Source organism: Chenopodium quinoa, unplaced genomic scaffold (assembly GCF_001683475.1).
Source record: "Chenopodium quinoa cultivar QQ74 unplaced genomic scaffold, ASM168347v1, whole genome shotgun sequence".
Lineage (NCBI taxonomy): Eukaryota > Viridiplantae > Streptophyta > Magnoliopsida > Caryophyllales > Amaranthaceae > Chenopodium > Chenopodium quinoa.
The window spans coordinates 5394882-5466970 of record NW_018742763.1 but is presented as its reverse complement, the minus strand read 5'-3'; the positions used below and the strand labels follow the sequence as shown (position 1 = coordinate 5466970).

At 40.9% G+C, this 72089-nt stretch overlaps 4 protein-coding genes and 1 long non-coding RNA gene across 5 annotated transcripts; 2 read left to right on the top strand and 3 right to left on the bottom strand.

The window, feature by feature from the left end:
- Positions 1 to 17767: 17767 nt before the first annotated feature.
- Positions 17768 to 18634, bottom strand: LOC110724346 (GATA zinc finger domain-containing protein 14-like). The gene is made up of 2 exons (XM_021903768.1): positions 18151 to 18634; positions 17768 to 18063 (listed from the first exon to the last, which is right to left on the bottom strand). Exons 1-2 carry the CDS (start codon positions 18632 to 18634, stop codon positions 17768 to 17770), a joined length of 780 nt encoding a protein of 259 aa, XP_021759460.1.
- A 12228-nt stretch (positions 18635 to 30862) lies between these two features.
- LOC110724365 lies at positions 30863 to 32407 on the bottom strand. Its single transcript, XR_002511956.1, has 2 exons — positions 32000 to 32407; positions 30863 to 31196 (listed from the first exon to the last, which is right to left on the bottom strand). It is a non-coding gene; the product is annotated as an uncharacterized LOC110724365 (long non-coding RNA).
- Positions 32408 to 32534: 127 nt separating this feature from the next.
- Positions 32535 to 37160, top strand: LOC110724425 (probable inactive receptor kinase At5g67200). Its single transcript, XM_021903840.1, has 2 exons — positions 32535 to 34286; positions 36043 to 37160. The coding sequence occupies exons 1-2, from the start codon at positions 32660 to 32662 to the stop codon at positions 36618 to 36620; spliced, it is 2205 nt and encodes a 734-aa protein (XP_021759532.1). The 5' UTR covers positions 32535 to 32659; the 3' UTR covers positions 36621 to 37160.
- Positions 37161 to 37463: 303 nt separating this feature from the next.
- LOC110724426 (uncharacterized protein At4g06744-like) lies at positions 37464 to 39191 on the bottom strand. The gene has a single exon (XM_021903841.1). It carries the CDS (start codon positions 39005 to 39007, stop codon positions 37559 to 37561), a length of 1449 nt encoding a protein of 482 aa, XP_021759533.1. The 5' UTR covers positions 39008 to 39191; the 3' UTR covers positions 37464 to 37558.
- A 2522-nt stretch (positions 39192 to 41713) lies between these two features.
- On the top strand, positions 41714 to 43676 carry LOC110724345 (protein FAR1-RELATED SEQUENCE 5-like). Its single transcript, XM_021903767.1, has 4 exons — positions 41714 to 41770; positions 41930 to 42532; positions 42746 to 43017; positions 43382 to 43676. The coding sequence occupies exons 1-4, from the start codon at positions 41714 to 41716 to the stop codon at positions 43674 to 43676; spliced, it is 1227 nt and encodes a 408-aa protein (XP_021759459.1).
- Positions 43677 to 72089: the final 28413 nt, after the last annotated feature.

Sequence of the window (72089 nt, the reverse complement as noted above, 5' to 3'; positions counted from 1 at the left end):
CCAAAAATCAAAAGTGATTAAGCATGCTTTGGCTTGTCTTAACACTTAATATTCTAAGGTAAGCAATCCAATTGCTAATAGCTCTAAGCTACTCTTGGTTCGATATAACGTCGCATCTAATGCTTCCATGACATTTTATCTCCATTGCCACGACATCTAAGGACTCCTTACTGATATCGTTGACCTTAACCAAGACCAACTTATATACCTAGTATACCTTACGTTCCTAGGGAAGTAGTGATGCCTCGATTTTGCGTAGCCTATCACTACGCGCATTAGTTCGGTAAGTGTTGTTCTTGGAATGGAAAATTTAGCTCAATATTATAGGGACCTAGGGTTTCTATGTTGGTTGATTTAAGTGAACTTAATTAATCATCACAACATTTGAAATCCTAAATATGCATCTATCATACCATTCATTCATATATAAACACAATTATATATAGAAAACATAAGTAAAAGATGCATTTGGCAACTAGCATGACCACTTGAGTTTTCAAATCTCCATGGGTCTTTGATGCAACTTCTTGGCTTGTCTTCTTAGAAACGCCGTCTTCGAGACATTTCCACCAAATATGCAACTACTAGTTACTATGACTAGGATTAATCTAAATATTAAGGTACAAAAATACACAATGGTACGCAGACCGTATTTAGATATACAAAAATACATACGGATCGTAGTCCTTATTTACTATCCTAGTCAGGCCCCACTAGTTGCCATTTTCACAAAACCTGTGATACCAAAATATACATTCCATTCATCCATTCACTATGTGTGAATGACCCATGCATTTTACAACGAAAACAAGTAACAATGCATAACACGCGCAAACTAGTAACTAACTTAGGTGGTTAATCCAATTAACGCGCCTAATTAAAACTAGTCAAAGTTTTTAACCGATTATGTGATTTAGACGCAATAAAATAGCTCAAGTAATTAACGAAGCTCCCACTAAATTCCGCATCCAACTTAATTAATCCAATTAATTAAGCCGGTTCACCCAAATTTTGCCAAAATATTTTGCAAGTGCCGAAGGAACCGAGGCCTAGCCTCGTTAAAATAATTAAATAAATAATTAAAATGCCCATATAATGCAAAGTTATAGCCCACTAAATGCCGAGTGCCTAACATCCAAGCCATGGGGTTAGGCTTGCTAGGCACCAAGGCCTTTGGCTATTCCTGCCCAGCCAGCAGCTCACCCCACGCATGCTACGCATGCTCGCATGCGGCTGGCGCTGGAATCTTGTGGGTGGCCTGCTAGCATTGCTTGGTGCTGCCCCTTGTGCCACACTAAAAAACGCAGCCTATGCATACATCGCATCACCAAGTGTGCACCACACTTGCACACATCACACACTAGCGCATCAACGAGGCAAGGCAGCCCACACACGCACCTTGGAAGCCACATATGGGTTGCGTGAGCAGCCTGGCTTGCCTAAGGGTGTGTTTTGGGCGATTTTGCCTCGATTTGTGTGCACTTGAATCCGAATTTATTCCCGATTTATGTGTGACATAAAATTGATTCTAAATTTATTTTAGAACCAACATTGAGCAAGAATGAAAATATAACAAGTCTAACTTAAATAGATTCAATTTTATAGTGCACAAACCAAAATTATTCAAGAACCATTCTTTAAATCAATTTTAGGTTCATCATGATGCTACAAAATGAAGGGCTATACTCACAATTAATTTAACCATACGTAAATTAATAATGAGATTTGACAAAATTAACGAGGTTGGAAAAATAAACCCATTCATCTAATGAAAAATTTGCAACACTAACTTGTGTATAATTGAAAAATTACATCTTCCAATATGAAGATTAATTAAATTTCAATCACAAGTTTTGAACTTTTAGGACTTTAATCAACTCAAAAATGATTGAATCCAAAAATTAGTGCAACATGGAATTCAGAAATCAAAGTTCCAACCAAATAAACAATTAAAGATTGGATCTTTAACATATTAGGGACTTCAAAATTATACATTCACCATAAACATTCAAACTTGAAGCAATTAATTTGCAAAATTGTGAAATTTCAAGTATATGTGAAAAATGAGCTTACCAAATTAAGCACCAATTATGACTTAAAAAACATGCTTAATAAGGTTTATTATTGCAGTAGATTAGTGATGTAACCATACATTTAATCTACCTTTTACATGCAAAAATAAATCAAGGTTTACAGATTTAAAAGTTTTAGTCAAAAACGAAAAACCCCTCGAAAAACATGTTTGTGGGTGGATTTTGGCTTCTAGACTGCCCTAAAAAGGGGTCAAATACAATTTAGAACATCGATTCCACCCGAAATTCACTATTTTTGGGTCGAAATCTTGGTTCGTGAGCCAAAATTAGTAAAATACGAGATTATGACTAATTAAAACGAGTTTTTAATCTAATTAGAAAACAAAACAAGAAATTTAAATCAATTTTAAATCACCTTAATTAATTATTAGTTACAATAATTAAAGTGAGCGCGGCTCCGATATCGCTGTTGGGTTTCGTAGCGTCCAACACTACGCGGAATGAAACCCGCCCAAGACCCGCACACTAATTAAGGTAACTAAACATGCAATCACATAATTAAACAACAAAGAGAGAGAAAGAGAAAAGACGATCTTACCCTCGGCGCGTGCTTTGCTAGCTTATGAGCTCTAACTTGAAAGCTCTTGCCTCGCAAGTGCGTAGGCCTTCGACTGCTCGCACTGGTGAAAGCGGATTAGATTAGGTCGTTGGACTAACTATCCCTCTACCAAACAATATTTTAATACCTAAACCTACACTAGACAAGTCTAATGGTAAGTAAAGGGTCGATCCGCAGAGACGACTAAACTATTGTCAACACTACCACCAACTAAGCTAGGTCAAAGGAGATATGAGGGGTGGATTAAAACAAAATATGATAGCTAACTAACTACGGAATTAGAATCTAATAAATAAAGTCACTAGGAAAGGGGAATCAAGCATAATTAATGTGACGAGCACAAGCATAGCAATAATCATGGACATTTGCAGTAAAATGCAAGGGGCAACTCTTAATCATCTAGGTCTCTCCCGAGCACGCTATATAATTAAACACCCAATCCCGTCCAAAGGCTCATGATCAACTCAAGGGGTTCTATTCTACCTAAATAGCTCTTTTCCAAGAAACTAAATAGGGTAGCAATTAAATCATGCATTCAATTAGCCAAAGTGAAAGCAAGCATTAACACACCTCAATGAGCACTTCAAAATCATCAAGAAATAACCATACACACCGATATACTAGCACTAATCAAACGCAAACAAACGCTATTGATTACCTAATCGGTCAAGTAAATGAAATTAGAGAATTTCCTAACAACCTAGGTCACTCTCGCACACACTAGGCCATTAGACTCTCAACCCCACATATGAGGTCGTGGTCAACCAAGCAACGAAATTCTTTTATTAAACTAGCTCACTCTCGCACAACTAGCATAATAGAGACTAAATTTTGATATAGATTGGCTTAAAAGACACCAAGCATAAAGCCCTTCATTCTTAGTTCAATACACAACCAATCCCCATCAAACCATCAATAAAGTGTTCATTTTGCACATTAATCAACAATCATCCCTAACCATAGCTAGGAAACTAAACTAACATGACTAAATCAACAAGACAATGAAACTAACACAAACTAAACTAAAATAAACAAATAACATTATCCAATAAAGAAGAAAAATGAAGAATCAACTACTCTAAACATTCAATAAACCAAAGAAAGCAATAAGTAAAGAAAGCAATAAAATTGAGATAGAGTTTAGAATGCTCATTGAAGTATTGAAAAGGAATCCAAAACAATGTCACATTTTTCATCTTCAACCTCCTCAATCCACCATTGAAGCTCTTCAATTTCTCTATCTAAACTATTCTTAAACTAAATTACAAAACAAAGATTAAAACTAAATCTAAGCCCTAATCTAAGTGGTGAAATGATGGAGAAAGCAAAGGGGTTTCATCCCCTCAAGGAGGAGAGAAGACCCCAAAAACTCCCCCCCCCCCAAGTCTAAAGAAGGTCATTCTATTTAAATTACAAGAAGAGAAAGAAGAAAATCCGTTGAAAAAGACCCAGAAAGCCGCGCCTGCGGTAGCTGCGCATCCTGGCAGTGTCGTGCAGATTCAGACGTCCATAACTTCTTTCTAGAAGACTTCTTTGGGCGTGCAACATACCGTTAGAAAGCCCTTCAAGTCTAGTTTCCAACGCAGTTTGATTCGCTTCAATCCAATGTGTAGATCAAAAGTTATGGCTGAAAGAGTAAGAAAGGGTATGTCTGCTGCGAACTTACGGATTTTCACTATCCCCTTCGCCGCGCCCGCAGGACTTCTGGCCGCGCCCTCTCCTGGACCTCTCCAAGGCATCTCCAGAAAACTTAGGGAGGTCTTTTGAGGCCTAGAGAGCCCTTTTAAAGGCCTTTTACATGGCTCCATAGCGCTTGACTTCTTGAGGCTCGTGAACGGCTTCCCGAATATCCCTCTTCTCTCGACTTCCACCTTTTCGGCCTACAAAACATATGAAATATCCCAAAAGTACTACAAATAGGCCAATAAGAGGGGATTGCGAAGGAATTAGCATAATGATTGGAAAAACGGGGAAAACCGAGCGAAATAGGCTTAAACAAGCGACAAGCATAGGGAAATGACATGGAATTGAGGCCTAAATAGTGGCATAAATGCCACTTATCACGCACCCTCGACCCAACCCAACGGTCTTTATCCTGAAGGTTAGTCGGGACTTGACCAAAGATAAACTAGAGTATTACGAACTTAAAGGTTTTCTCACTTTCAAGCAAATGCCCTATCGAGTTCAACTCAAGTCATTTTTCCCAACCCAAAACTTGGGTATTTATAGGGAAGGGAGCCTTGATCTCCCTTTTCCCATCAATGTGGGAGAATGGCATTTGTTCTCAATTTATTTTAATCAAAAACAAATTAAAATGCAAAACAATCAACAAGCTCCAAGTGGCACATGGTGAGCAAGGGTAGGTGAGGACCACCAAAGGGGGGGGGACCAAAACACCACTTGCTCCCCAAGCAAGGTCACCAAGAAAACGGTCCCCACATTGACCGGGCTGGCCACGCACAGTTGGCTGCCAGCTAGCCTTGGTTGCCAAGGCTTCCTAGCTGGCGCCTGGCACCTTGGTTGTGCTAGCTGCCCAGCCTGCAAACACAATGGCGCAGCACGAAAGCCACGCAATGCCGGCGGTTGCTGCTGCTGCGTGTGCTAGCGATGTGCGAGGCGCAGCTGCTGCTGCTTGGTGCTGCTACGCTAGCAAGCACGCACAGCCACAGCACACGCACGCATAGCTTGCGATGCTGCGAGCTGTGCTATGCGATGCCCAACATGCTGCGATGGCTGGTGCTGCTATGCTAGCAAGCACGCACAACCATGTATGTATAGCCACAACACACACACGCATGGCACGCAACTTGCGATGCTCGTGCTTTGCAATGTGCGACTGCTTGGCGATGCTTGGCACGCTAGCATGCATGCGGTTTGGGACCTCGCCTAGCCTAGCACTCACATGGCTAGGCCAATGCGATGCTACGGCTTGGCTCGTACTTGTCGTTTGCTTGATTCTACGTCTCATCAAATTCTAAATTTGACTTGACTTATGAAGCTCGGTTTCCATGCTCTAAGCTCGATATCCGACGTCTTTGTTCGTAATACTCTAATGCCTTATCTAATCCTTCGGATTGATTCATCGTCTCGGATCGATTATTTGATTGGGGTGTGACCCGAAGGGTTTGTTCAGTCAAGATTAAGCCGTAATACTAATTACCCATTAATATTACTGATCGGAAGCGGCCTCCACCTAGGCATTATGATCACTTGATCTCACTGAAGAATTAGCTTTCTAATAATTTCGAACCCTCTATCAGAATAATACACTTGTTGGAAGGACACTATTCCTTTCAGTCTTTGGCAATGGGATCAAGATGGATCCTAGCAAGGTTGAAGCCATCAACACCTGGCCAGTTCCTCAATCAATACATGATGTTCGCAGCTTTCATGGTCTCGCATCTTTCTACCGTCGATTCATCAAAAATTTCAACACTATTACCGACCCACGCACTGAAGTATTGAAGAAAGAGAAGTTTGAGTGGACCCCAGCTGCCCAACAAAACTTTGAGAAGTTGAAGATCATGATCACCCAAGCCCCAATTCTTACCTTACCAGATTTTGATAAGTTGTTCGAGGTAAATTGTGATGCTTCCGGAGTTTGTATAGGTGTAGTCCTCAGCCAAGAGGGACGACCAATTGCTTTCTTTAGTGAGAAACACAATGAATCAAGGCGCAAGTACTCAACATATGAAAAGGAGTTCTATGTAATTGTACAAGCCTTAGATCATTGGAGTCATTATCTTTTGGCTAAAGAGTTTGTGCTCTACTCAGATCATGAGTCACTGAAGCATCTTCACTGCCAGAAAAATCTCCAACGTCGTCATGCAAGATGGAGCGAGTTCTTATCTCCTTTCCACTTCGTCCTCAAGCACAAATTCGAGACATAAAACAAGGTTGCTGATGCCTTAAGTAGAAGACACGCCTTGCTCTCCACTCTTCAAGTCAAAGTCATTGGTTTTGAGGTTCTCAAAGACTTATACGAAGATGATGAACATTTTGGAGAAATTTGGAAGAATTGTTTAGGAGGCCCTTACCGTCAGCTTCATCGACAAGATGGCTATGTATTCATGGGAAATCAATTGTGCTTGCCAAGATGTTCACTACGCAAAATGATACTACATGAGTGTCATGCTGGTGGTTTTGCTTGTCATTTTGGTCGTGATAAGACATTGGGCATTGTTAAAGAAAATTTCTACTAGCCCCACATGGTTCGTGACATCGATCAATATGTCAAGAGATGTCGAGCGTGTCATATTGCCAAAGCTCGAGGTCAAAACACTAGTCTTTACACACCATTGCTAGTGCCTGATGCTCCTTGGGAAGATGTTAGTATGGATTTTTTTGCTGGGTTGCCTCGTACCCAACGCAACAAAGATTCCATCATGGTCGTTGTTGATCGATTCTCGAAGATGGCTCATTTTATTCCATGCAATGAAACTAATGATGCCACGCAGATTGCTGATCTTTATTTTCGAGAAAATTGTACGGCTACATGGAATACCAATGACCATCACTTCTGATCGAGATGTCAAGTTTATGAGCCACTTTTGGCGAACCTTATAGTGCAAGTTAGGAATGCAATTGCAATTTAGCCCAGCCGCACATCCTCAAACTGATGGCCAAACTGAAGTTGTCAATAGGACTCTTGGGAATATGCTGAGAAGTTTTGTAAGCAAGAACATTGGACAGTGGGATGTGTTGTTAGCTTAAGCCGAGTTTGCCTATAATTGTTCTCTAAGCCAAACCATAAGTGAAAGCCCTTTCAAGGTTGTTGACAAGGGTTAAATCGGTCGCTACAATCTAACTCTCAATCAAACAATACTTATACGAACACCCTATAACCAAGTACAATGGCAAATAAAGGTTCGGTCCACGAGGAACGAGAGTAATTGCAAATCAATCTTAAACCTAAGCTAGTTCGAAATCAATGGAAAATGGTGTTCTAAAATACTACTAATAAGATGGAATAAATCAATAAACTAAGACACTAGGGAGAACGGGAATCCGCCTAACCATTGGTAACTAAGCAACAAGGAATCATAGAGACAAACGGGATATGCAAAGACTATAAGTCTGATCAATATCATGTGATAGGAAGACAACGGGCAATACTAAGCTTGGATTTCTCATGCACTTAACATTACTCGATACATAATCAAACCACATTCAATAATGAAATACTCAATTCACAATCTCTTGTTCAAATCAAGAATATCATGCAATCAAATTCAAGATTCTAGGTTAGCTACTCCTATTATAATGAATTAACATGCAATCGCATATAATCAATTTAATCACAATCCGTTTATCAAAATCAATCCTCAATTACATAGATTACCTAGGCCGGGTTTCATCCCGAAACCCTAGCTAGGAGACTACTCACACATATTCATAATCAAAGCAATAATGAATTCCAAAAGCATAATATATATAAACATGAATTCTGATTAAGGAATAATAAAGCTTGATTAATAAACAAGAATGAATAATACCAATTGTATTGATGCGAATCAATGGAAAAGTTCAGAACTTTGATATCCGTCGTCAATGAATAATACAAAGAATCTTCGCAAATCTTGCTTCAAATCAATCCAAGAAAACTAAAATCTCTAGAAATATCTCTAAGAAAACTAATGAATCTCTAATACTAAGAACGTTCTCCAATAACTCTCTACAAAGGCTCTCAAAACTATCTCTAAAACTGTCTGAGGAATCCTCTTAAAGTTGGGCCTTATATACGTCTTCTAATGCGGAGAAGTCAAGCGCGCAGTTAACCTTGGATCAGCACGGTCGTGCTGTATTTGGCACGGCCGTGCTAGCTTGTCAGTAAGTAAACCAGATTTCTTCTTCAAATTGGCACGGCCGTGCTATATATGGCACGGCCGTGCAGCTTTATGGCACGGCCGTGCTAAAAATGACACGGCCGGGCTGAATATGCTTGGAAATATAATCTTCTTGAAGAGTTTCACCACCACCTTGTGATCATTTGTAGGGGAGGCAATTGCTTCCACCCACTTAGACGCGTAATCCACAGCCACAAGTATGTATTGGTTTCCACGGGAGGAAGGGAAGGGTCCCATAAAGTCAATGCCCCACACATCAAAGATCTCAAGTTCAAGTATGGGTTTTTGAGGCATTTCATTCTTCTTGGAAATGTTTCCACTCCGTTGGCAAGCATCGCAAGTCTTCACAAATGCCCACGCGTCCCTAAAGATATGGGGCCACCATAGCCCACATTGCAAAACCTTTTGGGCTGTCTTATTAGCCCCCATGTGACCTCCGCAAGGGTCGGAGTGGCACATTTTCAGCACACTATGAACTTCTTCCTCCGGAACGCACCTTCTTAGGAGACCATCTACACCTCTCTTGAACAAAATTGGATCATCCCATATGTAATGCCTTGCATCTCTCCTAATCTTCTTCCGTTGGTTCTTGGAGTAATTGGGGGGAAACTCCTCACAAGCCAAGTAGTTTACCAAATCCGCAAACCATGGTAGAATCTTCTCCTTGAGGAGGTATAAAACATCATCCTTCAACTCATCACAAATGGGCAGCCCATCATCTTCTTGTTGCTCCCTCTCCATGCGCGAAAGGTGATCCGCAACCACATTCTCGGCTCCCTTCTTGTCCCGGATCTCCACATGAAATTGTTTTAAAGAGAGGACCCATCGGAGGAGGCGTGGTTTGGATTCCTTCTTCGAAATTAGGTACTTGATGGCAGCATGGTCGGTATAAACAATCGTTTTGGAACCAATGAGGTAGTCCCAAAATTTCTCAAATGCATGAACAATGGCTAGGAACACTTTCTCTGTAGTGGTGTAGTTCCTTTGTGCTTCATTTAAGGTCTTGGACATGTAATAGATCACGTGAACCCTCTTCTCAACTCGTTGCCCAAGAACACCTCCAATAGCCGTATCACTAGCATCGCACATCAACTCAAAAGGTAGATCCCACCGTGGTCCTTGCACAATCGGTGCCGAAATCAAAGCTTTCTTAAGTGTGTTAAAAGCTTGTAGGCACTCTTTGTCGAACTTGAAGTCGACTTCCTTTTGCAATAAGGCAGTCAAAGGCTTGGCTATAAGAGAGAAATCTTTTATGAATCGCCGGTAGAACCCCGCATGCCCTAGGAATTGTCTTACCCCTTTTGCATTGACCGGTGGTGGTAGCTTTGCTATAACTTCAACCTTTGCTTTGTCCACCTCTATGCCTGCATTTGAGATCTTGTGACCGAGGACAATACCTTCTTCAACCATGAAGTGACACTTCTCCCAGTTCAGGACTAAATTCACTCTCTCACACCGTTGTAGGCACTTCCCCAAATTCACTAGGCAATCATCAAAGGAGGCTCCCCCAACAGAAAAATCGTCCATGAAAACCTCCATCTCGGCCTCCAACATGTCCCCAAAAATGCTCATCATACACCGTTGAAAGGTGCCCGGTGCATTGCAAAGTCCAAAAGGCATTCTCCTGTAGGCAAAAGTACCATATGGACAAGTAAAAGTCGTCTTCTCTTGGTCATCCGGGTTTATAGGTATTTAGAAAAACCCCGAATAACCGTCAAGAAAGCAATAATACTTGTGCCTAGTTAGTCTTTCGAGCAATTGATCAATAAAAGGGAGGGGAAAATGGTCCTTTTTGGTAGATGCGTTTAGACGTCTATAGTCTATGCACATCCGCCAGCCGGTCACCGTTCTAGTTGAGATGAGCTCACCATTCTCATTCTCAACTACAGTCATTCCCCCCTTCTTAGGGACAACATGCACAGGGGAAACCCATCTAGAGCTTGAAATGGGGAAGATGATACCTTCATCAAGAAGTTTGGTGATCTCTTTCTTCACCACCTCCCCCATTTGAGGATTGAGTCTCCTCTGCCTCTCAATAGAAGGCCTCGCACCATCCTCGAGAGTTATGTGATGCATACATATAGCGGGGCTAATACCCTTGTGGTTATCAATTGTATAGCCTATGGCACTTTGATGCTCTCTCAATACATCACACAACTTCCGAGTTTGATCCGCATCTAAAGAAGAATTCACAATGACAGGATAAGTTGAATCAGGGCCAAGAAATTCGTACCTTAGATGTAATGGTAGAGGTTTCAATTCTACCTTAGGGGCCTCGTTTACCTCTTTTGTGGTGGCCTTAGCAAGTGCATACATGGGTGTAATTTCCTTGAAACCGTTATCACCATCATCTTCCTCTAGCATTTGCTCCTCTATGTACCTGCTCTCATCGGTATCACTTGGCTCAAGATCATGGTTAGTAGAAAGCAATAGTGTATGCATACTAGAGACAATCGAATCAATAGTGTCAATCATCATGCAGTTTTCGGAAGTAGACAAATGATATTGCATGCTTTTGTTCAGATCAAATTCAAGGACCTCATCTCCTACCTTTAAAGAAATCTTGGCACTCTTCACATCAATGAGAGCACCAGAGGTAGCAAGGAAAGGTCGCCCAAGAATAATAGGTATATGATTATCTTCATCCATTTCCAAAACTACAAAATCCACAGGTATCACAAATTTCCCAACTCGTAGGGGAACATCTTCTACCTTACCCTTAGGAAATTTGATCGAACGATCAGCTAACTGTAGGGTAATGTTGGTAGGAAGAAGTTCTCCTACCCCTAATCTTTGATATACAGAATATGGCATAAGACTAACACTGGCCCCAAGATCACATAATGCATTATCAATTTTCATTTTATTAATAGCACAAGGGATTGAGAAATTACCTGGGTCTCCCAATTTGGGAGGCATCTTGTTCATGATGATTGCACTACAATTCGCGGTGAGGTTAACAGTTTCCACCCCATCACAATTCCTCCTGCCACTCAAAATATCTTTCAAAAACCTAGCATAGTTAGGCATTTGTTTTATAGCGTCGGTGAATGGTATGGAAAGGTGAATTTGCTTCAAAGTATCTAAAAACTTACCGAATTGAACATCCAACTTATGTCTCACAAACTTATGGGGGTAAGGAAGTTTTTGCAATAGATTGGGTTCTTTGACTTGTGTTACTTCCTTTTCATTTAAGACCTCTACAGTTTTATCATTCTCTCCGGTCCTCTCCTCCTCACTCTCTATAACAGTATCAGTGGTAGGTGTAGTCACAGATTGACTCCTAGGGGGTACTACTTCATCGCTCCCCCTCAATGTCTTTCCACTCCTAGTGGTGATAACATTTACAGAGTTTTTAGGGTCAATACCTTGAGGTGGGAGTTTTGACACTCCAACCCCATCCTTTATAGAACTAGCCAACTGAGAAATCTGGGTTTCAAGCATTTTATTATGTGTCATCACTTCATTAAACTTTTTGTCACTGGTGGCCATGAAAGTGTTGAACATTTTAGTCTGTGCTTCCATCATCTCCTCCAAACTAGTCCTTTGTGATGGTCCTTGAGCATTGTAGTTGTCATTAGAGGCTCGGGAGCCACGCGCATTAGACTGTTGGGGATTTTGATTTTGGAAGTTGTTCCTGTTACCATTGTTATTCCAATTTCCCCTGTTATTGGCATTAATGTTCTGATTGTATTTCCCTTGATCACCTGCATTTTGTTGGTAATTATTCTGATTACCAAAATTACCATGTTGATTATAAGACCCTTGGGGATTTTGGTCCCTTTGGTTCCTGTTTCCCCACTGGTTTTGCTGTTGGTAGTCAGAATTATTACCCTGTTGATTATAATTGTTCCCTCTTTGATTAGGTGGTAAATATCTATTATTGTCATTCCTAGGTCTATTATCATAAGACAAGGCATTGACTTGTTCATTATCACACTCATTACCATCATTATAGTTGGATTGAAATTGGGAATCTACGTTACAGGCAGAGGTATCATGGTCATAAGACCCACAATTTTCACAGAATATACATCCAGCAGGCATATTATTAGAGTTAGAGTGCATACCTGCTCCCTTAGAATAGGATGGAAGATTTTGATGCGGTGGAGCGTTGAGCTTCTCTTTGATAATTGACATTTCCTTACCTAGATTTACAATTTGCGATGTCAAATTCCCGATTGCATTAAGATGGTCTACCGAATAGACCGCTCCTCCACTCTTGCTCATGGCCTCTCGCTCTCCATCTTGCCAATCCATGTGGTGTCGTACCACATCTTCTATGATATCAATGACTTCTTCTTCGGTTTTGTTCATAACGGGGCCACCTGCTCCCGCATCCAAACTGGTCTTCCCTTGAGGACTCAATCCTCCATAGAAAATCTGTAAAACTTGATATGTTGGGATTCCGTGGTGTGGGCACTCCCTTTGATACTCCTTGTACCTTTCCCATGCTTCGTAGATTGACTCCCAACTCCTTTGCCGAAATCCCTGGATCAAAGCTCTAGCATCGGCCGTCTTCTTTTGGGAATAAAATCTTCCCAAGAATGCTGTCGTGACATCATCCCAAGTGTGTAGAGCGTTCGGCTTCACCTCCTTCTCTAACCATTCGAGAGCTCTCCCAATAAGTGAAAAGGGGAAAAGCTTCAATCTCACGAACTCTTGATTCACCCCATTAACCTTGATGGTATTGCAGTACTTCTCAAATTCGTTCAAATGAGCCAAAGGGCTCTCATGCTTGGCACCACTAAACTGCCTTCTCTCGATGAGGGTGATCATAGCCGGCCGGATCTCGAAATCATTGGCCTCAGTAGTGGGTGGAGCAATCCCACTTGAAGCTCTATACGCCCCAGGAGTTCCCAACTCCTTAAGGGGTCATGGTGCTAGCCGATTGGGTTGGCGCGGTATGTCTGCCATTGGAACCTGTTGTGTGTTGTGTTCCTTTCCTTGAGAGTTTGATGACGTCAATCGAGATTTACGATTGTTCTTCAAAGTTCTTTCGATTTCTGGATCGAAGGGTATTAATTCTCTCTGTTTAGACCTGCGCATACACACTAACCAAACCAATTAAATAGCAGGGCTACAAGTGTAGCCAAAAGGGAAAAATCTTTTTGTGCCTTTTTTATGATGAACTAGACTCAAGAAATCAAAAAGCAATTGACAAACACCGTTCCCCGGCAACGGCGCCATTTTGACAAGGGTTAAATCGGTCGCTACAATCTAACTCTCAATCAAACAATACTTATACGAACACCCTATAACCAAGTACAATGGCAAATAAAGGTTCGGTCCACGAGGAACGAGAGTAATTGCAAATCAATCTTAAACCTAAGCTAGTTCGAAATCAATGGAAAATGGTGTTCTAAAATACTACTAATAAGATGGAATAAATCAATAAACTAAGACACTAGGGAGAACGGGAATCCGCCTAACCATTGGTAACTAAGCAACAAGGAATCACAGAGACAAACGGGATATGAAAAGACTATAAGTCTGATCAATATCATGTGATAGGAAGACAACGGGAAATACTAAGCTTGGATTTCTCATGCACTTAACATTACTCGATACATAATCAAACCACATTCAATAATGAAATACTCAATTCACAATCTCTTGTTCAAATCAAGAATATCATGCAATCAAATTCAAGATTCTAGGTTAGCTACTCCTATTATAATGAATTAACATGCAATCGCATATAATCAATTTAATCACAATCCGTTTATCAAAATCAATCCTCAATTACATAGATTACGGAGGCCGGGTTTCATCCCGAAACCCTAGCTAGGAGACTACTCACACATATTCATAATCAAAGCAATAATGAATTCCAAAAGCATAATAGATATAAACATGAATTCTGATTAAGGAATAATAAAGCTTGATTAATAAACAAGAATGAATAATACCAATTGTATTGATGCGAATCAATGGAAAAGTTCAGAACTTTGATATCCGTCGTCAATGAATAATACAAAGAATCTTCGCAAATCTTGCTTCAAATCAATCCAAGAAAACTAAAATCTCTAGAAATATCTCTAAGAAAACTAATGAATCTCTAATACTAAGAACGTTCTCCAATAACTCTCTACAAAGGCTCTCAAAACTATCTCTAAAACTGTCTGAGGAATCCTCTTAAAGTTTGGCCTTATATACGTCTTCTAATGCGGAGAAGTCAAGCGCGCAGTTAACCCTGGATCAGCACGGCCGTGCTGTATTTGGCACGGCCGTGCTAGCTTGTCAGTAAGTAAACCGGATTTCTTCTTCAAATTGGCACGGCCGTGCAGCTTTCTGGCACGGCCGTGCTAAAAATGACACGGCCGTGCAGAATATGCTCTAGCACGGGGCTCATACTGAAGCTGACACGGGCACGGGCAACATCTGGCACGGCCGTGCTAATGGCCTGCACGGCCGTGCGGGTGCGTGGATACTGACACGGTCGTGCTTTTGGCTTGCACGGCCGTGCTGCCTTGCCTGGGGTTGCTTGCTTATAGGCCAGCACGGGTGTGCCTATGGTAACACGGCCGTGCTGCCTGTGCTATGTAATCAATGCACGGCACTTGAACTTCCTTAACTCCTCGGACTCCGGTCAAGGCTAGCTCGGTTACGCATCAAGGGCTCGGGATCCGATTAAACTCGGTTGATATTACCTGAAAACACATCAAAAACAAACCGAAAACCCGTGAAGCACGTAATATGGGGAACGTAAGCATAACAAGGTAATAATCGGCCAAAGCGGCCCCAAATACATCCAAAATCATCCTAAAATATGCTCTAAAGCGCGCCCTAAAGTGCGCTTGTCAGTTGTCTATGGTAAATCTAACCACGCTAGTTGATCTTGTTCCACTACCCTCTTTTAACCACTTTAAAGAAGGAGATATGGTTAGGATTCATTTAAGGAAGGAAAGGGTCCCGAGGGGAACACATGGTAAACTCAAGCTCAGAGTTGACGGACCATTCAAGGTACTAGAACAAATCGGGGAAAATGCATACAAGATCGAGCTTCTGGGAGAATACAATGTTTCAGCTACATTTAATGTCTCTGATTTGTCCCCATGTTACGAGAATAAGGAAGAGCTAAGACTCGAGGTCGAGTCTTCTCCAACAAGGGGAGCTTGACAAGGTGTGAATACTAACTCTGACAAGGTTGAATACTACTACTACTCCTAATTCTAGAAGTAGCTTCTCGAAGGCCCTCCCATGTCGGCAACGAAGAATTTCAACCTTGCAATTAAAACTTCTGCCATTAACTACCTTATATTGAATTCTAGTAGTTGTAACAACAGCTAAATCAAGGCTATAAATAGACATAGTTGTAACCCGTGAAACTCAAGCTTTGCATATGAAATATAATTAAACATGTTGAGTGTTCTTAGGTTGAGCTCAATCTCCTAACCCCCTTGGTGGTGTTTCTGTATCCAAGGATTATCTCGATTGTTCCTAGTGGTATTTCAGTATATAGGAATAAGTGGAGCTGTATCGACAGAGTAGTCAACCGACATGGTTTATTTGGCTAATTCTATCCGACCTCTACCTAGTACGGTGTCAGAAGAACCCGGAGTAACCGTCAAGAAAGCAATAATATTTATGCCTAGTTAGTCGCTCAAACATTTGGTCTATAAAAGGAAGGGGAAAATGGTCCTTCTTGGTGGATGTTCTTAGACATCTATAGTTTATGCACATCCGCCATCCCGTGACCGTTCTAGTAGGAATGAGCTCACCTCTATTATTTTCTACGACGGTCATACCTCCCTTCTTGGGCACAACGTGCACCGACACCTTGAGCTCGAAAAGGGGAAGATGATGCCCGCATCAAGGAGCTTGGTGATTTCCTTCTTCACCACCACCTCCATTTGAGGACGAAACTTTAGTTGCCTTTCAATGCACGGTGAGGAACCATCCTCAAGAGTAATGTGGTGCATGCATAAGGCGGGACTAATACCCTTGAGGTCATCAATGGTATAGCCTAATGCGCCTTGGAGTTTCCTCAACACGCCACATAATTCTTGAGCTTTGCTCTCACTCAAGGAGGAGCTCACAATCACGGGAAAAGTCGAGTTAGGGCCTAAGAACTCATAGCTAAGGTGTGATGGTAGAGGTTTGAGCTCTACCATTGAAACACCTTTACCTTCCTTCATTGTGGCCATTTGCAATGCATCTTGGCTTGTGATTTCCATGCAAATTTTCTCATCGACTTCCTCTATGTTTCCATCAAGCATGTCTTCATACAATGCCATCTCCTTGCTTGGGACACCTATCTTTTCTTTATTCAACAAGACATTCTCAAGGGCATCGTTAGAGGTGAGCAAGTGCTCATGCATAGAAGTCACAACTTGATCTGGAGAATCAATCATCATGCAATTTTCCAAAGATGAACATGGATATGTCATGCTTTCATTCAAATCAAATTCAATGACCTCATCTCCTACTTTAAGTGTTATCTTAGCACTCTTCACATCAACCAAAGCACCCAAAGTAGCAAGAAAAGGTCTACCAAGTATTATAAGAATGTTAGCATCTTCATCCATTTCAAGAATCACGAAATCTACAAGAATTACAAACTTTCCTACCCTCAAAGGAACATCCTCTACCTTAACCTTTGGAAACTTAATCGAACGATCGGCCAATTGCAAGGTAATGTTGGTAGGCCAAAGTTCCCCTAATTCAAGTCTTTGATAAACCGAATATGGAATAAGGCTAACATTAGCTCCCAAGTCACACAAGACATTATCAATTAACATCTTATAAATGGCGCAAGGGATAGAAAAGTTGCTCAGATCTTTCAATTTAGGTGGAATTTTTTCATGATGATTGCACTACAATTCTCGGTAAAGTTCACCGTTTCAACCACATCACAAGTCCTTTTCCCACTCAAAATGTCTTTGAGAAACCTAACATAGTTTTGCATTTGGTGAATAACATTGGTGAAGGGTAGGGAAAGATGAAGTTGCTTAAGCATCTCAATGAACTTCCCGAATTGATCATCCATTTATGCCTTAAAAACTTTTGAGGGTAAGGAAGCTTAGGTCTCACAACTTCTTTCTCTACCTTCTTCTCACAAGGTTTCTCAACCACTATCTCACTCAAGGGTGCATCATCTCCCTCATCTTCAATCAAAACCTTATTAGAGCCCTCCTTTGCCTTACTCTTCCAAGGCCAAACTATCCTCAAGAAACTTACCACTTCTTGTGAAAATAGCATTAACAGGTCTAGGCTTTGGGAGGGTAAAGAAGAGGGGCTTGCATGGTCATTCAAGCATTGGCTAGTTAGGAGATTTGGTTCTCAAGCATTTTGTTGTGGGTCATCATCTCATTGAACTTTTTATCACTAACCTCCATGTAAGTGTTCAACAACTTGGTTTGATTGTCAATGATCTCTTCCAAATTAGACCTATATGAAGAGGGTGGTACATAGAAATTATCATTTTGAACTTGGGTCTTTGGAACAAAACCGGGAGGAGGGCCTCTTTGTGAATTGTTTTGAAAATTGCCCCTACCTTGGTTGTTCCAATTACCTTTAGCTTGGTTTTGATTTCCGTACCCTTGGTTTTGGTTACCATAACCTTGATTTTGATTTAAGAAATATTAATTATGATTACCAAAGCTTTGGTTTTGATTTTAGCCACTATAACCTTAATTTTTATAGTTACCTCGGAAACCTTGGTTTCTATAACCACCACCTTGGTTATAGTTGTCAAAATTACCATGGTTGTGGTAATTCCTATTAACTTGACCTCTTTGATTATCAAATCGTGATCCATTATTATTAGACACATAGTTCACATGCTCATTCTCATTACCATTAAAGTCATCGCATACATCCGAAAAAGAGTGAGGACAATTAGATGCATCATGATCATATGAACCACACACATCACAAAACAAGAATCCACTAGGCATGTTATTAGAAGAGGAAGGGGGAGTAGGTTTAGAAGATGTACCTTTCCCCTTAAATTGGGAGGGAAGAGTTGGAGCTTGAGAAGAAGCACTCTCTAACTTGGCTTTAATAGAAGACATCTCTTTCCCTAAATTTGAGACTTGAGAGGTGAGGTTGTTTATGGCATTAAGGTGGTCGATGGAATACACCGCACTTCCGTTGCTTGGAGATTCTCTCTCCCCATCTTGCCAATCCATGTAATGCCTAACCACATCCTCAATTATGTCCACCACCTCTTCTTTCTATGATTCATGATAGGGCCACCGGCCCCCGCATCCAAACATGACTTGCCTTATGGACTCAAACCTCCATAGAAGATATGGATGATTTGATAGGTTGGAATTTCATGATGAGGACATTCTCTTTGGTACTCTTTATACCTTTCCCAAGCCTCATAAAGGCTCTCATTAGGTATTTTCTTGATGCTTTAGATAAGAGCTCTAGCTTCCGCCTTCTTCTTTTGTAAATAGAACCGAGATAAGAACTCCTTGGTGATCATGTCCCACGTCCTCAATGAATTGGGCTTCACTTCCTTATCCAACCACTCTAAGGCCCTTCTAATGAGTGAAAAGGGAAAAAGCTTCAAGAGAATGAACTCTTGGCTCACACCATTGATTTTTATTGTGTTGCAATATTTCTCAAATTCCTTGAGATGATTTAGGGGGCTCTCATGCTTAGGTCTGCTAAATTGCCTCCTTTCTATCAAAGTGATCATAGTCGGTCAAATTTCAAAATCACTTGCGGTTGTTGTAGGCGATGCATTTTCGCTCTCGAACCTATAAGCACCTAGAATCCCTAATTCTTTCAAAGCAACCCTTGGATTGTCTCCTGATTAGGGGATTTTTCCCTACCAATCACCGTCTAACAAGTGGACCTATCAGGTTCTGCCATGTGTCCGCCACGTGGGCCAATAGGAGCCTGCCACGTGTCAGGTGTTGATCGGTCCACCATGAAATAGTTGTGTTACGACACGTGTCCTCCTCCATGCCAAATGGGAGAACCGGCCACCTAGGCCCAAAGACTTGTGGAAGCCCAATCAGCCCTAGGTTGACCTAAACCTAGGACTGGCACGCATCCCAAGACATATAAATACCATTATTAATCCTCATTAAGGGGAAGGAAGCCAATTAATTACTCTCACCTAGAGAAAACACTTTACCTTTTTTCCGCATTTATTACTCCTAAAAGCAAGTACTAACTTGATCGTCGGAGGCGGAGCTCCTACCACCCGGAGTCTCCGTTGTTTTGCAGGTACAGGCGCACGGTTCCAGTCTCGAAATTGTAACTCTCCCGCAGGACATCAGAAAACCCCAAAACATTTTGGCGCCGTCTGTGGGGAGAGTACTTTCGAGATGGCATCTAAGTCTGTACCGAATCCAGAAGAGAGGAATCCAGAGGACGACCCCCAAGTCTACTCAGACCAAGATACCGAGAATGAGGTTGAGGTTAAAGCACACACGGCCTCAAACGGGACCCTAAGGGCCCGGCGCACCCGTCACACCGAAAGGAAAGAACAAGAAGATTACCAAGCTGGACCCATCAATCCAGCCGGTTCACCGGCTGATCAGCAACAGGCGGCTGAAGGATCTGCTCCTATTACAAGAAATGAACTCATGACTTTCATGAGGGGGTTCAAGGGAGAGATCCAAGAATTGATTAATAAGAATACGCCTTCTCCCTCTAAGGAGCAGTCGGCTAGGAAACCTTCTCAGTCAGGAAGAAGGAAGCCTGTACATGGTCGAGAGGCGACCCCCCACCCTAACTCTAGGAAGTGGGAGCCGTCTGTGATCGACTTAACAAAGTATCGTTTTCCTCCACCAGGGAAGAGAAAGCCCATTCGTCATGTACAAGCGGATGGGTCAAAGAAAACATACTCAGATGCTCGGTTGTTGCTAGAGCAGAAGAAGAATGACCGACTGTCAGAGTCGGCCTCCACTTCAGACTTCCAAGATAGTCTGCACAATACCACTATGAGGTATACTCAGTCAAATTATGAGAGTTAGACAGGCGGTACCTCCCGTCGGTCTGGATTTCATAAAGAGCAGGCGGTACCAAACATGCCATATGTATCGCAACAACAATACTTTTTGCAGCCTCCTTTGTTTTGAGGACAGGCGGCAAAAAACGTCCAACCTTTGGACTGGCAACTACGGTTGCTAAGACTTGGAGAACAACCGTCCGCCTTCTCCAAGGAAATTACAGAGGTCGCTCAGCTGGCCAAAGTTAAGAATGTGCTAGTAGGCGCCTATGATGGCACTACTAACCCTGAAGATCACTTAATCGCGTTCACCACCTAATGTACCTTCAAGGGTTGGATGATCCCACTTGGTGTAAGTGTTTCCCAGCAACTCTCAAGGGAATCGCACAACAATGGTTCGGCAACCTGCCGACTGGTTGTGTGAATAATTTCAGGACACTTGCCTACTTGCTCACCTCCAATTTTGCTATGAACATTCCTGCAAAGAAGACGACCCTTGATTTAGGGACCATTCAGCAGGGTGAAAAGGAGGGACTCCGTTCATACATCAGGCTGTTCAACCTGATGAGGATTCAAATTAAAGGGATGCCGGATGAGGTAGCCTACACTAATTTTTTCAAAGGTCTTAAGGATGGGTCGACCTTCAAGTTTGACCTGGTCCGAAAACGAGTTACGAGTCTCCAAGAAGCTTGGATTGAAGCTGAAGCCTATATACAGGCGACTGATCTCTGTAATACTGGAAAGCAGTCGGACGGAAGGAGGTCTGACAAAAAAGAAAGCCGACCAAAGCAGTCGGCGAATAAAGATGAGAAAAAGAGAAAAGAAGCCGGTCAGGCAAAAGAAGCGGAACCATGGTAAAGAAAGAAGTCAAGCGGCAGCCGCCGAGGTTAAAATGCTACTTGATGTAGGGATCATTCGGCAATGTTACTTCCCTGACTGGGTTGCAAATGTGGTACTAGTAAAGAAGCCGGATGGTACCTGGCGAATGTGTGTGGACTACACTGATTTGAACAAGGCGTGCCCCAAAGATAGCTATCCTTTGCCCAAAATTGACAGCCTGGTCGACTCAACAGCCGGCCATGCTTTAATGAGTTTCATGGACGCCTACTCTGGCTTCCATCAGATTCCTTTGTGGAAGAAATATCAGGAGAAGACGACCTTTGTCACTGATCAAGGGCTATATTGTTATACGGTCATGTCGTTTAGTTTGAAGAACGCCCCGGACACCTTCCAAAGGATGATAAATACGGTCTTCTTTGACCAAATTGGAAGGAATGTCGAGGCATACATAGATGATATGATTGTAAAGTTTAAGCTTCAGACGGACCATTTGGCGGACCTCCGAGAAACATTCACCACACTAAGGCGGCACCATGTCATGCTTAATCCTAAGAAGTGTGTTTTTGGGGTTGAGTCTTGGAAGTTTCTCGGATTCCTCATCAATCAGAGAGGTATAGAGGCGAACCCTGAGAAAGTGCAGGCGGTCATTGACATACAGTCGCCCCGCACCGTCCGAGAGGTTCAGAAGTTAACAGGTTGTCTGGCGGCCTTGGGAAGACTTCTCAGCTGGTCAGGCGATAAGTGCCTTTAATTTTTTCAGGTAATAAAGAAGAAAGCAAGGTTTGAATGGGGGCCGGATGCTGAGGCGGCCTTCCAAAAACTGAAAGTTCACTTGCATTCCTTGCCAAGGCTGGTCAGTCCCCTGCCTAAAGAAGTGCTTTACATGTATCTGGCAGTATCTGACCATGCTCTAAGTGCCGTCCTCCTTGCTGAAAGAGACGGCTGCCAGCTCCCGGTCTACTTTGTCAGCCATGTGTTGAAGAATGCCGAGTTGAGGTACCCCTTAGTGGAAAAATTCGGTCTTGCTCTTTTCATGGCCGTTAGAAAGTTGAAGCCTTACTTCTTGGTACATTTAGTCGTCATATACACAGACCAGCCAATCAAGCGGCCACTAACAACCATAGAGTCGTCAGGTCGGATGATCAAATGGGCGATAGAGATTCAGAGCCTTGAAATCACATTTGAGCCTAGGAAAGCAGTAAAGGGGAAAGCCTTTGTTGATTTTATTGTAGAGATGACTCGGCCCTCTGATTCTCAAATTCCAGGCCAAGTCTGGAAGGTCTATGTGGACGGGAGCTCCACCTCAAATGGTTGTGGAGCAGGCGTCATATGTCAGTCGCCAGAAGGCGACAGGTATGAGTATGCTTTACATTTCAACTTCCAAGCCTTGAACAATGAGTCAGAATATGAAGCTCTACTGGCTGGAATCCGCATGTGCAAGGCGGCTAGAGCAAGAAGAATAGACGCCTACTCTGATTCACAATTGATAGTGAGTCAGTATAATGGCAAATACAAAGCAACTCATCCGGCCATGATCAAATATTTGCAGGCGGTACGACAGGCAGCCGGATCCCTTGAAGAGTTTCATCTGACTCAGGTGCCCAGATGTGAAAATAATCAGGCGGATGCTCTTTCAAAGCTAGCATCTTCGGCCTTCTGTGATACTCCAAGAACCGTCTTCTAGGAGGTTATAGAGAAGAGAAGTATTGAAGAAGATCCTATTGGGGTTCTGGATCGAAGTTCCACCTGGATGGACCCAATCAGGGCATACTTAACAAATGGCACCTTGCCGGATGATCATCACCAGGTGGCCTCACTGAAAAAGCGAGCGTCCAGTATTGAGATGATAAAAGGGGAACTCCACAAGAGAGGGTACCTTCAACCTTTCTTGAAATGTGTTACCCCAGAAAAAGGGCGAGAGGTCTTAGAAGATCTGCACTCTGAATAATGCGCCTCTCATGTAGGCGGCAGGTCGCTTGCTCAACGAGCAAGGCGACAGGGTTATTTCTGGCCTACCTTAAAAGCAGACGCAATGGAGATGGTGAAAAAATGTGACAAGTGTCAAAGGTTTGGCAAATTAATTCACCGTCCAGCTACTGATCTCACTGCCATCCATAGCCCACTACCGTTTGCTAAGTGGGGCATGGATATCCTTGGTCCCTATACGCCTGCTACAGGCGGCAGGAAGTACATATTTGTTGCAGTCGACTACTTCACCAAATGGGTAGAGGCAGAGGCTGTTAAGGGAATCAAGACGAAGGATGTGATTTCATTCATCTGGAAAAATGTCATCACTCGGTTTGGGGTGCCCATGTCTATGGTTTTTGATAATGGTCCCCAATTTGAGATGCCTGTTCTCAAAAGTTGGTTGGGAGACCAAGGCATCTCACATTGTTTTGCATCAGTCGGCCGTCCTTAAGCAAACGGCCAAGTAGAAGCTTTCAATAAGATCATCTCAGATGGACTTAAGAAGAAGATTGAACGAGAAGGCGGCCTATGGGCAGACGAACTACCACATGTTCTCTGGGCCATTAGGACGACTGAAAAAGGGTCGACTGGAGAAACTCCTTTCCTCCTAACTTATGGCGCAAAAGCTGTTCTTCTAATTGAACACTATGAGCCGACTCTTCGAGTAATGTTGTATGACGAAGAGGCAAACTAGGAGTCCATGCGCCTGGCATTGGACTCACTTCCAAAACGAAGGGGCAATGCAGCTCTGCGCCATGAAATCTACCGCCTGAGAATGACAAGGTCATATAATAAAAGAGTGCATAAGCGTACACTCAAAGTGGGTGACCTTGTACTAAGAAAAATGGAAGCAGTCGGTAGGGCTAATGAGTCAGGCAAGTTAACTCCCAACTAGGAAGGACCCTACCGAATTTATGAAGAGGTTCGGGACGGTACCTACCGCCTGGAAACACCAGACGGCCAACCCTTGCCTCGAACCTGGAATGTAGATAATCTCAAAAAGTATTATTTTTGAATGATGTAAATAGCCAAGAGTTACTAATAAAAGTTTGCTATTTCACTTCATCTATGTTGTACTAAGAGGGGCATGCCAGCTGGTAAAACAGTCGGCTACTCTCCATACTTTTCAAATATGCATTTAATTAAGAGGGGCACACCGCCTGTACCTATACAGTCGGCTACTCTCCCATACTTAGTTCACCATGAACTACCTAAGGCCTATGGCCGAAATGATCAGATCAGGCGCCCAGCTAACTGATCCAACTTAAAAACTAATCCAACTTGTCCCAACATCATAGCAGGCGTCCGGCGGCATCCATTCGGATGAAATTCGTCGCAGAGAGCAGCTCCCTTTTGGGTGGAACATTGTTCTATAAACGAATTACACGGCACCTATACGACTGTCCACAAAGACAACCACGTAGCCGTTTTAGAGACAAGGATAACTCTATCACTGATCCAACGAATGTTGGCAGTTAACATCCGCGTTGGTTAACCTACTGTATTACTTGGGATAAGTACAGCCGGTACCTCTTGAGTTAAAAGCCAACAAGCATTGGCGAATTAAGGGGACCAGCCGGCCTCCGCCGCCTGGTACCTCTACTACTAAAGCATAAAAATGACGAGTGAGTAACCTCAAAGATTACCCATAAGTCACTCTCTCATACTTAGCCAGGATTCAAAAGGTATGACGAGTCCGCCTGCCTAAAGGCAAACCAGAGCTCTCGTACCCCAACCTTGCTGAGATGATTTCTTTTCAAACTAAACATGTTTAAAAATCTGGTTCGTAGGTCGACTGCTTTTTGGCAAGCAAGGACTCAAGAACTATTTCTATTTTAACAAACAGGCGGGCCAGCTATAAGCGGCCTGTTCCTTCCTAACTTGAAAAAGTTAAAAAAAAAATATAACGTATTGCCTAAAAAATGTTGGGAACCAACTGGATAAATGGTCGACTGATCGCCTAACTTGGAACCAAGACTACCAGTCGTCCAGGGCATAGGCGGCCACTACTTTGTACCTGTTCGCAACTTTTTGGCTTACAAAACAGTCGGCATAACATGCAAGCGGATATCAAGGATCCTCGACACTTAGCAAAATATTCAAAATAAAGTACGAAGCAAATTCAATAAGCAAAGAAGACCAAAAGATGGTCGCCAAATTCATATAAACAGCCGGCCATAAAGACCGGCAAAATATTCAAATACCCCGGTCCCTTGGCCGGGTAAAGTGATACAAAAAATAAACGACACGCAGGCCGAAGAAAAGTTAAAGACATAGAAGCTTCAAGATTGAGGCAGGGTTTCAGTATTGACTGCCGCCTGGTCAGTAAGGGACGCCTGGTTCTGGGAGTCATCCTTCTTACTTGTCTCGGCATCAGGGACAACTTCCTTAGATGCATCTGCCACAATCGGCTGCAAGGCCACCTCCTCCACTTCCTCTTCTGAACTGAACTCGGCCGCCTCATCCTCCTCAGCCGCCTGCCTCATGATCTGTTGGTTGTACTTTTCAGTATAAGCGTTGAATTTTTTTCTCCCAGGCGGCATAGTGAGCTTTTGGGAAGAGGGTTGTCCAAGTCATCCTCATAATTTGGGCTGATTCCTCCATCATGGCTTGAGCTAAAGCCATCTTTTCAGCCTCGGCCTTCGCATTAAGATCTTTTGAGATGGCCGCCTCTTGCTTCTCCAAGCGCTCCTTGAGTGTATCAAGAGATCTCTGCAGATCTTCAACCTTGTAGGCAATGTTTTTAAGGGGCCGCAGCTCATCGTTGAGGCTCTTGACCTTCGCCTCCAGCTCATTATTCTTCTTTTTGGCCGCCTCCAACTTAGTCTGGATGGTGGAAGTGGCCTGCGCCTGATAATAAAGAATATCAGTTGTCAAAATTTCATTTTGGGCAATTTGAAACATTGCCTTATCAACGTCAGAGGCGGCCATAGCTTTAGCAGCCTTTACCTCTTTGTTCTAGGCATTGATCGGCCTCCGGAGGCCGTGTACTCGCATCATGGTCTGGAAAAAGGAAAAACAGGCATCAGATTTAAGAATAACAGGCGGCACGAAAAGTCAGCACTTTAAAAATATTCTAGGTCTACCTCAGAAAGGAGACCCATGATGCCGTCTAGGTCAAGGGTGCTGACTCCCTTGACCGCATCCCTCTCCTCTTGAGGGACGGCCTTAATCATGGACTTGGCCATTTAGACCAAGTCCGGTTTTGAAAGGCCGCCTGCATTAAAAACAAAGAAAAACATCAGAAAATGAAGGGAATGATGAAGAAGCAAGCTAAGTCTAGCAAAGCAGGCTATACTTCTAGGCGGCCGACTGAGAACAAGTGATGGGTTCCCCACACTTTGTGGGGTGACCGGCTGCTTGTCAGCCGACTGTTTCCTGGCAGATCCAGGCATACTCCCACCAGTCGTCTTCCGAACCTTCGAGTCCGGTTGGTGAGGATGAGCGTTTGGAAGTGCCCGTCTGCGAAAAAGACGAGTGGTCAATAATTATTAAGCAGATTTTCAAAGGCAAGTTCTAAGGATCGAAACTCACTGTGGGCGTCTCCTTGGCAGGAGAATCAGAAGTGGCCCGCTTCTGTTGCATAATGGAGGCTCGCAGCATAGCAGCCGCCTTCTTGGAAGCAGAGATTTGGTCCATAGCTTCAGCTACAAATAAGAACCACAAGAGTTAGAAAAATTTTCAAACAAATCAATATGAAGGGTACATATATTCAAGTGGCCGGCTACCTCTGGAGGACCGACTGCTAAGGCCGCAAGAGGCCAGGAAAAACTCGTCATAGAGCCATTGAAACTCTGGGACGCAGTTTAGGGGCACCTGCTCTCGCACCCCAGTAGTACAGTTTGCCCTAATCTCTACTTTAAACAGACCTCGGTCCAGGATCTCTTCCCTGGCCTTGAGGGGAACAAGCGGCATGTTGCGACCGCCTGCTAGAAGAGGCGGATCCCTGTTCCACCTATTGTAGCGTTTGTTCAGCAGGTGGTCTGGGTTGGAAATGATGAGGAAGGTGTTTCTCCAATCCTTCCATTTATTTTCTTTGCCCTTGGTCATGAGGTAGCCCTTATGACTCGTTATTTGGTACCAGCCGGTACCACTTGCCTTGGGGGTCCGGATGAGGTAGTTCATATGGGCGAACGCCTCGAAATTCGGCTCTGCCCCATGCATTTCACATCCGGCTACATAGCTAAGAATGTTGAACCAAAAGTTCGGGGCTAATTGCCAAAGCCCCACCTCATATCCATTAAGGATTTGCTGAATGCCCGAATGCAAGAGAAATCGTAATCCAGCTTTGATGGCCGCCTCATAACAGCCAAAACAGGCATCCCCATAGCTAGATCCCTTGGGCCAAACGACTGTGTCCTCGCCATCCGGCACAAATACTTGATAATCCTGACCCATTGTATGGTCCGAAAGAAAGGTGTCTATTCGCTCTTTCATGGCCTTGATCCGGCCCTTGGGTACGTGACAATAATAAGGAGTGTTCAGCCGCATGAGAAGCTCTTGCCTCATGCAAGCGAGCATGCCTCTCCTCTAAGCTTATGGATAGGCGGCTTGACGAGCTAGAGTCAGACTCGCTATTAGAAGAGTCCGACTCCTACCCACTCCCTGAGGGGGCCGACCCCTCTTCTTCTTCGGGGGCCGTCTGCTGACTAGCTAGGTCAACAGTAAAGTGAGAAGGAGCTACCTTAGCACCCTCCTCAGAGCTCTTGGCTAAAGGGTCACCTTGGGTCCCTGCCGTATCAGGCGCCTGGTCCGATGTTTCACTAATCGGAACCCGGAAAGAGGAGCCATCAGAGTTTTCTATTCTCTTAGTCTTTTTTGTTCTTGCCATACTGTCCTACATAGATACAAAGACAGTTGGATTCCGGGACTTGCGCAAAGTTTGAAGTACCGCAGGGCAGTCGGCACCCCTAGTCCTAGACTCAGCCGTCCCCGGTGACCGGCTGATTGCTAACCTAGGCCGTGTCGAATGCTTTTGAGGTCTCATTGTCAAAAAGAAAGAAAAAGTGCAAAAGCAAAAAGAATAAAGGAACAGACGGTTACCTGAAACTTAAGTTCTGAAGATCATGGTCAAGTAGGCGCCTAGTAAAACAGTCGTCTTGGTAGGTCAGAAGTTGCAAAGTGTCAGAGCTCAAGTTTAGGGGTCCAAGAGTTCTCTTGAAAAAGTTCGCAAATGTGAACAAAAGACTTGGTCAACATGCCTTTATATAGGGCAAAAGAGAATGCGAAGAGTCGCCTCCAAATTCAAAAAATGAGCAGGAAAAATGCTCGGCCCGTCACAGGGCGACACCTGTAGCAGGTCGACACCTATCACGGGTGACATGTGAACAGTCACGTGCCACCTGTGAGGGGAAAATGATTAGGGGATTTTTCCCTACCAATCACCGTCTGACAAGTGGACCTATCAGGTTATGCCATGTGTCTGCCACGTGGTCCAATAGGAGTCTGCCACGTGTCAGGTGTTGATCGGTCCACCACAGACTAGTTGTGTTACGACACATGTCCTCCTCCATGCCAAATGGGAGAACCGGCCACCTAGGCCCAAAGACTTGTGGAAGCCCAATCAGCCCTAGGTTGACCTAAACCTAGGACTGGCATGCATCCCAAGACATATAAATACCATCATTAATCCTCATTAAGGGGAAGGAAGCCAATTAATTACTCTCACCTAGAGAAATACATTACCTTTTTTCCGCATTTATTACTCCTAAAAGCAAGTACTAACTTGATCGTCGGAGGCGGAGCTCCTACCACCCGGAGTCTCCGTTGTTTTGCAGGTACAGGCACACAGTTCTAGTCTTGGAATTGTAACTCTCCCGCAGGACATCAGAAAACCCTGAAACATCTCCCATGTTTGCTTGTTCAAATTCTTGTTGTACCTCTTGTCTTGGTGGATTATCTTAAAGCAACTCGTCTTCTAGAGATTATTCTTTCAATTTACGGATCGAGAGGAACAAGTGAACGAGAACGAGTACTATGCATGCAAAACTCAATGAAAAGATTAGTAACACGGCTACAAGTGTAGCCTAAAGAGAAAAATCTTTTTATATTTTCAAATAGAGTGAAGTAGACTCAACAAACTAAAGCAAACAAACTACGCCACTCCCTGACAACGGCGCCATTTGGCAAGGGTTGAAACTAGGTCGTTAACTAGCTTAACTATGTCAACTAAATTTATGATCGAACCTACACCTAGTATAGGGTAAGTCCAAGTTAATCCTTGGAGAATGGGTGGAAGGTTACTATAGTTTTGTGTCAAGCTACTTCGAAGCAATGATAGGGAGTGTAGTGTGAACTAAACTAATCAAATAAGCTAGAAATCGAGAAAGATTAAAATTCAAAGATGCTAGGGATTAGGTTCCACATTTATTCACGATAGAAGCACCAATTTGGGGGGTGAATCGAAGCATAGGGTGTTGCAAGGACTAATGGTATTTGCAATCAAAGAGTTCAAAAGGTTATCTAGACTAATTGTCAAGTTAGGTTTCCACTATGTATGACAAGCTAGAAGAATCACAATTCAAACAAATTGATAATTGAAAATCGAAAATCAAGTGGTCATGTCATCAAGATTAACAATGCAATCAATTTTAGCAATCTATGTTGATCAATTCTATCAAACTAAAAACATGCACAAATCCATCAATCAATTTAATCACAACAATCTATCGACCAATTCCCAAAATTAGCAACAATCTATCAATCATACATGCTTCCCCATCACCCTAGCTAATACTCACTAATCATTATGAATTGAAGAAACAAAACAAAGCTAATCATAATCATCATCATATTCAACTAATCAAAGACAAAATCAAATGATTAAACAACTAATCAAGAAATTAAACCAATTCAAACAATTATCCAAGATCAAAGCTAAAATTAAACCAAAAGGAGATGAATTAAAGGAAAGAATTCTCACTAATATTGATTGATTAAGGGAAATCCAAGCTTAGAGTAAATTAAAGTACAAAACAAGTATCTAAGTGTTTCTCTCTCTACTTTCTCTATCTAAATTAGAAAATGTAAAAAATGTACTAGAAAATATGTCATGCCCCAAAAATAGAAAGAACAAGGCCTTATATAGTAAGTAAGGGGAGTGCTCGGGCTTGGCCTGTGGTGCACACGTACTAGGGGGTGTGCGCGTGCGCACCACAGGGTGTGTGGCCCTCATAGCAGCACCTTGCACCCACTCCTCGCATCATAGCAGCAGCAGCACCTTACACCCTCGGCCTTGCTTTGGTCTTTGAGCTCACATGCATGCTCCTCACTGACGCTCTCACATGATGCTCTCGAGGGGGAAGCCTTCAAACCTTAAATTTTGCGTGATGTGATGAGAGCGTAGACGAGAGCGCAAGGCCTTGAGTAGTTGTTTGCTTCTTAACTTGATCCTTAGCATCCGAATAATATGAGATCTTGTCCCGAGCATCCAAAAGACTTGGAGAATCTTCTAAAATAAACCTCGACCCCCAAACAAGACCTACAATAAAAGAAAGTAAAGCGAGTAGAGTAGAAAAGACGAAAATACCCTCAATTCACGAGAAATCATAAAATAAGAGAACGAAGAAACTAAAACGCAAATGAACGAAACTAAAGCATTATTTAAAGAGAAAAGCTATAAAAGAGAGGAAGAAAGTCCTAAAATGCTACCATATGAGTGCTATAATGACACTCATCACTAGATTTATGACAAACCATATATAGTATACAAATGTCTCATTACATAATAAATAGTTTATGACAAACCATACATAGTACACAAATGTCTCATTACAACTAAAACCTAGGTAGCTTAACCCCTTCATACCACATATTCTTGAAACATCTTCTTAGCAAGGTCATCTCTAAAATTGTTCCACTCATTTGTTGCTCAAGCGGCTAAAATGTAGTCTTCTTCTTCATCTTCAGCTTCCATGTTTAGCAAGTCATGATCCACCTCTTGCATACGGCTCGTTTCCTCCATTTTTTCTTCCCTTAGAAAATTAAAGCAAGCATTGATAATTCTTACTTGGATTTTTTTTTGGAAAAAAGCTAGAATCTCTTAAAATGCTCCAACGCTTCTTTAACAACCCAAATGCCCTTTCAATGGTATTTCGAGCAGATGAGTGTTGCAAGTTAATTAAAAAAGCTCCTTTTCATTTGTAGGATTGTTCAAATCAAGTTGACTACTCTATTTTCTTGCATTAGATGGCTACTTATTAGAGTTGCCACTTGATTACTTGACAGAGAGCTACCAATCTGGTCAATTTCACCTCTAAACTTAAGTCCAAATTAAAAACAATGTTCAACTATTATCATACCCACTTTAGTTTTGTGATTAATAACTAGGATATATACATATTGTTTTTTATTCTCAGCAAATATCCATGACCAATTTAGTAAAGTTAAAATTAATAACATCACAAACTCTTAAACATTCCTGTAGAAAAAATACAAGATACAACACCCTACCTCGGAAGAAGCATAACCATTCCCAGAAACATGCTTGCAACATACAGCAATATAAGTACATTAAGCATGAAAGGTGAACAATATAGGGTTACAGTATAAGTTATTTACATGCAGAATAGAGGGCAAAGATATTGGTTTGTAAACAATTTCTCACTTTAGCATTTCATCGAACATCTAGTGTGCGCTTAAATACTAGCGTTTTACCACATAAATCAACTTAATCTATATTAAAAATGAACCAAAAAGGGCGAAAAAAAAATCAGCAGTAATTATCGATAAACCCTAGATTATGAAATTGATATTCAATTATTTAAGAAAGTTCTACCTCAAAAGCTGATTCAATGGAGGAGAAAGCTTAAAAGCTTCTTCCATGGAGGAGAGAAAGCTCACAAGCCGATTCAATGAGGAGAAAAAGCTGCGTCGTTGCTGCACTTCGACGGAGGAGATAGAGCTTAAATGGAGGAGATAGCTCACTAATTTACATCAATGGAGGAGAGAGCTCACTAATCTGTTTCAATTGAGGAATCTGCTACAATGGAGGAGGGAAAAAATCGAGAACCAAGCCCTAGGAGAGAGAAGTAATCGACATTGACGACATAGGAGATAGAGAAAGAGAGAGAGAGAGTTGGACTTTTTTTAATAAATAATAGAATTTGAAGTGACATGTTTAGGATTGAAACTTCAATATATCAAAATATACTCATGTTTCATAATTTTGGATTTGGGCCAATTTCTTTTCCCAAATTCTAAGCATGTCCAAATAAATTAATTGGACCAAATCCAAAATTAAAAGTCTGGTTATCAAACAAGCCATTAAGTACCTTGGATGTTGTTAACTCATATAATTCCTCTCTTTCTCCGTCTCTAACATTATAATATATCCTAATTAACCAAACGGTAAACCCATTTAGCGAAATTACAACAACAAACAATGTAATCCAAAAATTTTTTTAACGCTAGTGATGAATTATTCTCAAAAATCTGAATGAGTTTCATAGAAAAGTTGAACCAAGCAAGTATGTCAGTCCAGTCCTATAGCTCGCTTTTCCACCTCTTGCACGTGATACTCTGTCACACTGCCAGTACCACCCTACCATTACTCTCCTTCCTCCTTTCACCATTCATTCACTCTCTTTTCATCCCTTTTGTCATTTCATTTCCATTTTACAATGCTTTTACCTCTCTGAACTTGTACACAATAATGTTGTCCAAATCATTCTCCTTAGTTTTCTTCTCTAGTTTTTCATTAAATCTTCTCCTATCTTACGTTAATTGCTCGCATCTTCCAGCAGATGCTCAAGCACTCTTAGACTTCAAAAGAAAAGCTGATTTGAATAATAAGCTCGATTTTAACACCACTTTTTCGCATTGCAAATGGCAAGGTGTTCAATGTTATAAACATAGAGTTGTTCGACTCGTGATTGAAGGGTATAATCTTGGCGGCATATTTTCATCTGACTCACTAACTCGACTAGATCAACTCCGAGTTCTCAGTCTACAGAACAACTCGCTTGTTGGACTAATTCCAAATCTTTCTAGTCTCACTAATCTTAAGGCCTTATTTCTTCACCACAATCGTTTTTCTGGGTCTTTTCCGCCGTCTATTGTAACGCTCCATCGAATTAGAACCCTTGATTTGTCGTATAACAATCTCACCGCCGAGTTACCCACTTGGTTGGCTCGGTTAGACCGATTGTACTACCTCCGCCTCGAGTTTAACCAGTTCTTGGGACCGATTCCGGCACTAAATCAGTCTACATTGTCGGTTTTCAATGTTTCAAGCAACAATCTCAAGGGACCGATTCCGGTGACACTTGTGTTATCTAAATTCAGTCCGTCTAGTTATAATCATAACCCGGGATTGTGCGGGAAGATTCTGCACAAGCAATGCAGTAAAATACATTTTTTCGGCCCCGCCGCGGCTGACCCTGCATCATCCGCGGCGCCAATGGAGGCGGTGGGAGGAATCGGGCAGCAGAGCTCGCAACTACGCGGGGTGGGCTTATCCAAACCGAGTCGAAATAGTCATACTAGTAAGGCTCTAATATGGGGGTTCATTGTAGGAGTAACAGTACTAATAGGGTCAGTCACATGCTTTGCTCTAGCAGTAAGGAAGCAGAGGAGAGACCGTCATATTGAAAGAACAACTATGGCATCAGACTATTCGGCAAACGCGGACGCAGCCGCAGTGATGAGGACAGAGGAGGAGATGGAGGAGAAAGTGAAGAGCGCGCAACAAGAAGGCATGATCAAGGTAGCAGCGGCAGCGGCGACAGTAGGGAAGAGTGGGAGTTTGGTGTTTTGTGCAGGTGAAACTGAGTTATATTCTTTGGAACAATTGATGAGAGGATCGGCTGAATTGTTAGGAAGAGGGACTATTGGTACTACATATAAAGCAGTACTTGATAATCGTTTGATTGTTTGTGTTAAGAGATTGGATTCGAGTAGAATTGGGGGTGCAGGTAAAGAGGTGTTCCAGCAACACATGGAATCAGTTGGCGCGCTTAGACACCCTAATTTGGTGCCCTTAAGGTGTTATTTTGAGGCAAAGGAAGAGAGGCTTTTAGTGTATGATTATCAACCTAATGGAAGCTTGTTTTCTCTCATACATGGTTAGTTTTCTCTCACTTTCATTTTTTTGTGTCATATCATTGTTATAGTGATCATCGGTCTCTAAAAGTTCATTATGTTTCGACTGTTTGTATGATACAATCAAGAATTTCAAAGACTGGAGTAAGAATTAACATATCATTGTTTTGCATTTCAACTTTAATTAGTACGAGTAGAAATTCTTTATCTTATTATGTTGGTGCTAATAGTATTCCGAATATTCGCTAATATGACAACGAAATCACACTTGTCCAACGGTAAGATATATGGTACAACATAACATTTTAAATTATTAGTTTTGGTGCTATTTTGTCACGAGAATTCAAGGCATAGGGAATATATTTACAAGCATCTTGTTGTGGTATGAACTACATTTTTTTTTTCTTACTATGAGAAAACCCATGAACTATTAAGTAGCCTCTTGCCACGGGACATTCGTGCCTAGAAGCACTGTGAATTAACTCTTTGTAATTGGAGTGACACGTGTTGATCCGTGGATCGTTGACTAGAATAATTAAACTAATGAGGAAGAATTTTTCTATTAGCCTAAAATTGTGTTGCAGATTATGTTATATGGAGTATTTTATTACCTAGATTTTAGATGCAAAAGTATTTCATTACCTATTGTGCCTGTTGATCTTAAGGATTTGTCACAAAAGAAAAACAATACATTTTCACTTTTATGTGTTAGGCTTGATAAAAAAGATATTACTATTGTTTAGTAAGCCTATCACATTATTGACATGACAAATATGAAGAGAAGCTATTTATTCTTTGCCTCAGTACCATATTAGTGCTTACTTAATGTGTTGTGGGGCTGGGAGTTAGGAAATATAACGTATTCAAAAGGCTTACCTTAATTAAAGATATATCATGGCTCTGGTTTGATTGTTTAAGGATGCAAATAGGTATAACATTGAACCAACAGGAAGCTGTGCATAAGAGATGATGGATTGCGAAAATTGGCTGCTCTTTCTAATTTTTCCCAGATTGGTGTGGTTTTGTGAATCAATATGCAATGACGATCTTAACTGTACGTTCTTTGACTGCTCTTGGCAATCAGTTTCTGTCTCACTTTTCAAACAAAAGAAATCAAATTTGAGAAAATCATTGAGAAACAATGGGGCAATGGGCAGTATCGTTTTGGTAACTTTTCACTTTTTGGCAAAAGATTGGTGTTAATAGGATTGATTTGAGACAGTAAAATTCTAATTTTACAACCAGCAGTGTCTTACTGTGTTCCATTGCATAGTTTTTTGGCTAATGTTTATCTGTTGCTTGTTTGCAACCATCCAAACATACGCTTGTTTTTAGTGTTAGCAATATAATTGTTTACTTACTGTTTTATCTTCATTTTTATCTGGAGCTCTTTATAGTTAAGTTAGTACATAATAATACATAGTACATTCATTCTGCTGAGTATCTTACTTTGATCATTAAATTTATTACAACTTATCACAAAGAATGTTATTGAAGCATTGTAACAATGTAATGACTGCATTCTAGTGACATGATATTGATTTAGTTATAATCTTGGTACTGCAGTAGGGCAAGCATAAAATACTCAGTATCACAGTATGCAGATTTGATTTTTTTATTTTTTTATTTTATTTTTTTATTTTATTTTTTAAATTTCTCGAGTGGTATATATGAAGTATCTGATATAAATTGGCTCTTTTTAATTAGTTTAAAGGTCTGCATTTAGCTGATAAGTCTTCTATTATTGATGTTGAATAGCTCTCTCATTCTAACCTGCAGGTTCCAAGTCAGCAAGGGCAAAGCCTCTACATTGGACTTCATGCTTGAAAATAGCGGAGGACATAGCACAAGGACTTTCGTATATTCATCAAGCTTGGAGATTAGTCCATGGCAACCTTAAATCCTCTAATGTCCTCCTTGGTTCTGACTTTGAGGCATGTATCACTGACTATTGCTTGAGTGTGTTAGCTGAGTCATCATTAGCAGAGGATGATCCTAGCTTGTGGGCGTATAAAGCACCAGAATTCCGCAAGTCTGATTCTGAAGCAACATCTAAATCAGATGTATATGCTTTCGGAGTGTTGCTACTTGAGCTCTTGACTGGAAAACCACCATCTGAGCATCCATATCTTACTCCAAATGACATAGTACACTGGGTAAGATCTGCAAGAGATGTTGCAGATGGCGGTAGTGATGAGAATAGGCTCGTGATGCTTCTTGAGGTGGCCATAGCTTGTAGTGTTGCCTCCCCAGAGCAGAGGCCTAACATGTGGCAAGTTTTGAAAATGTTGCAAGAAATCAAAGAGGCCGCATTGATGGAAGAAGATGACTTGAGCACTGGTGAAGAGATGTCCTAGGCTACTGATATTGATCTACATATAGTATTCCTTTCAAGTACTCAAATCATGGAAGCCTTTTTCCTACTTATAGTTTCTCCACAATTTTTGGATGACAAAAATGTGAAATAGAGGGTAACACCAAAAAGTGTCGTTAGGATTGGCATCAAAATGGACTGCGACAGGACAACTATAGCTCTAAGCCTCTGAGCATTTGGTTTCAGCAAAGCTACTCGCTGAAACAAAGAAAAGTCTTTAAGCCTAAGCCTTACCCTTACAATTTGGAAGTAATGGCGTGGGAAGTTGGAAGTAGAAAGCTAATTCCCGAATCAAATTGCTGGAGCTCAATTCGAAATAAAGTGGTCATTTGGTTAGAAGTAGGATGCATCACTAATATGCTTTGTTTCCATTGAAATGCCATACTTTGGTTGAACACGGAATTCTATTATTATTGGAATAGTTAATTTTGGAGGCACTAGGTTAGCAATTTATTTTTCCCCTCTTTGATTTAGGAAGAACTTGTGAATGTATATATGTTAACTAAATGACCATTATTAAAAATGTTCTTGCAAGTCCTTTTTTTAAGATGTGTGTTACAATTATAGCTTGGCTGGGTAGTGAACTATGTACTCTTCAACATCTTAGTTTCCTGTCGACAATAGAATGACCCGTACATATGTATGCTAGCTTCAGTTAATACTCTGACCTTTATTCCATACAGCAGACTTCCACCATTTCTTGCCCTAGAATAATTTTAAAAAAAAAAAAAATGGAAAGAAAAAAAGTTGGGAACATAGTTTAATCTGTTGGAGTGAGGTTTGTCACCAGAAACTGAAGTGATAAAATGTCCCAAGACAGACTAAATGAAAAGAAATAAATAAAACTAATTAATAAAGACAGTAACTATATATGATCAAATTATAAAACATTTACATCAACAATGATTTGGCTGAGAATCCTTAATGTATGAAGTGAGGTTTACAAGGGATAATTTTATATGTTCCCGAGTAAGGGCAGATCCTAGGCATGGCGAAGAAATTGGTACAATCAAACACTGATCGTTGGGAAGGTAGACCGGGGATGCAATTGTTTTTCACATCCAAAATTCCCCTATCAATCAAGTTCCTACAAAATGGACCAACTTGGTTGAAATAATTATATGACAGAGATAATTTAGCCAGATTTGGTAACTGACAAATCATGTCTGGCACCATGCCATAGAGCAAATTCTCTGAGAAATCAAGCAGTGACGCCCTCTCCATACAAACTAGTGAAAACGGCAGGGGACCAGTGAGCTTATTGTGGCTGATATCGAATGCAGTCACTTGGTTAAGGAAGCCAAGCTCGTAAGGTAAACAACCAGTTAGCTGGTTGTTCATTAACAGTACTTCCGTTAACGCTGACAATGCTTTGGCTATGTCGCGTGGTAGTGGACCTGTGAACTTGTTGTTGGCTAAGGTGAGATACAATATATGTGAATTTCCAAGAGATGAAGGCAAAGCTGACACAAAATTGTTGTCATTAAGGAAGAGAACATTAAGATGTTGTGTGAAAATTGCAGGAGGGACTGACCCTGAAAATTGGTTGAATCGAATGTCTAAGAAACTCAAGCTCTCCATGCCCACCACAGCGAGAGGGAATGGACCTGTGAATTGGTTGTTGCTAAGGTCTAGTTCGTAGAGATAAGGGAGATTGGCTATTTTTGATGAAAGGGTGCCACTAAAAGAGTTTGAGTTGGCATGGAAAAGGGCTAAATCAGGGAGTTGGTCTATGAAGCCATCTAATGATGGGGCACTGAGGCCATAACCATTGAAGTCTATGGATGCGACTGCTGTAGCACTCGCGTTATTTGGTGGTGTATCACAGAAAAAACCTTTGTATCTACAAATGTCAGATCCTACCCATGTTTTCGTGATCCCTAAAGGATCTGAAGTAATAATGTTTTTAAAGTTTTGGATGATAGGATAAACCACTGCAAGTCTGATGTCTGCAAAAATCAGCCCAGTTGGGATGTTTGTTAGTGGTGGAAGAGCAGGCAGAGATGATGGCGGCGGGAGTAATGGTATAGGTTCTGTAGGCAGAGATGATGGCGGTGAGAGTAAAGGTATAGGTGGTATTGGCAGAGATGACGGCGGTGAGAGTAAAGGTATAGGTGGTATTGGCAGAGATGGTGGTGGTGAAGTGGCTGCTGCAGGAGGTTGATCAGGTTGGCGGCAACGAAATAAAGGCCAGATGCAGTATCTTCTCTGATCCCATGGCCAGAAGTATTTCCTTTTGTTTACTAGATCCTTACCTCCTGTACCACCACGAAGCTGAGCCTCCCCTGCATTATTTGCGGCCACCAAACCTAATGTAAGGAGTAGGACGATCTTGAAGATCGAAACTACAGATAAAGCAGAGAATTTCATTTTTTTTGTGCAAGTATTTTGCACCAAAAAGTGTTGTAGTAGTATATTAAGCGTGCTACAAAAGGTTGGAAGGGTGGTAACTGTGCTTTAGTGTTGTTGATTGAAGAAAAAGAGGAATAAGAATAAGGGTTTGGTTAATGGGAAATCATTATGATATGGTATTTATGCACTATATATGAATTTTACAGGCATATGATTTCTTTTTGGGTGTCTTTATTGTGCAGTGCGTTAGGTTGTCAAGGACTTTATCAATGAGTACAAGGATTATTGTTAAGATACTACTTTTTCTTTGTATTATACACGTTGATTATATTACCTGTATTCTAAAAGTTGATTCCAAGAAAACTTTTATTAGCAGAATCATACTTTGTAGTACTAAGAAAAAATACTAGTATTATGTCTTCTATTGTTTCTATTCATTTGGGTGCCACGACTTGGGCAACCCCGTTCTATTCTCTAGTGTGTTATGTGCAAAAATTAATGACGAGATTCGATCTCAAGTCTTAGGTATATGTTACCCAAAAACATTAATAGACTAAATTTGTTCACATCCACGTGATACTACCTCACCAATGTCAAATTGCTATTTTTATTTTTGTTTTAAGTTTGAGACAATTTTTATGACTACGGTTTAAACAATTATACCTTTAAAATGTTTATTACTTATTCGTCCTTATGAATAATAATTGCCTATTTTTTGAGCTCTTAAGAATAGTGTACTGACATTTGTATGCTAAAAATATATATTTACATAGTTTCCCTAATTAATGCTATCAACAACTAAAATTGTGACATGAGAACAAACCAAAAGAGCTCGCATATATGGCTAATTATGTCACTAGCATTGGTTGCCCTAGTTCCCAAATCCCTTTTATTATATCTATTAAACCCATTTTTTCAAAATAAAACTTTTTTTTTTTTGAAAACATAGGTCCATGGTAAGAGAGCCAAACTTTTAATAACGAGGTTGCTTGTATTTATATGTATTTATACATTCATGTAATCTTATTAAATTTGTCTCAACTAGTAATTATAATTTTAATTCAAAAAAATTATGTTTTAAATATCAAAATCTAAGATATTAATACAAATAGTAATGCAATAGCAAGCATTAATGAATTTCAAGTTTAAAAATAAATTTAAAAAAAAACAAAGAAAATATACAAAATTTAAAATAAATTGAATATATAATAAATATTATACTTACCTCCGTTTTTTTTAGTTGACACGTAATCTTTTTTAGGAAATTTATTTTTAGTTGACACGTTTCCTTTTTGGGTAAGTTTTATACCTTGCATTTTTAGTGTTCCCCGCTTGCTTTATCATTCACTCTCCTCTCCTTAATGTGTGCCTAAATTGAACGTGTCAATTAAATAGAAACGGAGGAAGTATATAAATGGTAAAGTTAGTTTTCATACAAAAATAAAAAGTTACCTCAATATAAATAAATTATACTTAGGTTTATATATATATATATATATATATATATATATATATATATATATATATATATATATATATAGAAATGAGATCTCGTGCGAACTACCTTGAATAATAAGAAGCGCGAACTAATCTTAGCCGTTAATAGCGTTAGATCTAACGAGTGAAGTTTCACCCGACTCATTAAGGGCATTTTTGTAATTTTGGCGTTGAATGACCTCCGTTCTAACTCTCTCTCTCTTTCTTACTTTCTCTCTCTACATCCGATCTCTCTGAAGGCACTACTGCTTTTTCGATTTTTTGATGTATTCTTTTACTTTTGCTTTTACTTTTAAATGGATTTTATTTACTTTATATTTATCATTATTTACTGTTGATCAAAGGGTTTCTTTGGGATGAAATCTCATTTGGGATTGTAATTTGTAAGAGGGTTGCTCTCCTTCATGAATAAGTTCAAGGTATTAAGATTTTTCTTAGAACTTAACACAATTTGAGCTATCAAATGATGATATCTGAACATTTGCGTAAGGGCTTTGAGTTCATTTCTTAAAATGACCGTGAAAATTTGTTAGGATCTAATGGAAGCAGTTCATTAAGTTGTGTCCATATTAAACACCAAGTGTTTTACCTCTTACTATATCCCTTGGCTTGTCTTATGCACTGTTGCTTGCTTATTTGAATGACTAAATGCCTTTTTATCTTATATCCTTCTATATCAACCTGACTTACAAATTCCTTAATCTAATGAGTGGGGATCAACTACTAATTTGATTGCCCTCCTCTATCTCAAAATATGTTATATGAATTTATGATGGTTTTTATTTATGTGGGTGATTCTTTGGTTTAGTACATGGTTTTTATTTTTATTTTTTATTTTTTATTTTTATTTATTTTTTCTTATTGAATGAAGCGTATTTAAAGGTTTTGTCTGTATGGCCATTGCTGCAATTCCATATTATTGATTCTTAACTTGTTTATCTATTCTCAATTATAATTTGGTACTTCTAAAGGTTACATAAGGACGTTCCAGGAAGTTGTTGTTCCTAGAAGATTTTTGCTTGACCTGTTGATTTCCTCAATTTTTTTTTAATGGTTTTACTTTTAATTTAGTGATGTTTTGTCTACCTTTAATTTGGATTCATCTACTTTTCAGGATGATGTCTGAAACATTCTTTAAATATTTCATTTCCTCATTTTTTAATTGTTTTGCTTTTACATTTAGTGATGTTTTGTCTACTTTTAATTTGGATTCATCTACTTTTCAAGATGATGCATGAAACAGTTGGGCTCTCTTCTCCTGATGTTCAAGCTGGAGATGTTAATGTAAGCATTTTAAAAACTCCTTCTTATGATGTACTACCTAGGAACAGTTTATAATTCTAAAGGTGGTAAAGAGTTTATTCCTGGTTGTTCTAAGGAAATAAGCCTATTTTTGGAATGAAATTTAATTGTCTTCAAGATGGAATTAATTTTTATTATAAGTATGCTAGTGATTGTGGATTCAAAATCCATAGTAGTACTAGCAAGGTAGAAAAGAAGTTGACTGGTCCTGATGGTAAAAAGGGTCTTGTACTTATTAAATATTTGGTTGGTAACAAAGAAGGTTTTGTCAATGGTAATAAGAAAGATAAAAAAGATGTTGAAGGTGTTGCTTTTAGGAAGACTATAGTCAGGAGGATTGGGTGTCCAGCTATGATTAAGTTTAAGTATTGTGATGGTGGAAAGTATATGGTTTATTTCTTTCATGAAAGCCATTATCATCCCTTCTCAACTCCTATTACTAGACAGGTCACTAAACCATATGATGATGGCTTAACTTGTGTTCATAGGAAGTTTATATTTGATAATTCAAAGTTGAACATTAGGCTTGTTATGTTCTATAGGATGATGAAAGAATATTGTGGAGGTTATAAACATGTGAGAGGCACTAAAAATCAATTTAAAAACTTTTCTCGTGACTTAAAAGTTTATATTTCTGAAGCTGATGGGGCTATGTTTATAGAAAATATTCAACATAAAGTCAACAACAGTAATGGTGGTTATTATCTAGACTATTGTGTTAATGCAACTAGGCATCTAACACGGGTTTTTTGGGCTGATCCCATAGGGAGAAAGGACTTTCACTTGTTTAGTGATTCGATTTCTTTTGATACCACATATGATACAAATAAATACTCCTTAGTGTTCCGCCCTTTTACTAGAGTTGACCATCATAAATAATGTGTCACATTTTGTGCAACCTTGTTATCTATAGAAGATGTGGAATCTTTTGTATGGCTTTTTCTGACTTTTCTAAAGTGTATGGGAAATGAGCCTTCTTGTCTTATTACAGACCAAGACCCTGCAATGGGTATTGCAATACAAAATGCTTTTACCAAAACGAAACATCGATTGTGCATGTGGCACATCATGAGGAAAGTGCCTGAGAAAGTGGGTACAACTTTCTGTAATGACAATGACTTTTTGAAAGAGTTTTGTGCTGTTGTTTGGGACAGGGAAATTGAACCTAATGAGTTTGTTGATGGTTGGAATACTGTGATCGAAAAATATGATTTGATATCTCATGAATGGTTTGCTTATATGTTCAAGATCAAGCATCTCTAGATCCCAGCCTATTTTAGGGATTTATTTATGGGTGGTTTGTTAAGATCTACCTCTAAATCTGAGGGTGAAAACAACTTTTTTTGTCATTTCATAAATCCTCATGTGTCATGTGTTCAGTTTCTCCTTCGGTACAAAATAACCTTGGATGCACAAAGGCATGAGCAAGATGAACAAAATAGACTGAACAAGCAAATGCCTAAACTTATTACTCCAATAAAGTTAGAGAAGCATGGTTCTTCAGTTTACACTCGTTCTATTTTCTATGAATTTCAACAAGAATGCGAGGCTGCTTGTTTTTCTTGTGGTGTTGAACGTTGTAAATAATTCTAGTTATTATGGTGATGGAGTCGAATTTTCCGTTGTTGTAGATGATGAACGTCAAAGGAATTTTAATGTCACATTTGATTTATCTACACTAGAGTGTACTTGTACTTGCAAGATGTTTGAGAGTCTGGGTGTTCTGTGCAGACATATATTATTCATTATTAAAGGTAAATCAGTATCTGAAATCCCTGAACATTATGTTTTGAATCGTTGGAGAAAAGACGCTAAGAAGAAATCTACATCAGTGGATGAGGCTTCTAACTTTGACAAAAAGAAGCAACTAATCTCTGATGTGTGGTAAAAAAAATGTTCTCCTGTGTTAGTCTAGCAAAGGGTTGTGAGGGTGATCTGTCTGATTTTGTTAAGTACTTGTCTTCATTTGAGGAAGAACTTATGAAAAAGAACAACGGTGAAGGTGTGTTACTTTTAACTTTGTTTTATTTACTTTTATTTAGATTTTATTTACTTTACTACAACTTATATAGTATTTGAATGTCAGGTGTAAGTTTCAAAGAAGGCAAAGAAGCTGATATTCAGCTCTTTGTTGGATCTAATGTTGTTGATGTAGATATCTTACCTCCGAATCAATGCCTCAACAAAGGGTTTGCTAGAAGTTCTAAGCGCTTGAAGAGTGCCAAAGAGGTAGCTATTGAAGAAAAAAGCATAAAAGGAAGAACTTGCAGAGCGTGTGGGCAATCAGGTGTTTCTTATGATAGTAGAAACTGTCCAAATAAGTAATTTCTCAGGTATGTTACTTTTAACATTGTTTTAATTACTTTTATTTGATCTTTGTTTACTTTATTACAACTTATGTACTTTTTGTTAATTTATTTCAGGTTCATTTGGGATATGTAGGCTTCATTATTGGATTGATGCAGTTGATGTTAAATATGCCTTGAAGTTCATAAAATGTTTACTTTTTTGTAATACTTTTTTTTTAATTATAATATTGTTCACTACAGTTACTTTAAGCAATTTCTTTTTAACTTTGTAATATATTTCATTTACTTTAATACAGTTCATTTAGTTTTTTTATATTATTTTGTATATAATAGAATTGGGTAATAGAATTTCTAATTTGTTCTTAGTTATATACATTCATCTCAATGTTATGTTACAATCACTTTATGTATAATTTATTTTACATCTCAAAGTTAGTGCAAATAATTTTTATTTACTTTTAACAGTTTGTTTTTAACTTTTAAAGCAATTTCTTTTACTTTTCATGTAATAGGTATTTCTCTTACTTTTAATTTTCATGTAATAGGATTTAATATTTGTCCTTAGTTATTTTATGAGTTTGCCCCATTTTCTCAAAATGATAAATAATTGCAACTTTATAAATTTTTTATTCTTTTTTTTTTGTGGTTGACTCAACCACTCCCTCCTCCTTCAACCTTCCTTATCTTCTTCAACCTTTGCCATCATCAATGGTGGACGAATTGCAACACCATAACAAACACCATGTCCATCACCACCAACATCATGCCCAAAACCACCGCCACCACAACAAACCCTAACCCAACCATCTTCAAATTAAGGGCATGGGTTAACCCTTAATGGAAGGTGTTTGTTATTGTTTGTGACCTTTGCGTCCATTGTTAAAGAATTCTTCGATTTCCAAAGTTATACATTCATCTCAAAGTTATGTTACAATCACTTTATGTATAATTTCTTTTTACACCTTTGTTATGTATAATTTATTTTACACGTAGTGCAAATAATATTTGTTTACTTTTAACAATTTTTTTTTAAAAAAAATATTTCTTTTACTTTTCATGTAATAGATATTTTAAAACATATAGATTTTTATTTAATAAAAATATACCTCATATGACAGTGAGTGAACCAAAATAGACACACAACATAAATATTATTCTCATTTTTATGCATTACTTTGATAGATATCCTTTTCTTTAATATATAGTCCTTTTACTTTAACAGATATTTCATTAGTTTTCAAAACTTTTTGTTTAATTTTTAATTTATGTGCAAATATATTAACAAACATTTTTTTTGCAATATAAGAATACACAATAAAGAAAATAAAAATATATATTACTTTAATAGATAATCCTTTTACTTTAGGATATATTTTGTTTACTTTCAAAAACGTTTTTGTTTAATTTTTTAACTTATATGCACATATATACACAAACTTTTCTATACTAAGACATTATATATATATATATATATATATATATATATATATATATATATATATATATATATAATCCTTAGAAATCCTTCCTACAAACATCATAAAATCCTGTAGACATCACAAAATTCAAATCATTAATATAAACATCATACTAATCCTAGACACTAATATTAAAATTATACATCTATGCTGTCTAAATCTTCTTTTTCTTCATCACCACCATTTCTATCTATTCCTTGTTCTTCCATTTCTTAGCTTTGATTTCTTCAGCCTCCTAAAATATTAATGAATTTAAAGAGTTAGTTGTAGTTTGTGAAAAAAACAAAAATTATTATATTTTATATGAAAAAAATAAACATCATTATTACTTTCTTTTTCTTTAACTCCCATTCTTCAACATTTGCAAGTAGTTTGGTTTGCATTTGGTTTTCTTCATTGAGAAGTATTAGAAGCAGTATTGTTATATGATGGTGTTTCAATCTTTTAAATTCCTGGAAATAAACCAAAGATAAACAAAACACTCAAAAACTTAAGACAATGCATATATGAATATTTAAACTTATAAAAATAGAAATGTCAACTCACATGTTTGATAGATCCCAGTCCCAAGCCATTCACATCATCATAAGCCTTCATGTGAAGCAATAGATAGCTTCTAGAGTAATTGTCTTACCTTACTTTCTGGAATGGAAGTTCTATTAATCTGACATTGTAATTCAACATTTCTTCTGCCTTTGGATGCTTTCTTTTCTTCAAAATTTTTTGAATTTGATTTACTTGCAACATATATATTGTTATTAGAAAGCATTGAAAAAGAATATACTGCCTAAAATTTAACTTATATTATTTCGCTTATTGTCTCCTTAATAAAACTCTTGATTGATTCCCATTCCTCGGTATCCTCGTACTCTGTACTGTCCAGTTGATCAACTGTTTCATTTCTGAAGTTTATGACAACAACGAAATAATGATTTTCCTTCTTCAAAGGAAAAAAAATACATGCAAACCAAATTATTCAATCTTTAGATTTAATGAATTGTTTATTTACTTTTAAGATATCTACTTTAACTTTAAAGAATGTTTTATTTACTTTAAATAAGTTATCTTTAACTTACACATTCAGCTGCATCCAAGTCCAATGCTTGTGTTTTTGTCCATTCTTCCCATATCTTTTGAAGTTGGGTCACTCCCCTTTTCCCATTTGCTCTCAAACAAATAGTTAAAGCTTCCTGAAATTTTTTTCCAAGTTAAGTTAGCACATTTACAGAGCTTGTATTTTTGTACTATAAACATGAAAGCAAATCCAAAGTGTTATTGTATTTTTGTATCAATTACCATGTGGTCAAATCCAAAGTAGAATCTGACTAGCTGATTCTCAGGCCTTTCTCTCAGGCCTTTCTCTCTCTTTTTCGTAATAGTTGAGGTGGAGAACCCAAGCAGTGATCAAAATATTTGTAAATTTCCATTCATCAAGCAATGAATTACAAACCTCTCTTGTTATTTCAATTGATTCACCCAACCAACCTACAACTATACTGTAATATGTTTATCATTAGAATAATTTTATTTTGAAACATGAAAAATTAAATTTTTTTTACTAATTATATACTTGGTTAAACTACAAGCTCATGTTTTCCACACAGTCCTTGTTTTCTTTCAAGAAATCTGACACATATATCATTTCCTTCAACTTTGAAAACTCAGCATCCACATCAAGTTTTTTGCTTACTTTGAACTTTGAAACTTTATCTACAATGACATCTCTATTTGACTTGATGTCTGACAGAACAAGGGGAAGCACATATTTCTGCACAATACAACTTCCTTCTATTGGCCAACCCCAAGTCTCCATTAAAAGATTCCCCATTAAAGCACATCATATGTACCATACAGAAGACACCGCAATCAAGTGTTTGTTTTGTTGATTTCCAAGGAAATGATACATTGTCAAACTCGTAAGATACTATATCTTCAGCTTTTGGATGCTCTAGTTTGTTTATCAACTCTGACATTTCTTCTACTTGAAATACTTGAAATTAGATCATTTTATTTACTTTAGAAGTGTTATTATTTACTATTACATGTAAATCATTAACTTTAAAAATATTCATACTTATAATAATAATAATATAATGCTATTTACTTTTAATATAGATTTTAGATTAAGTACAGAATCATACCACAGTAGGTGCAACATTTTTGTAGTAATCCATTCATTGTTTCATATATTCTATTAACCAAGTACTAGATGCTTCCTTTCAACATGTTCACCACCACCTCACTATAATGGAGATTCAACAGAATTGGGATAAACATCTGAGATTTAAATTGTATTTGTTAGCTTTTTTTTTTATTTTTTTATTTTTTAAAAAAAAAAAATCAGATTTATACACATTAGAGAAAACATACCAAATCAACCTCCATAAACTGGTGTTTTGCATTACACAATTGGAGCCAATCTAACCAAGCTTGGCTTAATTGAGCCAAAACTGATTTAGGAGAACGATCTTTAGCCTCTTGAGAAGTTTTCTGAGACGCGAGAGAAATCTCCAATGGTCTCTGCATATTCATGAAAACGCAAAACACATTATGTATTTAGTTATATTATGTATTTATTCTATTCTTTATTCAATGTATCACTTACATTGTGGTCAATTCCAAAGAAAAAGCATGATGGTCTGGCTGTCAATCATGATTTATTCATTAAAAATGACCATGCTTGAACAATTCTTGAATATATCAATTGATTTAGGATTGTTGGTGCTAAATTTATCATATCATCCCTTGGTATTGCAATTGGAGTTTCAAATTCTACAAGTTGTTCACTGTATAATTAAAAACAAGTTGTTTTATTAGTATTTATAAAGTAAAAGGAATTTGAAATAAAGTAAATAAAACAATGCTAAAAGTCAAAGAATAATATTACCTTCATTGATTTGTTTTTCAGAAAATAATAGGCAGCCACCACTTGATGCAATTATGGCATTTCTTGTATTTTGCTTTTGTTGCTCTTCATACACTTGCATACGTAATTCACATTAGTTCCTGTTTTCCCACAATCCATGAAACACCTTGAAATTGTGCTTATATAGCGTAACTAAGTAGTTGAAAATGGTAGTTATGATGGTTTTTGAAGATTTTGAGCAGTTTTGATGGCGGAGGAGAGAGAGAGAAGAGAGAGAAAATGGCAGAGGAAAGAGAGAGAAGAGAGAGAAAATGGCGCCTGATATTTCACGCCTTATTTAATTTGTCTGAATGAATTTGAGCCATTAGATCGCACGCCTCTTCCCTTAGATCTGACGGTCCAAATTAGTTCTTAGTTCCTATTATTCGGCTAATTCTTACGGTAACCCGGTTCTATATATATATATATATATCCTATCACAGGAAGGGTGGGGTGAAAATCAAACCCAGGTCACTCCTGGGGTAGATAGAAGGACAAACCATCCCTCCACTCAATGATCCTCATCAGATATACTTAGGTTATATTGGTAAAGTTACTCCTTATAAAGAGTAAAATTCAAATCACTCTCCGAAATTAACTATGTCACCCATCTCACCCTCATTAAACTAATCCAATAGTTTATTTATTTTAAAGTTTTCCTAATATATTTCGGAAAAAATTGCCAGCAATAATCAGACCTTTGCTTCATTCACCCAAAATAATCGCACCTTTAAATTATTTTTAAATAATCCGGCCTTTAATGTCAATCCGCTTTAAATGGTCCTAACCGGCCATTTAACTTATTATAGCAAGTCACATTTCCACGTGTCGGCATTTGATTGATAAAAAAAAGAAAAAATAAAAATATTTAATTTCTTTTAAAAGCCAACCACCCTCCACGGCCCGACTCCCCTGCCTGCCCCCAGTGCCGAAGCGCCGCGTCAACCACCCTGCCTCCTCTCCCTGAACCGCCGACTCACCTCCACCAGCCCGACCCTCAAAAAACTCCTTCCCCGTCCTGGTCCCGACCTCCCTACCGTCCAAAAACCCCATCCCCTGTCCCTTTTCCGATCCCCTCCCCTTCCCCACTCCTCGATTTTGACCATCCTCCCCTTTCCGCGCCATGATTTTGGTCCACTCCCCATCCACGCCTTGATTTTGGCCCATTGTTTCGCCGTTTCGGTAACAAGTGTGGTGGTTTTGAGGCAACGAAAGGGGTAGGGAATGAGTGGCGACCGATGCGGGGGAGTTGGGGTGTGGGCGCGGTGGGGCTGGGGTGTGAACGCGACGGGGCTTGCGGCGAATGGCCTGGTTTGGGCCGATAGTGGGGTTGGGGTGGTGGCTAGAGATTAGGGCTGGTCATTTAAAATTTTTTTTTTAAGAAAAAGTTAGTTTAAAATAATTAATTAATGTTAATTTAATAATAATCATTGTTTTAAAAAAGTTAAAAAGTAAAACTTATTTTTTGACCAACCACGTTGTGACACGTGTAAATTAATGTTAATTAAAAAAAATTTACCTACTTAACCAGTTACAAGTTAACTGAGACCATTTGAAGCGGATTGACATTAAAGGTCGTATTAATAAAAAATAATTGAAATGTGAAATTATTTTAGACGGATGAGGCAAAGGTCAGATTATTCAATTTTATATTTTAAAAGTTACTCTAAATCCACCAAATGTTACTCTAAATCATTTCCACTTACACATTTGAACGCATTTGACACATTTGAACGCATGTCACTCTTTATACAGTAATTGTTAGTGTAAATGACGGCTTGTCGGACTTGATTTGAAACAGCATTCACCAATAAGAATTGTGGAAAAGATGTTTTATGGTGGTATCATCATTATGTGAGGCATGAAGCACACCCACTAACAAAGAGCATTGAGTGATGCTGAGTACTCAGAATTTGCATAATGACGGGCGTGTTATCAGTAATACCACTACGCTGCTACGCACTATGGCTTTCCCGATTAACTAAGATAATTAATTATTATTACTTTATACACGTGTTTTAGTAGGTCGTTATTAAGTCAGCATTGCGTCTAATTAAATGTTGAGCTCTTGAGGGTGGCATATGAAAGAGAGGGAGATGGTAGATGTATTATATGTATATATGCCTAACGAGAGAAAAATATCAAGTACTAATCTAATATTTAATAACGTAAACATTTATATTCGTCAATTACTAGTCAGAGTTCTTCTAATCTTGAAAACAAAATAGGGAAATTCTACCCTATAATCCTATGATATTGACTTTTTCAAGCTGTGCCCCCTCCTTTTAAAAGTTATATACTATAAACTTCAACTTACAATTATGTATCAATAGTGACCTTACTGTTATCCTATTGTTAACGGTCACCGTTAATAAAGCCCACTTTACACCTATTAAATAATTTTTCTCAATTTGCGTGCTAAAAAAAATATCCTGTTAAAGATTTTAGCAGTCATTTTAATTCTTAAGGGATCAAATTGCGCTCGGATTTGGCTAAAAAATAATGTGAAAACCCTAATTTCTCATTATTCTTTTAACTATAGAAATTCGAATATACCGAAAAGAAGCTTTTACATATTTTTTCCCCAAATTCGAGCTTGTTTCTCGGTTTTTTGTGTCCTTCGGGAGAGTTACATCACCAAGACTGATTTCCCGCCGGTTGTACCTGCAAAACAACGGAAGCTCCGGGTTTTCGGAGTTCCGCCTCCGACGATCAAGTTAGAAAGTGTTCGGAGTGATTTAAAAAATGCGGAAAGTAAAAGTAAATCTTCTCGGATTCCGAGATCAGGTGATTTCTCTGTTTTGAGAGAATTGATTGTGTGTAATAATTGAACGTGTCCCCAAAAATGGGGTAAATCTCCCTATTTATAGGGTCATTGGAAAATGTGCCCCTATCTAGGTCATTTTGACCTAGATTTGGTGGGCTGCACCGCTTTGCGCCTTTCTCTGGAATTGGGCTCTAAAGGCCGCCTTTTTCTCACTAATTAGGGAGGCCACGTGTCAGCTGGTGATTGGCCCTGTTTGGACCTATCCTTCGGATGACACGTGTAAGCTTCTTTTTGGACCACGTGGCCTGGGTATTTTTACCCAAATCATTTGCCATCAAAGGGGTGATGTGGCGTGCCACGTGACACTTGTGACACTTGTCACTCTGGTGTTGGTGAACAATATATTTTTTTTAATTTTTTTTACTGTTCACCTTCTAGGGAAATTTACAAGGATGCCCCTACAATTTACCCCTCCTATAAATAGCCTTTTACCCCCCTTTCCCCGTCATCTTTCACTTTTCTTGAAAAGTCTAGAGAGAGAATGAGAGAATTTTTAGAGTTAGATACTATGTCTGAGGTTTTTGTCAATCGTTGCTGAATATCACCGCCTGATACAACCGTTCTATGCCTAACTTTTTCCTTTCAGAAGCACTTGAGGTAACCGTCTCTCTCCTTCTCAGCTTTGTTCCTTTATATCGTCTGAGTATATTGTTTTTAATAGTGGATTTACCCACAACACACACGGCACGGCCTAGGACAGTAGTCAGCCAGTCTCCTGGTACGACCGAGTCTAGGACTGGGGGTGCCGTCTCTGGGTATTTGGACCACCTTTGTTCTTCCCCGAATCTGACCGTCTCCGTGTTTGTGTAGGACACTATGGCTCGGACAATGTGGACGACACCTGATCCGGACTATAGAGAAGAAGGCTCAGACGGTGTGCCAGTTGACGAGGTACATGACCATCCCCCGAGTGCACCTAGCACTCCAACTGACGGTATCTTAAAAGAGTTAAATCATGGAGATGGCGAAGAGGTCGTTCAACGATCTAACTCTGAGGGGTCGAGCTCGCTGCAGGCGGAGGCCGACAATGAGGAGGATGAGGCGTCCTCATGGCCGGCTCAGTCCAACCTTTTTGAGACGCATATGTCCGCCAGGGATAGGGTTACCCTGAAGGCGAACTTTACAGCCTTTTTAGAAAAATGCCCACTAGGGGATAGATGGGAAATAATCGTGCCGCCTACAGAGGCAACAGTTGTCTGAGAGGACAATCTTTACCACGCCGACAATATTTCGGCTGCTACAAGGCGGCATTCAAAGCCGGTCTCCGCTTCCCCCCCCCCCCATGAAGGAATAAAGGCCATATTAAGGGCGATGACATAGGCGTATGGCAGCTCACCCTTAATTCGTGGGTGAACATCCTCAGCTATATCGCCGCCTGTGAGTTTCAAAACAAAAAGCCCGGCTGGGAGGCTTTTGCTCACATGCACTATTTAAGCTGTGCCCCAGGCGGCTAGAGGGCGTGGTATGCTTTGACCACGCATCCGGAGTATTTGATGATGCTTGACAAGCCATCAAATTAGATCAATTGGAAGAGCAAATTCTATTTGGTTTCCTCTCCCAGCAGACGTCAAAATCATTTCCTCTGCCGGTATAATAAAAAGTCGGATCTCTTAGGGAAGAAGTGTTCCCTGCCGTATGTTCTTGAGGAGGGTTGGGCACATATACTAGAGCTAGAATTAATTAATACAACTACCATGCCTCTGGATGATGGCACAAAAATAATTGTACCCAAGAATTGGGTACCTCATATGGATTAGCTTAAGGACAAGGCGTTCCTCTCCATCTGTGGCCTTAGTACTATGTTTAAGAGACGTACGTTTACTACCTAACCGGCACCTTGATGTCGCTTCTATTGTTTTATGTATTTTATTCGAGTTTGTCTAACTAGCCGGTTATTATTATGCAGAAAAAGCTTTAACAATGGTTGCTACCGAGAAGACACCTGTCAGGTCCGCAGCTGAGATCAGGAAGGCGTAGCTAGAAAAAAAAGCAGGCCCAGCTTGATTAGGGGATTTTTCTCCGCCACGTGGACCAATGAAGCCTTGCCACGTGTCATCCACGTGGACCAACTAGAGGCCGCCACGTGTCACCTCGTGAGAGGTCTAAGGTGGACCAATTATGTCAAGACACGTGGCAGGCAGAATTGCCAACTAGGAAAGTGGCCTCCTACGACCCAAATTCCAAGGCAAGGCCCAATCAGCCCTAGGTTTACTAAAACCTAGTACTGGGAACGTTTTTCAACACCCTATAAAAGGGAGATGTTACCCCTCTGAGGAACATCGATTCAGAAATATTGAATTCACATTAACTCTCTATAAGAGAAAGTCAGACACCTGACACCTCGAACTGAGCAATTACACATTGCAGATTCTCTCTTGGAATCCAAGAGAGACCCTTTACTCTCCGCACTTTACTCCTTATACACGTTCTAACTTGATCGTCGGACGTGGAACTCCCACCAACAAGAGTGTCCGTTGTTTTTGCTGGTACAGGCGTCCAAAGGTCAGTCTTGGTGTTGTAACTCTCCCGCAGGATATTAAAAACCCTAAAACATATCTAGCGGCCAAAAATGATGGGGTAAGCTCCGCCTGCTCCCCTTTTTGACTTGTAGTGCATCTATTCATTATACTAAGACGACATATCACTGGCTGTAACCCATGTGTTCCACTTTCAGGGTGGACGTAAGAACATTCCAAATTCTACAAAAAGATGCTCAAGCGGAAGCCTGAGGAGTTTGCCAAAGGCTCCTCTAAGGCCAGAAAAGCGCAGCCAACCCAGACGACATCCTCCTTACCACTTGGAGGAGACCGACCCACTTCGGTAGGCAAGATCCTTAAAGATCTTGGCCTGAGTGTAAACATGGTTGGCAAAGAGCCGGGCGTCACAAAGGCGCCAAAGAGTGGCGTGCCACTCGATGCTGCATCCAGTTCTACAGCGGTTGGGGGTGACCAGACCCTTCAACCAGATCCTTAAGGTATAATTGATTGCTTTGAACCCCCATGGCCGCCTGGGCCTACACGAGGCAAATCTCAGGCTGCACAGTCGGGAGATTCATCCAGCAGCCAGCATAATATAGGTGCCGCTTATGCTGCTATTTCACAACAACGTCCTTCTTGTGGTGCAGATGCCTCTCCTACATGGTCGAACCTCCAGCAATACTCCAAACGGATGCTGAAGTCAATCACTCGGTCCGAAAAGGAGTTAGTTCCTGGTTTGCATCAAGTCAACCTTGAACGCATCACCGCCTTGCTGACTGAGGTAACTTGTCTTTAATTTTCTCAAAATGCCTGTATTTAATAGAATATCGCCTAATCCCTGTTCTTTGCCACCTATGCTTTTGTAGGCAATGCTTAGGGTAGACGGGCTAAAGACTCCGATTAGTAGAAAGAAAGAGGAGGTAAGAGATGCCAACGAACGGGCGGTCAAAGCCCTTAACTCTACTCAATATCGAATTACAATAAATGATATTAAGTCTAAAGCTAAGGAGATGAAACAGGAGAAACTTATTAAAGAGGTGACGACTTCCTTGGAGATGACTAATAAAAAGGCGTCTAACCTTGAGCATATGCTCAAGATTGCTCAGTCGGACCTCAAAGCTTTAGAGGCAACCAACAAAGAGAATACTCAGCTCCGAGCAGACGTCAATCGATTCAAGCATGAGATGGCCCTGATGCGGCGTGAATTCTAAACCGAACTGGAGGAAGAGCAAGAGCGGCTAATAGCGGAGAACGAGAAGGACTGTGAGGAGCGCATGAAAAAAGCATGGCACCTCGTCCATCCAGACTATGACTGGGACTTCTTTGGTCTGAGGTACAAGTATGCTAGCGAGGTGTACGATGCCCAGACCTTAGGGCTGAAAGCCCCGCCTTTGTTTAATTGATGGGCTGGCATTGAGCCGTCTGATGAGGAGCAGGAAGAGGACGAGGAGGAGCCTAATGAGCAGCAAGATCAAGTGTCGGTTGACCCTAACCTAGTTTAACCAAGGCAAGCAGAAGGTGAGCTCCCCTTCAGCTAGGACCAATCTATGCCCTTGCATTAGCAGAATTAACTTTATCTCTCTTTCAGCCTTGAGTCGTCTATGTTTCTGGCCTGCGTGCCGAGTATTTGTGTTATAACATAACAATTTTTATTCTCCCGGATGTGAATCCTGTTTGACAATCACCTCTCCCGGGCTTAAGGTCGGGTTTTATTTATAACGTAGCCGACTGAGTCGTTTTTGCCAAATTTTTCAATTTTGCAATGTTTGATTTGTTTTATATTCTTTGATATTGCCTATCTGGTTAACTGGATGTGGCAACTAACAAACCAGCTGCACCTTTCCCCTGGGCGGCTGTGTGGTTGATTTCAAAATGGATTGACTGAGGAACTTTTGATACTTTAAGGAGTATGAGAGGTTCCTTGGTCAATCAATCATTACAATGATTTCCCCAAACCAAGTACACATCCGTCTAACTTCTAGGCGGTATAAACTTGAACACCCAGGCGGTTCTCGGAATTGCCTAATCTATTGAACTAGGAGAAACGTTGTTCACCGGCTGGGTCATCTTTTAAACTATATTATCCATACGTATACTCAAATGTCCTTTTCCCCCATTGGGAGGATTTCATTAGTTATAAACTTATTATAAGATTTTAATCTAAGTTGAAATAACGACTGATTATCGGCTATTGTCGAAAAGACTTACGGTTTTATCACGCCATATAAGTTTTATTTTAGACTATTCAGGTCAAACGGTTATGAGCTAACCCTTATTGAGTTAGTCAATTGGGCCGTTTGTGTTTGAGTTTATAGAGCAATGTACCACCCAAATGGGAGATGCTCTCTGTGACGTATTCGCCCGGATGGTCGTTGCTTGATGTCATACTCTTGTTGGAGCAGACAGTTGGTTTAGATTTGGTTGTCTGCACATTGCACAGGCGGTGTTCTCATTGGAAGATATATCTAAATAAGCATATATAATCAATATTGAAAACAAAAAAGCAACTTTTCATTGATAAGCATCTTATTTACAAAAAAAATTACAAGTCTTAGAAGTAGTATATCTTTAGATTTTCTACATTCCAAGTTCTGGCTAGCTTCCTGCCGTCTGGAGTTTCCAGGCGGTAGGTGCTGCCTCTTACTTCTTCCCAATTGGGCGTCAACTTTCCTTGCTCATTGGCCTTACCGGTTGCCTCCATTTCCCGTAACATAAAGTCCCCTACTTTCAAGGGCCGTTTGTGTATTCTTTTGTTCTAGGCTCTTGTCATTCTTAGACGGTATATCTTGTGATTTAAGGCGGCATTGCCCCTGCATTCTGGAAGTGAATCCAATGCAAGCCGTATGGCTCCCAGTTTGCCTCTTCATCATATAACATGACTCGAAGAGTCGGCTCATAATGCTCAATAGGCAAGACAACTTCAGCACCGTACACCATGAGAAATGTGGTTTTGCTAGTTGCCCCTTTTGCTGTTACTCTGATGGCCCACAAGACATGAGTTAACACTTCTGCCCATAGACCACTAGCTCTTTTAATTTTCTTCTTAATGTCGTTTGAGATTAACTTGTTGAAAGCTTCAACCTGGCCGTTTTCTTGGGGTCGGCCAACTGAGGCTAAACAGTGAGAGATCCCTTAGTCTCCCAGCCAGTTCTTGAGGGTAGGCGTCTCAAAATGAGAGCCATTGTCAAAGACCATAGACATAGGTACCCTAAACCGGATGATGATGTTCTTCTAGATGATGGAAATGACATCCTTTGTCTTAATTCCCTTAACCGCCTCAGCCTATACCCACTTGGTGAAGTAGTCAACAACAACTAGAATATATCGTCGTCCGCCTAGCGCAGGAGTATACGGTCCCATAATGTCCATGCTCCATTTGGCAAATGGTAATGGGCTATGAATGGCCGCTAGATTAGTGGCCAGATGGTGGATGAGCTTACCAAATCTTTGACACTTGTCACACTTCTTCACCATTTCCATGGCGTCTGCCTCAAGAGTGGGCCAAAAGTAGCCTTGCCGCTTATCCCTTTCTACTAGAGCTCTGCCGCCTATGTGTGAGGCAGAGTAGCCCGAGTGTAGATCTTCCAGAATTTCCTTCCCCTTATCTAGGGTGATACATTTCAAGAGTGGCAGCAGAAATCCCTTCTTGAAAAGTTCTCCATCTGGATCTCAAAGTTGGCCGCACACCTTTTCATTGCAGCCATTTCTAGATATGTATCCGGCAGAGTGCCGTCTAGCAGATATGCCCGGATACCGTCCATCCAGGTTGATTTTCGGTCAAGAACTCCAATGAGATCTTCCTCAATAATTGATTTTTCCATTACTTCATAGTCACTGTGGTATTGGCTAACGACCAATTGTGAATCAGAGCAGACATTAATTTTTCTTGCCCCTGCCGCATTACACATGCGTATTCCGGCTAGCAGGGCTTCATACTATGCCTCATTATTCGAGGCTTGAAACTTGAAGCGTAGTACGTGCTAATATTTGTCCCCTTCAGGAGACTAATATATTACCCTAGCACCACAGCTGTTCATAGAAGAGCTCCCGTCTACATATACCTTCCAAACCTGGTCAAGATTTTCCGGCTCAACCGACCTTGTCATTTCAACAGTGAAGTCCGTGAACGCCTGACCCTTAACTTCCTTCCTTTGTTCGAAACAGATTTCAAGACTTTGCATTTCAATAGTCCACTTGAGCATTCAGCCGGATGACTCTAAAGTTGTCATTGGCTGCTTGAGGGATTGGTCTGTATAGACCACCACCGGATGAGCCAAGAAGTATGGTTTCAACTTCTTGACTGCCTTGAACAAGGCGAGACCAAGTTTTTCAATTATAGAATATCGGAGTTTTGCATTTCGAAGCATATGGCTAATTAAATAGACCGAGAGCTGATTGTCGTCTCTCTCAACAAGGAGAACAACATTGAGAGAATGATCTGAGACGGCTAAGTACATGTAAAGCGTCTCCTTGGGCAAAGGGATGATAAGCCTTAGCAAGGAGTGCAAATGTTGCTTCAATTTTGAAAGGCCGCCTCAACATCATCCCCCCATTCAAACATAGTCTTTTTCCTGATTGTTTGGAAGAAATAGAGGCACTTGTCACCTGACCGGCTGAGGAATCTCCCCAATGCTGCCAGACAATCGGTTAATTTTTGAACTTCCTTGACAGTTCGGGGAAACTTCATGTCAATGACCGCCTGCATATTCTCTTGGTTGGCCTCTATCCCCCTTTGATTAATCAAAAATCCGAGAAACTTGCCAAACTCAACACCAAAGACACACTTCTTAGGATTGAGCATGAACTTGTGCCGCCTGAGTGTGGTGAAGGTTTCTTGGAGGTCAGCAAGATGGTCTATCTGTAGCTTGGATTTGACTATCATGTCATCAATATACGCCTCTTCATTCCTTCGAATCTGATTAATGATGACAGTGTTAATCATACGTTAGAAAGTAGCAGGTGCATTCTTCAAGCCAAACGACATCACAATATAGCAAAATAACCCCTGATCAGTGAAGAATGTTGTCTTCCCTTGATCTTTTTTCCACAGGGGTCTCTGATTAAAGTTAGAATAGGCGTCCATAAAATTCATCAAAGCATGTCCGGCTGTAGAGTCGACCAGACTGTTGATCTTTAAAAGCGGATAATTATGCTTTGGACATGCCTTGTTCAGATTTATGTAATCAACACACATGCGCTAGGTACCATTCGGCTTCTGTACAAGGACAACATTTGCAACCCAGTCTGGGAAGTGACATTGCCGAATGAACCCGGCGTCTAACAACTTCTTTACTTCGGCGGCTGCTGCCTGACTTCTCTCGTCGCTGTGATTTCTTTTCTTTTGCATAACAAGCTTCTTTTTTTTGTTCATGGCGAGCTTGTGGATAACATGATCCAAGCTAATGCCTAACATGTCTTCCACTTCAAAGACAAAGATGTCCTTGAATTCTTTTAGCAAGTTGTGCAAGTCTGTCCCCAACTTTGCAAAGCCAACCGTCCCCACCTTAATAGTATGCTCCGAACGTGTGTCATCTAGAGCAATATCAATGTGTTCACCAGCCAGCTGCAGACAGAGTTCATCTGATCGTTCCTCGGTTAGTGATTGCTATTGCTTTTCTTTCTTCACAACTACCAGTTAATCGACCTTTCTCTTCTTGCCGACTACTGGTGGGGCAGGCTCTTCCTCCATGATATTGTGCAGGTCTATTGGCTCCTTACCTTGGCCGGCTGCCACCGCCGTGGGCTTGACGTCTGAGAGATAGCACTCTCGAGCCGTCTTCTGGTCCCCATTCATGGAGCCAACAGAGCCATCATCTTTTTCAAACTTTAGCAGCATGAGGGATGGGATAATGACGATCTTGGATTCGTTCAGAGTCAGACGGCCCAAAATAAGATTTTAGGCGGTCAGCTCCTCTACGACCAAGAACCGAACGACCATGTGACGCCCCTCTCCCTTCTCTCCCAGCCGGATGGGTAAAATAATTCGGCTAACAGGGTGCACAACTCCTTCCCCATAACCAACCTAGGGTGAGTGACCTTGTGCATCCTGCCTGGCTTATACTTCAGCTTAGACAGACACTTGTAGCTGATGATGTCAGACAAGCTACAGTATCAATAAGGATCCGGCTAACCCTCTGGTTGGCTACCTTGCATTCGATGACAATGGGGTCATCATGTGGCCGACGGACTTCCCCCTAGTCCTTCTCAGGGATGATGACCTTAGGGAATGTGCTGGTAGACGTCTGACCCTCATCAACCGAGCTGACATCCAACCGCCTAACATGGCCCTTGGGGCCTCTTATATTTGGGCCCCTACCAGGCCAGCAAAGCCGCCTACTATGGTGTAGATCGACTCTTTATATGTGTTCGAAATACTGGTAGGCTTTGTTGGCTTTTTTTTACGGCTCTTTGGGGTCCGTCTTCAGAGTCACCTTGGACTTGAGGATGTAAGATTTCAACACCCCCTTATCAGCTAATCTATCCAACAACCGCTTGAGGCTATAGCAGCTGTTGGTGTTATGGCCAATATTCTCATGGAAGTGGCAGTACTTATCTTTGTTCTTGTTTTTGGCCGGACCTTTCATTGTAGTGGGATTCTCAATTGTCACCAAGTCTTTTTTCTCCATGGGGATGGAGTAGCAGTCTATGTTAAACTCGTACTTGGGAAGTACGGCTTAGACTCTTTCTTTTTCTTCTGGGACGGCTAATTAAAATCCTCAACCGCCTAGATTTCATTTCTCTTCTTGCTCTCTTTAGCTTTATGAGCCGGCTGTTCTTGCCGACTCCTTTTTTGTTTGTTAGACTTTTTGGAGTCCGACTGCTTGCTGGTGGGTAGAGCTTGGTCGCCTATGTATAGGCTTCCACCTCCATCATCGCTTCTTTGAAGAGGTCGAACTTGAAAGTCGACCCGTCTTTCAGACCCTTGAAGAAGTCTGTGTAAGCAACATCGTCAGACACTCCTTAGATCTGGATTCTCACCAGATTGAACCGCTTGACGTATGAACAGAGCCCTTCCTGTCTCCTTGTTGTATCGCGCCCAAGTCAAGGCTTGTATTTTTGGTGGGTATGTTCATGGAGAAGTTTGAGGCAAACAAGAACGCAAGCGTCCTAAAATTGTTGATGCACTTAGTCGGCAAATTGCTGAATCACTGCTGGGCGATGCCCTTCAGCGTGGCTGGGAAGCATCTGCACCATGAAGCGTCATCCAACCCTTGCAAATACATGAGGTGGGTGTATGCCATTAGGTGATCTTCTAGGTTGGTGGTACCATCATAAGTACCCACCATGACATTTTAACCTTGGCCGGCTATGCCGCCTCGGTTATCTCATTGGTGAATGCAAAAGGTTGTTCTCCAAGTTTTAGCAGATGGAGCTATCAGTCTAGTGGTTGGACGTTATATGTCGCCTGACCCCCAAAGAGGGTAGGCTGCTGGTATGGTTGGGAAAATGGCCTGTATGGCTGATGAGGCACAAATGGGACCGAGCCTATCATCTGAGGACCTGTATAGACGGACGGGCCGCCTGGCAGGCTCTCATGTACAGGTTGAGAATGCCTCATCAAGGTATTCTTGAAGCTGTCTGGGAAAGTCGACGTTGAAGCCGAGTCAGACAGTTGCTGGTTTCTTCTTTGCTCAATAATAAGTTGAGCATCAGAGATAGTCTTCTTGCTGCCATCCGGCTGTGTATGCCGGATGGCCTTCCTCTTCCCTGGTTCAGGGAGGCAAAAGTTGTCCAATCAATCAAAGGCCGGCTCCCCTACTTTTTTTTTTGTTACGGAGTGGGCTCCCTATCTTTGATTAATTTAGCCTTCTCAGAGCGAGAGGGCATCTTGGCCGATTGACCCTTACTGGGACCAGCCGTTCTCTTGGAGATCAGGTTCTTCATCTCCCTTGAAACTTATATGAATTTCATGAACTCATCTTGGGTGATGTGAACAGTCTGTTCTGCTGCCTGAGGCTGGCCAGTTGACTTACTTGGACCTGCCTGATCAACGCCCTATTCCCTATTATCCTTGGAACGGATGCGTCTGGTTTGAAGGGATCCATCTTTAGCCATATATACTTCGACCTCTTGATAAGAATTTATATCATGATCCGAATGGACCTCTGCTTCAGGACGCTTGTCCTCAGGAGGCGGTACAGTCACTTGAGAAACTATCTTGGAGGTACTCTCCCCATAGACGGCGCCAAATGTTTCTGGATTTTTTGTGTCATTCGGGAGAGTTACGTCACCAAGAATAATCTCTCGCCGGCTGTACCAGCAAAACAACGAAAGCTCCGGGTGTTCGGAGTTCCGCCTCCAACAATCAAGTTAGAAAGTGTTTAGAGTGTTGTAAAAAGTGCGGAAAGTAAAAGTAGATCTTCTTAGATTCCGAGATCAGGTGATTTCTCTGTTTTCGAGAAAATTGATTGTGTGTAATAAATGAACGTGTCCCCAAAATGGGGTAAATCTCCCTATTTATAGGGTCATTGGAAAATGTTCCCTTATCTAGGTCATTTTGACATAGATTTGGTGGGTTGCGCCGCTTTGCGACTTCTCGAGAATTGGGCCCTAAAGACCGCCTTTTTCCAACTGATTAGGGAGGCCAGTGTTAGCTGGTGATTGGTCCTGTTTGGACCTCTATTGGGATGACACGTGTAAGTTTCTTATTAGACCACCTGACCTTGGTAATTTTACCCAAATCAGAGCTCAATTTGGATACTTAAGTGTCAAAATGACCCCTAAAACCTTTGACGAAACAATTTTTTTAGAACACAAATTGAGAAAAAAATTTAATAGGAGTAAAGTGGGCCCCACTAACGGTGACTGTTAACAGTAAGATAACAGTAAGGACACTATTGATATGATACATAATTGTAAGTTGAAGTTTATAGTATGTAACTTTCAAAAGGAGGGGGCACAGCTTGGAAAAGTCAATACCAGAGGATTATAATGTAGAATTTCCCAAAAAACAAATCATATCATGTCGCTTGTATTATATCATATCATATATCACTAATTGATAAAGTCATGCCATTTAAGTGACAACTATGCATAAACATAATCTCATGTAAGTGATATAGAATAAATTTTCTAGGATAAAAAAGTTATTTTAATGTTTATTTTTAATAAAGTTTTATCTTTCACATACATAAAATGATATCATGTATACATTTCTTATATATACTTCTTCTGCTACATATTAGTAAATATGGGGTATTTTTTTTGTGAGATATTAAAAATTCCAAAGTTGCAACTAATATGTAAAGGAGGAAGTACATAAAAGTATAGCATATGTTTTTTTTTGAAAGACTATTAAATCATATCATATCGTATCAATGATAAATAAAGTATAGTCTTGTAGCTAGGTCAAGAGATGATGATACTTAGATTCCAATTTTTCGCCTAGTGTCACCATGTCAATAACAACTAAGCATTAGTTATTTTAGGGTAAGAAGGTTGACTAAGAGTATTATTTCTTTTTTTATTATTTTCAAGTGAAAGTTTTATTTCTAATAAAATTTTAGCATTTATATGTATAATTTTCAATAAATATAACTTTGTAACTGTCATAACATACCTTATAAAAGAATATTAGAAAAATTTGTTAAGAATAACATGACCTTTATATGGTCATTAAAAAATAAAGCAACTTTTTGACTAATACGACCTATGGGGGCATCTGCTCAAAATAGAATGTAAGTGGTATGTAACCTGTTATTAGGTTAAATATGACACGTTTCACATTGTGATTAGTTATATTTTTATTTTTTTTAGTTTTCTAACATTTTCTATTTTAGAAAAAAATATTTTTTAATCTGAAAAAAATACTCTCTTTCTCTCTCCTCTTTCCTCCATAACTACCACTCCTCCAAAACCACGACCATATCACCACCTAACCCCTAACCCCTCAGCTTGAAACCCCACCACCCCACTCCAAACTGACTCCACCACCGACTCTAACCCGGCCACCCACGGTCCAACCCGTGAATTAGACCCCAGCCCCATCCCCGAAATGGAAAAAGCCCTACCCTTATCCCCACCACGAAACCCAACCCCTCATCCCCGCCCACTACTTGAATCCCGGTCAACACCCTAAAAATAATAAGCCCACTATCAGTTGAATCCCCTCGAAAAACACCACAGAAGCCACCCTCAAAACCAAATCTAGGGGTAACGTTATGGAGAAAAGGATGGGGATATTAGAGTTTGGTACGGTGGCGCTACGAGAAGGGGACAAGGCTATGTAGCGTTGAGGAAGATGGTGTACTATTGCAGGAAGGAGGAGGGGAGTGGTGGCATTGTGGGAGGACAAGGGTGCTTAATGGTTTTTGGAAGGGACTCTGATTTATTTTTTCCCAAAAAAATAAGTCTTAAAAAAATTTAATTCATTTTTCTTATACATATAACGTTAAAATTAAAGTAAAAAAAATCCTAACTAGTCACAATGCGACACGTGTCCGATTTTAACATGGTTAATAAATTATCAGTTTTTAATTCTATTTTGAGCATATGAGTGTCAAAGGTCGTTTTATTCCGCAATAATCAAAAACTCGTTTTATTTTTGGAGGATCGGTGAAAGGTTATATTATTCCTGATAATTTTTTCAAAATTTTATGTAATATAAATAAAATTATGACACTTCTTTTTTAAATACTAGTGTAACACCCCTAAATTTCTCTAGATGAAAATAGTAAAATAATACGTATTAAATATCGTAGAGAGAAACTTGAGAGTATTACTGATGTAATACCCCCAAATCCCCCTTTGCGGAAATACTAAAATAATACATATAATCATACCGTAAAAATAGATTTGGACGTATTACCGCCGCGTGATTACACAAGGCTATTAAAAGCTATAACTCACTTAAACTTGCAGTGCAAACAACTCTTATTTTATTTTTATTTTAAATCAAATCATTATTATAAGTACTAAAAATTAAATGAAAGACTTCAAAAACACTAGACTAGGTGAAATCATTCTCGGCATCCCTAATGCGCATGTTGACTCCACCTGAAATTCGCAACTACTTACTGTAGGGAATTTTTCCTCGCCCTACAGTGGGTCATGTTTTTAGGCATGCCAGCGATCCTAGGAAAGAAGCTAGAGAAAAAGAGTCGCCAACAAGTTTTAGGAACTCATAAACCATTCACGATTGTGAAGGTTACACCCCATTAACAATCACAGAGATTGTTAACTCAATAGTGGTCTAAAACCATGACTGGATGTTCAGGGATGATGGTACGAATTTGACTTTCAAAGAAATCAACCCGCCCTAAAATAGGCCTCTACTTAATTCTTATTGAATTTTTATTTTGGTAAATAGAGAATATTATTACCAAAAAGAGCTGGAAAGCAGCAAACAAGAATACAAAAGCCCAAAGGCCTAAACTCCAATACACCAAGAGCCCCAACGGGAACACAACCACCAGCGAAGGACCAAGACCCAAAGGCAACCTTCTAGGAAGGGTTCCAATGAACCTTGGACCAAAACCGGCTCTTCTGTACTCAGAGGAAAAGAGCTACCCTCTAGGAGGATTACTCAAAACCAAAGGAACTGGACAACGACAAACACAAAACCTCTTAAAGAAAAGGCCATAAAAAAGAAAAGAACAAATAGAGGTCAAAACACCTATGCCTAGAACCTGCCATTAAACCCGAAAAAAAAAGAAACAATATGCAGAAACAACAGCAGCATACAGAAACAACAACTACAACAGCATGAAGAAACAACAGCTGCCAACAACAACATCACTAGCACGCAGAAACAGCAGCAGCATCCAGAAACAGCAGCAGTAGCCAGAACCAAAACTCAGCAGGCCAGTTGCAACACTAGACAGAAACTAGAGATAATAGTAACAGCCCGAACCCAGCAGGCCAACTGCAACACTAGACAGCAACACAACACACAGCAGGCAGCAAACAGGAACCAACAGCTAGCAGGAAACCAGGAAGCTAGCACCAGGAACAGCACCAGCAACACCAGGTACTAGTCAACAACACACAGCAAGACAGACATCATCACAGCCTGAACCAGCACCAAACAACAGCCTAAAACAGAGAAAAACCAGCCTGCTCACCAAGCTACAGCTGCACATAACAGCACATCTGAAACCAGAAGCAAGAAAACAGCAAAATTGCATCAGCAGCAGCCAAGAACAGAACAGAATCAACAAGCCAGAAGGCAGCAGCCACAACAATAAGAAGTTAAAAACAACAACAACAACCAGAAACCAGTAGACTGAACCAACTATCAATCAACCCAGCGTACTGAAACTGAACAGCAGCAGCTCGAAAAAAAGCAATAGGAACAACTAGCAACACATAACCCAACAAAAGCCACAGCAGCAGCTCAAACTAGAAGCTAGTCATGAGATATTTCCGAGCTCCTTCTAAGCATCTACAAGAAAATCTAAACACAATATTCTAAAACTCAGAATTACCATCGACACAAGAACCATTAAACATGGTTGAGTTACGTTGAATCCAAATGCTATAGACCATTTCAGCAAAAAACATTAAGAATAAATTCTTCCTCTCACCCGCTTTCCTACAATATCTCAAGGCTCAATAAACCTCCAATTGAAAGCTTTGAATAGACTTACTAATATGAAGCAAATCAAGCACCTTCTGCCTAATATTTCTAGAATAAGGACACCCGAAGAAAAGGTATTGAACACTCTCGGGTTCACTTAAACAAAGCAAGCACACAGGATCACAATTGATCCTCCAAGAAATCGACCTATCTTTGGTTAGCATCCGATTCAAGATAGCCAACCACAAAATGAAAATACTCTTAGGAGAAGCTTTATTGTTGCACAAAAGCCTCTTCCAACTTACTTTGGGACATTGTTGTCTAATAGAACTATAGATCTTCTTGATTTGAACCTTGCCATTTTGCTTCACAACATCTGTTTCGGGGTTGTTGGAGTCCCTCGGGAGAGTTACAACACCGAGAATGCGCGTCGACCGTCTGTACCTGCAAACCACGGAAACTCCGGCTAGGTGGAGTTCCGCCTCCGACGATCAAGTTAAAGCGTTTCCGAATGTAATAAAGTGCGGAATGTAAAGGGTTTTCTATCTGATTCAAAGAGAATTCTGCAATTAATATTGCTCGGTTTTTGTGTTTGTATTTATGAATCAGTAATAAATGAGGATTTTCCTCTATTTATAGTGGAAGGGGATCAGTTCCCCTTTTAGTGTTAAGGTGCCACGTGTCAGCGGAGGATTGGATCCCCTTGGGCCTCTCTAAGGCTGACACGTGTTAGCATGCCATTGGGCCACGTGGCATATGGTAATTTTACCCTAAACATTTGCCCCTCACAAGTGTGACGTGGCTTGCCACGTGGCAACTGTGACAGGTGTCACATTGTGGGAAGGTAACGGTTCGTTTCCTTCCCTCTCTCCTTTTTTTTTTTTGAATTCGAATTTCGAATTTGAATTTGAAATTGAAGGGGAGGAGACGGTTCGCCTTCTGGGGTTCTCTATAAATAGAGACCCCCCTCCTCTCAATTCAACACTTTGCAATTTTTTCGCAAGAACTTCCCGAGAGAAAAAGCACTTATACCGGCTGATTTTGCATTCAACCACTTCCTCTTTCTACAGACATCTGGACATTGTCTGAGTGTTATTTGCCCAAAACTCTCAGATATCATCTGATCAGAGTAAAATTTCTTCCCTTTGCTCTCAATATACCCGCAGCCGGTCTCAACCGTCTGGGGCATCTTCAAGCCACTTCCTTCAAAACCGCCTGAGCATCCTTTTATTCTCCTTAGCTCTCAATGCACCCACAACCGGTCATTACCGCCTGGGGTATCTTCAAGCCACATTTTAGATAAGCGGCTGGGTCTTTTGCAAATTTCAGTTGCTCTTTGAAGAAGGTACATCCGGGCTACCTTGTGTGGTATCACTAAGCAACAACTCAGATTTTCGGCTGCTGACTTCAAGGAGTCAACCGTCTTCAGATTTTCACACTTTCAAGGTACCGTCTCTGCCCGTTGCAAATTTTTTGTGCTTTTTCCAGTTGTATAGGTTGTTAGAGAATGATGGACTCACCCAACACACACACGACACGGCCAAAGACAGTTGTCAACCGGTCACCGAACAGGGCTGAGTCTAGGACCAGGGATGCCGTCTGGGGGTGTTTGGACTACCCTTACTCTTCTGCGAATCAGACCGTCTCTATTCATGTGCAGGACAGAATGGCTCGGACTAGACGGACGACTGTCGATCCCGAATACCAGTCAGATGGCTCAGCCGAGGCTCCGGCTGATGATGTACCTTATGACGAGCCGGGCGTTCCTAGCACGCTCGGAGATGAGATCTTGGAGGAATCCGAGAGTAAAGACGGGGAAGAGACCGTCCAACAATCAGACTCCACTGAGTCAACCATGAAGCCGGATGCCTCTCAAGAGGATTAGGAGGCATATAAGTGGCCCTCTATTAATAATCCAACAAAGGCGCACATGAGCGCCCGGGATGTGGTCACTTTAAACGCCAGTCTTTCGGCATTTTTGGAAAATCGCCCGGTTGGGGAAGGTTTGGAGGTTGTCGTGCCGCTTGTAGAGGCAACCGTCGTATGGGATGACGACTTAGATCATGCCGATGATTACTTTGGCTGCTATGAGGCGGAATACAAAGTCGTCCTCCAGTTCCCCCTCCATAACACAATAAAGGCCATTCTAAGGGTTACGACCTTGGCGTCTGGCAGCTAACACCCAACTCATGGGTGAACATACTTGGATACATTGCCGCATGTAAGATGAAGGACATAAAGCCTAGCTGGGAGGCGTTTGTTGGGTTTCGTTAAGTCCGACTCTATGTGGAAGGGAAACCCACCCAAGACCCGCACACTAATTAAAGCAACTAAGCATGCAATCACTAATACATTGTCGTCTTACCCTTGGCGCGTGCTTCGCTCGAGTCCCGAGCTCTTACTTGAACCCCGCAAATACGAAGGTCTCCGACGGCTCGTACCCACAAGCCCAACTCGAACGACCCAAGTCTTGAAGGTTAGTCAAGACCCGATCAATAAAAACTAGAGTTTTACAAACTTAAGGTTTTCTCACTTTTCTAAGGAGATGCCTTTTTAGTTCCACGCAAGTGTTCTTCCTAAATCCCAAAACCTTGGTATTTATAGGGAAATGAACCATGAATTCCCACTCTCAATCAATATGGGAGATTTGAAATTTTCCCATTTTATTTTAAATAAAAATAAAATAAAATTGCAATGCAATCAATAAGTTACAAGTGGCACAAGGAGGATGAGAGATTAGGTGAGGACCATTTCCAAGGGGGGGACCATAGCCTTGGTGCCCAAGGCAAGTCACACCCTTTGGTCCCCACTAGCAAGTCGGAACTCCCCTCGATGTGGCTAGCTGGCAGCCTGCCTTGGCTGCCAAGGCTGGGCAGCTAGCCAGCACAATTAGCACCCCACACGTACACCAGCCCGCATGTGCAGCTAGCCAGAGCACGCGTGCTGCTAGCGAGCCACGCATGCTTAGCGCTGCTGCTGTGCGAGGCATTACGAGTAGCTTGCTGCGCATTGCTATGCGAGGCACACGCACAGCCCAGCACGCTGCTGGCTGGTGTGATGTGCATGTGATATGCGATGCACAAGGCTGCTGCCATGCGATGCCTAGCATGCATGCTGCGCAGCGATGCATGGGGCTGGTGCGTGCCACTGCCTAGCATCATGGATACCGCACCACGCCTTGCATGCTGTTGTGCGATGGTGCGTGGCTGCGAGCAATGCTAGGCCATGCCTTGCGCCAGCGCTTAGCATGCTAGCAAGGCCTAGCCTTGCGATGCTTGCGGTGGCTAGCTAGCATGCATAGGCCTAGCACGCCTAGCATGCTAGGCTTGCGACTAGCATTGCGATGGGTCTTGCCTAGCATAACATTCACATGGCTTGACCAATGCGAGGCTATGGTTAAGCTCGTACTTGTAACTTGATTGATTTCGCGTCTCGTCAAATTCTAAATTCGACTCGACTTGCGACGCTTGGTCTCGACGCTCTAAGCTCGATATCCGACGTCTTTGTTCGTAAAACTCTAACGACTCATTACATCCTTCGAATTGATTCGTCGTCTTGGATTGGTTGTTCGATTAGGTTCGACCCGAAGGGTTCAGTCAAGATTAAGCTATAATATTAATTGTACATTAATATTACTGATCGCAAGCGGCCTCCACCAAGGCATTCCGATCACTTGACCTTACTGAAGAATTAGCTATCCAATAATTCTGAACCCTCTATCCGAATAATACACTTGTTGGAAGGACACCATTCCTTTCAGCGTTTGCACATATGCACTGCCTCAGCCGTGCCCCAGGCGTCTGGAGTGCGTGGTATACATTGACCATGTATCAGGAATATATGATGACGTTGGATAAGCCGTTTAAGTGGAGCAGTTGGAAGAGCAAATTTTACATGGTCTCTTCCCCTTCTCCGCAAGTTAACCACCGGCTGTGTCGCTACAACAAACACCCGGCTCTTCTAGGAAAGAAGTACGCCCTTCCCAAAGTACTGGAGAGGTTTTGAGACCAAATAATGGAGACGGGTCTTTTAAAAAAGACCACCTTGCCTCTAGATGATGGGACAGAAGGCATTGTCCCCAAATATTGGGTCGCTTATCCGGATTGGCTTAAGGACGAGGCGTTCATTTCCACCTTAGCACTTTTTGGAGCAACCGTATGTTAATTGTTAACCGGCACTTTATGCCGACTATATCATACTTGAGAGTTCTGATTTTTTATTCTTCTTTGCAAAGAAATGACTAGAGATGGTGCCTCTTAAAAAAACACCGGCTAAGTCTGCGGCTGAGATCTAGAATGATCAACTGGAGAAAAAGAGGGCCCAGCTGGCGGCCAGAGATGATGGGGTAAGTGCCGGCTGACCTCATTGCCGTCTGTATTATTATTTGTAGCTCATCATGATACTAACCGGTTGTGTTGCTTTCTTTTACAGATGGGGAACAAGTACGTTCCTCACTCCTTGAGACAAATGCTGAAGAGGTAAGAGGAGGAGCCCTCCCAGCCTTCATCCAAGACAAGGAGGGTACCGGGTGCCCCAGCCTCAACCAGAAGGCCGCCTACGCTTGAGAGGCCTACTTTTGCAAACAAACGTCTGAAAGATCTTAGCTTGGGCTCAAGGTTGGCTGAGGTCAGCACTAGGGAGCCCGAGGTTCCCTCAAGCCGGGTGCTTGTCGTTGCATCCGGCTCAAATGCGACTGGGGGTGGTGTGACCCCTCATCCTGAAAATTAAGGTATTGCTCTCACCTTTGACCCCCCCTAACCGCTTGGGCCTATGCGATTCAAGTCCCAAGCTACCCAATCAGGGGATTCTTCAGGCAGCTGGCAGAATATAGGTGGCGCATATGCTTAGTACTTAACCGATAAATCTATTGATGTAGATGCCTCTTCTGGTTGGCCGGATCTCTAGAGTTATGCCAAGAGAATGTTGCGGACCCTAACCCGGTCTGAGAAGGAGGCGGTGCTGGCTGTGCACCAGGTCAACCTCGACCGCCTTACTGCCGTTCTTGCTGAGGTCATTTCGCCGGTTGGGGTATTGATAGCTAATTTGGCTTGCCACCGGCTGGTCTATACAATGTATTTTCATCTTTTTCCTGGTTGTACATTGTTCGAATGACCTAACCCTTTTCCGGATGTTCTTGCAGACAATGATTAGAATAGAAGGCCTCAAGGTTCCCTTGAGGAAGGAGCAGGAGGAGGTAAGGGATGCCTAGAGAAGGGAAGTCGAACTCATTGATGTTACGCAATATAACTCCCTAATGTATGAAATCCAAACTAAAAGCCTGGAGATGAAACAAGAGGATCTTATCAAGGAGCTCACGGCTGCTGTTGATACAGCCAACAAGAAAGCAGCCGACTTTGAACTCCAAATCAAAAACCTTCAAGCTGACGTCAAAGCCTTAGGGGATGTTGATAAGGAGAACACTAAGCTGTGGGCTGAGGTCAACCGGCTGAAAAATGAGTTGGCCCAGACTTAGGCAGAGCACAAAGACAAGATGGTGGCTGAACAAGACCGGCTGGTCACCGATAACGAGCGCGACTGCGAAGAGCGCATGAAGATGGCTTGGTCCATGATCCATCCAGACACCGACTATGCCTTCTTTGACCTACGGTACCGATACGCCACTGAGGTGTTCGATGCCCAAGTCCACGGGACTGAGAAGCCGGCGCCCTTTGAAGAGTGGGCCGACATTCCAGAGGAGGAAGAGGAGCAGGCGAATGATCAAATGCTGGGTGGGGCTGACGAAGCCCAGGCCAAGCAAACTCAAGAGGCTCCTCCTTCCGGCCAGGGC

What these genes read in the sequence shown, in the direction of transcription:
- LOC110724425 (XM_021903840.1), top strand. Translation starts at nt 32,660, where the DNA reads ATGAGTTTCATAGAAAAGTTGAACCAAGCAAGTATGTCAGTCCAGTCC. An exon ending in CTTGTTTTCTCTCATACATG is followed by an intron (nt 34,287 to 36,042) that starts GTTAGTTTTCTC and finishes TCTAACCTGCAG; the next exon opens with GTTCCAAGTCAGCAAGGGCA.
- LOC110724426 (XM_021903841.1), bottom strand. Translation starts at nt 39,007, where the DNA reads ATGAAATTCTCTGCTTTATCTGTAGTTTCGATCTTCAAGATCGTCCTA.
- LOC110724345 (XM_021903767.1), top strand. Translation starts at nt 41,714, where the DNA reads ATGATGCATGAAACAGTTGGGCTCTCTTCTCCTGATGTTCAAGCTGGA. An exon ending in TTCAAGCTGGAGATGTTAAT is followed by an intron (nt 41,771 to 41,929) that starts GTAAGCATTTTA and finishes TTTTATTATAAG; the next exon opens with TATGCTAGTGATTGTGGATT. An exon ending in CAACTAGGCATCTAACACGG is followed by an intron (nt 42,533 to 42,745) that starts GTTTTTTGGGCT and finishes ACTTTTCTAAAG; the next exon opens with TGTATGGGAAATGAGCCTTC.
- LOC110724346 (XM_021903768.1), bottom strand. Translation starts at nt 18,634, where the DNA reads ATGGATTGGCAAGATGGGGAGAGAGAATCTCCAAGCAACGGAAGTGCG. An exon ending in TAGAAACCAAGGTTTCCGAG is followed by an intron (nt 18,064 to 18,150) that starts GTAACTATAAAA and finishes ATCAAAATCAAG; the next exon opens with GTTATGGTAACCAAAACCAA.